This window comes from Malus sylvestris, chromosome 5, assembly GCF_916048215.2.
Source record: "Malus sylvestris chromosome 5, drMalSylv7.2, whole genome shotgun sequence".
NCBI lineage: Eukaryota > Viridiplantae > Streptophyta > Magnoliopsida > Rosales > Rosaceae > Malus > Malus sylvestris.
This window is the reverse complement of record NC_062264.1, coordinates 3582373-3654461: the sequence shown is the minus strand read 5'-3', so window position 1 is coordinate 3654461 and position 72089 is coordinate 3582373. Positions and strand designations below refer to the sequence as shown.

The following is a 72089-nucleotide window of genomic DNA, read 5'->3' as shown; positions in this document are numbered from 1 at the left end:
ATTACCATCCAACGGTCGGATCTCCGTCAATTTCCAAAACTAAGTGACGGTTAACATTTTATATTATGGACTTACAATTCCAATTCCGGAAGATCCGTAACTCGGATTCCCAATCCGTTGGTAATCCCCGATATTTGAGACAAGGTGTCTCGAGTAAAGGAAATGTACCTTGTGCAGCAGGTACAAAATTAACACTTTGGGAAGTGTGAAATTAATGAATGTGTTTATGTGAACAGAGGGGACACAGAATTGTGAATCGTCCCTAGAATCAGTTGTACTCAACAATTTTCCATGATATCATAGTGTCGATTCAGCAGAGTTATGGACTTAGTAGTTTGGTCGGATTGACCGTGAGTACAAAAAGATTTGATGAGTTATATGTTCAGCTGTACAGACCATGAGAAGTGGATTCGACTGACACATGAGAAATTGGTGAGTTATAGGCTCGGCCGTACCGACCACGCGGAGTGGATCCGGCCGACGTATTATTGAGATAAGAGTTGAATCAGTCGTATTGATCATTCTAGTTGCACAACACCTAGTTCGCCGTGGTTTGGCCGGAAACTGCCTCGAAAGCCTCGGAGGTCGCCGGAAACTGGGTATTTTTCAAATGAGTATAACTTCTTCAATACTCAACGAAATTGAGTGAAACAAAAAGGAAAGTTGTATTACTTGACGAGACGAAGAGATTGATACCTACCTCGACTCCTAACTCGCCGGGGATTCGCCGGAAAACGCCTCGAAAGCTCCGGCCAAACTTTGAACTTGTCGATCTCCGTGTTCTTACGTCCAAAAACTTCCAACGAAGCACTCCGAGCTTCCTTGGGACCTTACTAAACTCGCTGTGATCTTTTTTTTAGCCTAAAACGTAACCAATTCAAAGCTCATGAACAGTGTCATCTCACGGCAACTTTAGAACTAGGGTTTTCGAAGTGAAACTCACCTGAAATTGGTATCCCCGTGCTCGTGAAGTCCCCAGGATCACGATGGTGGTCTTAAATGGAACGTTGGTACAAGATTGTGGTGGTTCTTGGTGGTTGCCGTGAGTTCGAGAGTAAGAGAGAGAATGAGAGAGTTTTCAGAAAAGAATAAGAGAGAGAGAGAGTCTGGAATGAAAGAAGAAGAGAGAAGAAAGGTTACGGGTTTTAGGGAGGGAATTCAGGGTAGGAGGCCCTACCTAAGTCCAAGCACAAATTAACACATACAAATATAAATCTAACCCTAGTTTAGGATCTTAAAGTAAAACAAATGTCATACATTTACACACCTTAATCCCGTTTAAGGTCACATTGGTCATCTCACGTCCTCGGAATTAATAATTCCGGGACGGGCTGTGACAGTAATGTTCGGGAGGAGGTCGGAGAGTTGGGAGGAGAATTTTTCTTTTAATTTTTAATTTTATTTCATTTTAAATATTTTAAATCAAATAAATTATAATTTTATAAATATGTTTATAATAATTTGTATTTTTTTTTTACAGAAATTAGGTGGAAATGTCTTTAATTGGCTATGGAGATAAACACATGGACCAAATTGACCAAATTGAAAACGTAGGGACTAAATTGACCCAATGACTTAAACACATGGATCATTTTAACGTTTAAGCCTTGATGTAATGTCTACTAGACATATCTCGACAGCACTCGGCATGTTGCGTTGAGATCATTCAAATTCTCTCGATAGCACTCATTAGTTTGCTTCGGCATATGTTGATATATGTCGACATGTGTGCAACATGATTCAGATAGCGACAAGTCCAACAAGTGTACGACAAATGCCTCGGTGAATACACTAAAGTTTTTTTTTTTCCGCGATTTCCTTTGTTTCTATTAAAAAACTTAGACCTTTAAAACTGAAATATCACAATATTCAAGTACTAGATCTAGCGTCACTCGGTACTATGGTCTGATGATATTCCTCTTTACTTGTAAGTGAGGTCTTAGGTTTGAATCTCGTGGATGGCGAATTCGATACTAAATTAGATTGCTCATTGTGTGGTTTAGCCGAACTCTCTCTTCTTCTTAATGTAAAATATATCATTGTACTAAAAAACAAAAGGATAGCACTGGCTACTCACATTAAAAAAATATGATAATCCTCTATAAAGTGTGAGTTATTAGACAAAAAGAGAAACAAACAAATGAGGACGTCCGCCCAACGTATAACATGGAGAAACAAACAAGTGTGAGTTACTGGATAAATTTATAGCGGTGGAGCTTCGTCATAATTATGGCATGAGTTTTTTTTTTCGTTTGCGTGTAACCAGCAGACCACATTTACCACGTGACTCGCGCCAAATGAACCTGGGCATTTCCTTAGTGCAGTTCAATCTCTAAAAAAATACGCTAGCATCCAACCCATTTAACTCAGTGAACAATTATAGACTCCAGTGAACAGTAATAGATTAAATACATCTTCACCCCTAAAAAAAGAGCTGGCATAAAGTCTAAAAAATGCGCTGGCACAAACGATCTCCATCCCTACAAAATGTGCTGGCACCTAGCCCATTTAAAATATTTTAATTTTTTTATAAAAGAATAAATAAATAAAATAGTTTTAATTTCGGATAGGATTGTTAACCAATCTTGTCACACCACTTGTTATTATCCGAACGTAATATTTTGTGAATAGATTTCCGCTATGATTTTCAACAAATTCAGACACGTCACGTGTCACTATCTGTTTACAATCATGGTCTAAAATATCCATAATATCCCGATATTTCTATCGAAATTTCTGTGTTTTTAGACTACCGATATTTTTTTTTACTACCGATATTTCCGATATCATCGATATTTTAGACCTTGCTAAGTCACTTATGTATCTTACCATGCAATGTATAAAGTGTAAAATATTGTACTAATTCATTATATATAAATGATTATGGTGTGTTTAAATTTCTTTCATTAATTACTACATATTTTCTACACTCACAATGTTTGTCAGCTCGCTATATAATCAACTTAAATCAGTTATATCTATCATGCAATGCATTTCTTTCCAATTTTTTGTGATAAACTAATAGATAATTGACTAAATAAACATCCTGCAAAGTTTCAATAAAAATTTTCAAGTTTTTCTTACAATTTCCATGGTTTTTATTCAATTTTTATCGATATCGATAATATCCCGATATTTCCATCGAAATTTCCGTGTTTTTGGACTGCCGATATTTCCGATATCATCGATATTTAATACCTTGTTTACAATAATTTAGTCAAGATTTCGATAAGATTTTCAATCAATCTTATCACGTCACCTGTCATTATCCGAACGTACTATTTTATGAAAGCTTTGGTAAAAAAGTGTTGAAAATATTGAAATGTGGTGTAAGGTGGAAGATAAGAATTAGGTATTTATAGAAAAATAAATAATTTTTTTCTGTATTTTTTAACAATATTTCATAATTTTTAATTAATTTTTTATAAATTTTAATTTAGTTAATTAATATGGACCGTTTGATTTAAAAAATATTCAAATCCAACAACCTATATGTTGACATGTGGCCAACGGTCATAATTCTTACCGTTGTGCTTTTATTTATTTATTTTTATTTTTGAGGCAAAAACATGGACCGTTGATCTGTGGATAGGACGGTCTAAATCAAGCCACGTCACTAGCCGTTGGATGTCAAATTCAAAAATGTTTGACCGTTGGAAATCCAACGATCCAGAAAACTAGCCGTTGGAAATCAACAGCCCAAGACGGGCCACGTGGCCTCCCTATTTGTTCGCTTAGTGCGCTTCCGCATGCGGGCCCCGACTCTGATTCTTGTCGGCGACACGCGCCCATTCACGCGTGCTTCCCATGCACCTGGCACAAAAAAAAATTCAAATGCCCGTTGACGCCATGTTGGTGTTAGATGGCCCATCCCTTTACTTTGTCGATTCTGGGCTGACCTGTGGCCTGGCTTGGGCTGGGTGCTAGCCTAAAGGGCTGGGGTGGAACTCCTCTTAACTACAAAACATTTAGGGTGTGTTTGTTGCATCGGATTATTTCGAACTGGACTAACTTTAGGGACTAAGCTGGATTGGCTTAGAATAGACTAAGCTGGACTGATTTAGTACTGGTTTGGTACTGAGGTGCTTTTATAAAAAATGGGTATAAAAAAAAACTGAGCTAAAAAAAGTGTTTGATAAACACTTAAAAATAGCTTATTTTCACAGTTTTGGGTGAAAAAAAAAACTGAAAACGTGAAGCAGCAAAAATGAGCTTATTTTCACAGCACAACAGAAACAGTTTTTTTTCAAAGCACAACAATACCAAACCAGCCCTTAGTGAAGCGTTTGGTGCTGTGTTAGACTAAAAAGCAGGACTCATTTATTATATTATTAAATTTATATTTACAATATTTTATCATTAATTTAATCTATATACATTAATATTTTATTATTAAATTATCATTTTCTTTTCTAGAACCATCTTCTGTCTTTTTATTTTGGTCAAGCTCTTAATCATCTTCCTCTCTCATTTTTTTGTCCGCCCACTGCATCCTTCCCCTCTCCTTTTTCTCAGCCATTTTATTTGTGCCACTGTCTCTTTCCCGTTTCCCTTTTCTGGGTTCAATTTTTCTGGTTGTGGGAAGCAGGGAAGAAGGAGATGTGAGGGGCAAAGCAGAGCAAAGGTAACAGTGGAAGAGGTCAAGGAGGACGAAGCTCGAAGTCCTTGCTGTTGAAAATTAAGGTCTAGGAGGAAGGAGCCCAATCGGAAGGCGTGACCAATGAGCTTGGTTTGAGCGAAGGTGAATCAGACGACGGAGCTCGTGAGTTATGCGATTCAAGTTTGAATTAAGGTCTTTGTTCATGATTCAGGGTTGGGGACGAGGAGAGAGGGAGATAATGCGAGCAAAGATAAGAGTAGAGGACGCGAGCAGATAGTGATCGAAGGGATTAGCTTGTCCTATGGTTCGCAACGTCTCTCGCTAAAACCGTCTAGCACGGTCCTTAATCGAGGCGAGTCCGGCTTACTCCCACTAAAGCTAGTCCCGTGAAGTAACAAACATGGGATTTGACTAACTATTAGTCTAGTCCAGTCCAATGAGGGTTAATGAAGGGAAACAAACACACCCTTATTATATTCCCCCACAATTTCAACCATATCCACTCCACTATTTAATACTAGCAAAAGGCTGCACACTTAATGTGTGTTATTTTTACTCTTCCCAAATATATTTTTTTAAATTTTTTATAGGAGGAGTTATTGTTTTTCAAAGGATTAGGTATTTAAAAAAAGGGGTTGGCAATTAAGAAGAGAGAAAGAGAGAATTAGTTTATAGGATGGTGATAGGGTGGCTTGACTGTGAGATTTAGAAAAAAAAATTAGTAAAAATTTACAGGAATTTCAATTGCGCTTAAATTCATTACGGTAGGAATTGGGTTCAAGCTTTTCCTAGTCCTTGTCATCATTTGACTCTTGAATTCTCAAAACTTCTGTCTCTCCACTCCTACAAGAGCAGAAAACCCACCGTTGTCTTGGTTGTGCTGCCAGAGGCTCTGGGGCATGTCCAAATGGAATTATATGAATATGTAGTTTACATCAGATAATATATAAAATATGAATAAAAAAGGGAAAATGTTTTGTCTTGACTTTAGGACGGAGGTATTTTCCTTTTCTAATCCCTACTCATTCTCTCTCTAACCATATGATGACATTCTTCTCTCCTTCAATGTTCAAACTTGCCTTCTCTTTTCGGAAACTTCACGCTGCTACAGTGATTTTGTATGACGAAATTGCCCTTGGCTTCCTCGCGAAATCTCATACAGGTCCTCGTCTTTCTTCTGGATTCCACCAACAGTCAAAGATCCTCTGCTGATCATCGACAGCTCTCCGAACTCGCTTTCTCCTCCACCTCTTCCGTATTTTCATGGAAAACTTGCTGACTTGACCTTCCCCTATGGATTTGACCGAGGGCGTCGGAGAGAGCTCCTCGCCGCCGAGAAGCTTCGTCGGCTTCAGTAACTACGATGTCCGAAACGATGTCTACAACCGCTTGGTGGAGAGCGGCCATGAAGACGCTCTGACTCTGCCGGAGTTCCGTGGACACTTGGACGCGCACTTCAACCGCTTGCCGGCTAGGTATTCCACTTCGATCACTTTCCTGTATTTTCATTTTAACGAACTTCGGCTATTGATTTGTTCTGCAATCAGTTTTTTCAGAACAGAATATTATTATATTATTGAAGTATGAATCGTTGTGAAGCTCTTAGAGTCTCAAATGATGATCCAAACATGATTGATTTCTTGAGTTAATATGCTTTCGGAGCGGTTTTGGTGAAGTTTTTAATGTTTCAGCACCAATAAGTTTGTGCATACGTTTGAATGTCGATTTTGTGCTGTAATCTTTGTTCTGTATGCATATGACTATTTGTTGAGCTGGAAATGTTGTGTGTGTGTGTGTGTTGTTTTCTTGCTTATTATCTGTAAGAATTAGTCGGTTTGACTATGTGAGATATGCAATGTGTGTTTGGACGGAAATTAGTCCCGCACAGCGCAGTCAATTTTTTCCTATTTTTATTTGAACTGGAAAGTATTCTTCTTTTTGGAAGTACCTTTCCGGGAGGCACAAATTTTCCTTTGGTTTGTCAAGAAATGTTATTTCAAGGCAAACCTTTCCAGGCCCTATGTTATAATGAAGATTTGTTTAAAATATTACCGGGAAAAGTATTCACTAGATTTTCCAAGATATTTTCTACTGCAGAACTTCATAAGAGCAATAGCAACATGTTTCGTTGTCCTTTTGATGGGGAGGGTGATGAACCTAATTCTACGTTAGTTATTTATTTTACTGATTTTGTTCTCTGCACAGTTATGGACTTGATGTTAACTTGGATAGAGTGGAAGATGTCTTGTTACATCAAAAGCTTCTTGCTTTGGCAAAAGACCCAGAAAAGCGGCCCGTTTATCATGTCCGTTTCATGGAGGTACTAACAATCATTTGTTTCAGTAGTTTATGTTTGGAATCTTGTTCTGAACTAGAATTACTTTGAGTTCCACTGCTAAAAATCTTGTTCTGAACTATAATTACTTTTGAGTTCCAGTGCTAAACCAAGTATTAGTTTATTTCCTGTTGTTATGAAAAGCCTAGCCGACCCCACTTAGTGGGAAAAGGCTTTGTTGTTGTTGTTGTTGTTGTTATGAAAAGCCACATGTTAGAATGTCTGTAACAACTTGTATTCACATAATCTTTGTATTCCATAAAAAGTTTAAATTATTTGGACAAATACTATATTTCCTTTTAAGCCCACAGAAGGATGGGGCACCAGCGACTTCCTTGACAATGACTCACAATGTCCCTAACTGTGGTTAGCTTTGAGAAATGATGGAATAATTGGGAAAATGTTATCCTTAAAAGGTATAAAGCCGCGGTTGCAACGTTGAGGAAGGAGGTATAATTAACACAAACGGTTCTGTGCTACTACTTTGTTATGACTCTGGCTTGCACTAAGTAAAGGGCTTCAGTGGAGAAGAAGATAAGGTTGGTGCATGGTTTCAAGTTCCAAATATGGTAGGACTACAAATTCCTTGCCTACTGATGCAAACTTGTGCGCTTTAGGTTTGAAAACTTGGGTATACACCACAAGTGTACAAGACAGCCCAAATGAAAAAACCAAATTAGTTCTTAAAAACCAAAATCTAAACTAGCCTTTTTTCAGCACATTCACTGTAAACTTTGTAGGTTCATTTAAATTTTTTATCTCCAATTGGTTACTATTTGTCGCACAAGTTCGGCTTCTGATTTTCAATATGTTAGTACTCAACAAAAGTTACCATTACCTAAGTCCTTAGTCTTAACCTCAGAACTAAATTTTTTTGGGTAATTAATGATATAAGTTTTCTTTTAATAAGATTTTCTTAGTCTCAGAATAAAATAAAAAGTCATTATGTCATATAGACATTACTTGTTATATTGTTAATTAGAACAAAATAAAAAACTGATTAGCTAGTGTGATTTAGTTTACTTAGTATTTCAACTATACCTTCTTTTAGTCTGATATGATTTTTACTAGCTGATCTATCGGAAACATTTTTGGGTTCTGGGAAAAAAGATGGAATTGTTATTTCACGATGTTGTTGACCAGGATCTGGATCAATCACAATGTGTGGTAATGTGTAATCTTGTTGCATGTACTGACTGTCACTTTTCCTAAAGAAGCCTTGACTACAACAACAAAGCCTTTTCCCACTAAAGAAGCCTTGACTACACTTGAAAAATAAGATTTTACAGAATCTTTTAAAGATCAGAAACTTTGCTGCTGTTCCAATGTGTAATCAGTTTTTTTTTTCCCCTTCTATTTTTTTATCACAAAGTTCCTCAATGTTTATGTTAATCTTCTTTTGGTTCATCTGTGTACTTGTGATCAGAATACTTCTACCAGGACAGATGACGACGACGATGATGTTCAACAATTTACAAGTATTGCTTCAACCCAAAGGCCATCATGTGATGAAACTAATGAAGGAGCTGCTCTGTCACATGGGTATTAACCGTATTATATCTGTGTTGTATTCAGTATCTAATTGCTTAAATATTTTGCTGTATTTTTTCCCAACAAGGGTTTCAATGACTCTCTGGATATTTATCTGTGGACCTTTGGTGGTCACTTATTTATTTCTTATTTACTTCATTTCTCTGAGTAGAACTAGGAATTGTGCGGTTGACTTTGAACCTTGCTCTAGGCTCGGGGACCTAAATTTGGATGTTAGAAAGAATGCTATGGACATGGACGGAAGACATCTGACGGAGTGTTCTCCCACAAGGTACTTGACAAAATTTTGTTGGGTTGTTTTCTGTTTTAGAATAAACACTACTGTAGTTCATCATAACAAGATTTTTTACTTTCACATGCCCCATTTTACTTCACTCACACTTTTGCAGTTTTTAATATTTGTTTGCTCTTCGTCAAGGCCCACCTCTAAGATAAAGACAAAGGATGGAAGAACAAATAAATATTAAATTCAAACTTCAAAGAGCGTGTGGGAGGTAAAATGGGGGGGGGGGGTGAAAATCACCATCATTTTCCCATTGTCAGATTAATGCTTACCATTTCTTACTTCAATTTTCGCCAGCATCTTGGTTTACTCATTTACTTTATTTTAGTGAGCCGCAAGCTTTTCTTTGGCCTCTAACCAATAATAAATAAAATGAAAGGGCTCAATAGAAACATAATGCATATTGAGAGCAACGAGCCATAATGGCTTTGGTCCCTATTCCCTAATTATTTTGAGTAACCCTTCGTAAGAAATCTTTATTTCGAAGGTTGATTGGTTGTCACTCAATCAGTTTTTTTTCCCTTAAGAATTTAATGGAATTCAGTGGTTGCTAGGAAAGTTAACTTTAACCTTGGGCTTTGGCTGATGAATATTGGCTTTTTAGTCAAAATGGTTTCTGAGATTCGCATAATTCCTTACTTTGGTATCTGAGATTTAAAATCGCAATAAGTAGTCCCTGAGTTTGTCCACCATCAATCATTTTGGTCATTCCGTGAAAAATATCCATTAAATAAGGATAAAATGACAAAAATACCTTCAATTTTTGTCAAATCATTTTGGCCCATTGTTTATTAAATTGAGGGTATTTTTGTCATTTTGGTCCTTATTTAACATAATTTGTCCCGGAAGGACCAAAATGATTGATGGTGGACAAACTTAGGGACCACTTCTATTGATTTTAAATCTCATGGACCAAAGTGGGAAGTTATGCCAATCTCAGGGACTATTTTGGCTAAAAAGCCTAAAATATTTAACACTAGTAATTGCTTTAAAGAAGAGTCAGACCTTTCTTTATTTCCTAAATGGTGCATAAATGAGTGGGGAATAGATGCGTCGAAGAGATGAATTGGTTATGGAGCAGATTGTTATGTTCAGTAAAGATAGTTATTGTTTTGCTTCATTTGAATTCTCATATTTACCGTATAAATTTTCGAGGATTTGGGATAATGAAGAGTGAGTTAATATTGAGATGCGCACTGAAAATATTGTTATGGGTCAAGCATCAAGTATTTTTAGCTCTTAGTAGTTACTAGTAGAATAAGTATGTTGCCTTACTATAGGCTTTCAGTATCAAAGTTTTGGGTGGAATTTTGTGAAGCTCTCTTTCCATAGGTTGGAAGACACTTGTTTAAAACTTACTTCTTGCTTTAATGTGCAGTATTTTTTTTATCAAAATTTTATTCTGATAATTTTTTTGTATCTTATCAAACAGAAGTTAGATAAACATTTCGTAAAGCTATAAAGAATATGTTGACAAACAATTACTCTATATGATATGTCATGTGCATAAATGGTAGACATGATGATGCATAGAAGTGTATATGTAAACGTGAAATTGTATGCATAAACACATATGCATGCATATATAAATAGACATATGCATATAAACAGACATATGTATTAAGTAATATGCTAAAGGTCTTATTTTCCAAAATAAAAATAGAAAATAAATTTTTCTGTATGCTGATATTAGCTTTATCAACAATTAGCCTAAAGTATAGTTTTGTTTCAAACTACTGAATTTGTAAAATTGGAGTTCTTTTGCATTTTTTTCGGCAGTGAACATAATCCCTTTTGTTTTTATATGAACTGTGTCCGTATATTGGACAGATTACATTTATACTTATGGGCTGGTTTTTCTCCACCTTTAGGGATCTATCAATTTCTAACATCTTATTAGATTGGGGAGCTGTTACAGGGTAGTTTTTAGAGTTTCATTACACTGTCATAGGTGTAATTCGGATTTATTTATTTATTTATTATTTATGAGTTGAATCATTTTGTTGGTGGACCAGTTGTTCACAGAGTCTTGTACTGTGCTTTTGAGTTTCTTTAATAAAACTTTGTTTGCCATTTGAAAATACATTTATACTTATGCAGAAATGATATTGACCATTGGGCTGTATAACGCAGGCAAGATATACCACATGTTCCCATTCATGAAGTAATATTTTCAACTATTGACAGGCCTAAGCTTCTTAGCCAGGTACGACTGAGAAGCTTTAAGTTATTTGTTTGTTATCAAGTTTGGTATTACCACCTGGAGTTTTACCTGGATTTCAGTTTCAAAATATTCTTAGAATCTGAATTCTGAAAAATAAAAAGAGTGTGAAGCTCGAAACTCTGCTGATTGTTTCCTTGTGTGTTTGCAAATTAAAGCTGAAGGTCTATTTTGTAGACCAAGTCCAACTATTCAGTGTGTTAAATATAAAAGGGTCATATACGTGATAGTATTTCTGTAGTTTTACTGTTTTAGTGTTCACATGTACAGAATGTTTTCAATTTTAAAGGGTTTTTAACATTTGATAGCTTCATACCATGTAATACGCTGTCTCCACTTAAGGAGTCATCTTGGTATTACTCACTACTATGAATGTGTGCTCAACACCTAATGTTTATAACTCCAACCACCGTCTTGTTTTCATTCTTTAATGACACCCTAACTTGTTGTCCTGTATAAAGCTATCTAAAAAATCGGTTTACTTGGATGTATACAAGTTTCTACCCGATGTTTTCTTATTTTTATTTTATTTGGTACTGCTTATGCTTATTATCTTTTGGGGTAGACAGCTTCTACGGGGGTTGTGTTTTGGCCTCTTTTTAGTGGGTTTATTACTTGTTTGGAGAAAATACGATGTAGTTATGTGACACTGTAATGGCCTGGTATTGGGCATTAAAGATAATTGTGAGAAGACTTTGTATTGGAATAGTTCTTTGTCATTATGATTTGTATCTATTAATATGAAGTTATAAATGTATGGCCTTCAGATTCTGAAATAAGTGGAAAATGAATTTAAAGGTTGCAGTAGACTAGTAATTCAGTACCCTTGATACATATTACAAATATTGTTTATGTTGTAGAATCCAAGAGAACTCCAGAACTGGAACCATACTATGGTCGCATCTTTCTGACTTATATCATTTTTCTCTAGCTTTCTTCGTTGCTTTCGGATTTAGGACTTAACATCCGTGAAGCACATGTCTTCTCAACAACTGATGGCTACTCTTTAGATGTATTTGTGGTGGATGGATGGCCTGTTGAGGTAGATTTCTTCTACTATATAACGTATTTATCGTCATTCACTGTGTACTTTCTATGGTCAGAGTTTTGTATCTTGTAATTTTGCGTGTTAACTATATTACAAATGAGTAATGTCCAATACATGAAACGTCGGATGGCTTTTCTTAAAATATATGCTGCTACATTACGCTTATTTTTGTTTGTTTCTTTGAAGGTCTCTTTTTGTTGGTTATGGATTTGCTATGCAAGCTGTTAATGCTTTCTTTTGGTATGCATGGATGAATGCTTTTTAGTCAGCCTTTATCTTTGATCTATACTATGGCATTGTTACAATGACCTTCACTTTACGAAACAATTATTGTATCTGATGCTTTCCGGTGTTTTTGTTATAAATACTGAGTTTTATCAAATTAACTAAGTTTTTTCAAGGAAAATGTCTTAGGAATACATCAAGGGGAGTTGCGTTTATATTTCTTATATGACAGGGAACTGTGCTGAGTTCAAATGTTGCTGACTTTGCAATGTTGTGGTCAGGATGCAGATGGTCTATATGAAGCTATGGAAAAGGCAATTGCGAGAAGTGAGGTAAATTGCGTCACATTGTTAAAATAATCAAAGAATAATAAGATAGTAATATGTATCTGTTGTTTGGTAATTTAGGGGTCGTGGTCAAGATCTTCACATTCTCATTCGGCTGTGGAGAAAGCATTATCGGTGAAACAAAAACTGGGAAACTGGGAAATAGACCGAAGATTATTAAAGATAGGAGACAGAATTGCATCTGGGTCATGTGGAGATTTGTAAGACGTGTTTTATTTCTGGAATTCCTTTATTCGTTTATAGTCCTTTCTGCTGCTTAACTTTATTTTGCTGTTCATTCTCAGGTATCGCGGAATTTATCTTGGTCAAGATGTTGCTATTAAGATTTTGAGATCTGAACATTTGAATGATGCCCTAGAGGATGAGTTTGCTCAAGAAGTGGCAATTTTAAGGTGAATAATTTTCTAGCTTTATCCTCCTTTTGATCTTGGCTGGTTCCTGCTAGGGAATTCATATGCTTACCAAATCTATTGAGATCTCTTCTCCACTTGTGAACATTTGAAGATTTTCCCATTATTTTCTCCTAATGAATTTAGATTATAAGGGATAACATTCATTGTCCTAATTCTGGTAAACATTTGGTTCAAGTAGAACATGGGTAGGAAAAGGGATTTTGGAAGGTTACAGCTTAAGTTTCTTTCCAGTTGTTTAGCAAATCAAGGTTCCTGGAAGTAAATTTCCGCGAGTTTGGCTGCACTTTCAATCTTAAAAGAAATAATTTTTTTGGAACTTTATTTTCACCCTCTGCATCTATGTGCTAGACTGTACATGAACAATTCCTACATTCTCTGGGTGGTTTTCTTTCTGCACCCTTGTGAACAATTCCACACTTAAATTGATTATGGACAATCTGAACATAGCAAATTTCCTAATCTTCCAAATCAAATGACCGGTTGTGATAGTTCCCTTAAATATTAAACAGATCCTATGTGCCCAAAATTACCTTCCTAGTACCACTCTTTTTATTCCTCTCTTCTTTTGGGGTGGGGGCACATCATCTGGAAACATGTAATAAAAGCTATATGCTTTTCAAGGGCATATATTTTATATCATCTTGATCAGGTGTCCGTTTGCATGGATTTTCCTCAGTACAAATTTCAAAATAAATGCCAAGATATTGTATGTTACTCATTCTTAAATACTGATATATTTTATGTCCGTTTATGATGGCAGAGAGGTCCATCATAGTAATGTTGTGCGCTTTATCGGTGCATGTACAAAGTCTCCACATTTGTGCATAGTGACAGGTATGGAACTCTCCTGTTGGTTGCCTCCAACATTTACTATACCTGTAAGTTAGCTTCTTTTTGTGGTTTTGTTCATTCTGTTTCAGAATCTTACATTTGGAGATGCTTTTAGAAGCATTGCAACTAAGAAAAGTAAGAATAAGCATCAGATTGTTTTATACCTTTTTATTTTATTTTCAGTTTTGTAAGTGAAGCATAGTAGATTCCACTAAATGAATTTACAGCAAAATAAGGGGACACACACACAAACATACATTTCCCTTCTTAAGAGCTATCCCTTTTTACCATTCACAACATACCTCATAAAATATCTTTTATGGAACAAAGGATCATTCTTACACAAAATCAATGAAATCGGATGTTCCTTTCTTAAAAGGTATCCCCTTTTACCATTCACCAAAACAGACCTTTGTGGGCCCAACCATCAATGCAATCCTTTGATCCAAACTGTTCATTTTTTATGACCTCATTCAAGAATCATCCTTACTAAAAATCAATGAAACCGAATGGTTTACTAAAAATCAATGAAATCGGATGGTTTCCACCGATATCGGTGGAGCCAACCAAATTTACATTCTAACTTTTCGAAATTTTTTATTAGAATCAAGAGAAGTATTGATGGAACTAAAAATATCTTTTTTGGAACATACTTTTACTTTGTTGATACTCTTAAGCACTGGAGGCGCTAATGCTTCTTCTCTGAGTATGCAGCATTTAGGAAGATTTTCTTGTGTTCTATATCTTAAATTCCTCTTAAGTTGTTTGGATGTCATGCGTATTGGAACTACCAATTATATGTAATGTCAGCCTTTGGCATATTGTTGCATATTATGAAGCTTCATGAGGGTTAGGAGTAGAAGGATGTAGATCATTCGTGAGATAGAGTTCGTTTTGGGATTACCTTTGGGTGTTGTTTGTTGAGGGTTTAGAAATAGTTCTTGGCAGGGTACCTTTTGTGGTTAGTAAGTTGTCGTATTGTAGATCTCATCTTGATTTCTTTATGTAAAACTTTTATGTTTTAAATGCATTTGTAGTTGTAGATGAGCATAATTAGTCCAGTGACAACTTGTCGCTGTATTGTACTCATCTTTTTCTGCTAATGAAAGTATGGTTTTCATAAAAAATAAGAAATAAAAAACATTTAAAAAAAAAAAAAAAAACTATAGGGATTGAGATCTATAACATAAGAAGTTCTGTCATGAGCTCTTTCAATATTTTCATCAAGACAATGGTTCAGGAAGGAAAAGCTACACTTGTTATTTTTCTTCTCTTTTGCAAAAGAAGAAAAATGTCTTGTTTGTAATGGAAGCTAAAAATTATGTCATGAGTACGTCTTTGTTTGGTTGTTTGTTTCTCTTTGGTTTTTTGGTAAATCCATGTAGCACAAGACAGCAACTTCATAAAGAATGTAAACAGGATTGGGATGGCATTTCAGAGAGGATAAGCTAGGAAGTTCTAAATTTATGAGGCTGGTTTACCATCTTCCAATTAAGAATGAAAAGGGCTCAGATGGTGATTGTAGGTCTCCAATTTCATTTGAGAAGTTGGTCCAGTTTCAAGTGTTAATTGCAGCCATTCATCATCAGGTTACCTTAAAATGGCACCAAGAGCTAGGGTACATTTTGGTTGGCAGTAGACTATTTGGTTCAGGAGTTTAGCTTCGTTAACCCTGGCTGTTTTAACACAATTCCCTCCTTCAATTGGTCCAGTAATCATGTTGAAATTAGTTATTGATCACCTGAATAAGTCAGAATGGTACCAAGGCTTTGGGCAGTTCTGTATGTTAAAGTGCTTTGGAAATTATGGGCTTTATCCTTTAGACATGGCTACCACTCTTAATCATATATTTCATATGCATATTATTGTACCTTTACTTTTGTTGTCTGATGTTTAAAGTTACATGTTCTAGTAAGTGCCTCTCTGCTTCTACTATTGGAAGTTGTTTTAATTGCACATGCGTTTAACCTCCCTTTTCCACTCTTCTGTCGTTTTTTGCCCTATCTTATGAAAATAATTATGAAATTTCGTTTGGTTTTTTTCTTCTTTCAGAGTATATGCCTGGTGGAAGTCTATACGATTATTTGCATAAGAATCATAACATCTTGAAGCTTTCAGAACTGCTAAAGTTTGCGATTGATGTCTGTAAAGGAATGGAGTATTTGCATCAGAATAACATAATTCATAGGGATCTGAAGACAGCAAATCTGCTAATGGACACTAACAATGTAAGAATTAAAGGTTATTGTTCGCTTGTTTGGCAGCTTCACTTTGTGCATAAATGCAACCTAGGTTTGGGAAGAATAACAGCATATTCATGATAACTGGATTGATTTAATTTGTGATTGTACATGTATAGCTTAACTTAGGCGACGGGAAAACAGTAAAGTTCCACAGATTTGTTTGTAATTTTTTAAAAAGGGCCATAATGTCTTTAGTGGATTTATTGCTACTTTAGTTGATATAAGTTGTCGTTATTGGACCGACTTGAGTAACCAAACCATGAATTGTTTATATGAGGTAATTGTTTGATTGGGTTGATTTGGGATCAACAACCCTGCATGTTATTGGACCGACTTGAGTAACCAAACCATGAATTGTTTATATGAGGTAATTGTTTGATTGGGTTGATTTGGGATCAACAACCCTGCATGCATTGTGCTTTGAGATATGAAGTTTGATTGTTTGAAGAAGTATATCTGTGTTTCAAATATTCAATTCTACCAAAATTCTCTTGGACACACTGAGTTGATGTCTTCCAAATTTTTGTCAATGGTGAAACTGATACTTTCAGGATGACATGAATGATGCAATATATTGATATGTGTTTAAAGATGCAAGTAATGCAATTCTACTTTCCACAAGTTTATTGATATTTTCTAAAAACTATAAGTAGAGTTTGTTGTTAAACTTGGCAGGTTTTTGTTTTTGATAATGGGTAAACTGTTTACAAGTTAGTTTTCCATGTAATAATGGTTGAAATCTCTGCGCTCATATCCTGGCAGTTCTATTTTTTTGTTTAGAAAAACAAATAAGTGTCTGTTCCTTTAACCGTTGAAATCATTTTCTTATTTGTCTTTAGGTTGTAAAGGTGGCAGATTTTGGTGTTGCTCGGTTCCAGAATCAAGAGGGTGTAATGACAGCAGAGACTGGAACCTATAGATGGATGGCACCTGAGGTCTGATTCTTCTGGTTTAATATGTTCCTTTCTATTTGTTTTTTTTCTTTCCAATTTTATTCCATAGGAGATCAGGAATTTTATGTAAGTTCTGGACAGGCTTCTTGAAAATTATTGTCGACTCTTAAATCGTTGGACTTGGTTTGGAAACTGTCCTTTGTCGTGATCTAAGGATTGATTAGTTTGTCATTAACTATGACCAGCTACCACCCATACAATATCCCCTTTGTTTTGGCAAGCAGGCTATGATTTATTGAATTTCCTATTTTGTTAATCACATTTCAGATGTTAACATTCTGGTTTTGTGACCGCATCATTACTATAGCAAATGCACCATAGTTCGACAACATTAGTTTACAGTGTTATTTCAATATCTTACTGGTTTCTTGTATTTTGTAAGGTTATCAACCATCAACCGTATGATCAGAAAGCAGATGTGTTCAGTTTTGCAATTGTACTTTGGGAGCTAGTAACAGCCAAAGTATGCTTCCTCTCGTGTGATACACATTATCAAACTTTTTAAAATCTTTTTTTCAACTAGTATGATTTTGTATTGCAGGTTCCATATGATACCATGACTCCGTTACAAGCTGCCTTGGGAGTTAGACAGGTTTACTGTTGATTCATATCTGTTTATAAATAATTTATAATATTATATATATGTGTGTGTGTTTGTATATATATATATATTTTTTTTTTCCGGGTGTGTATTGGATTCATGCAGACATGTTTGCTACAGCCCACATTGTATTTGCTTCTTAAGAAGTCCTGTTAATCCATACACTTCATGTTTATTCTGTCGCCATGTGTATTTGTGCCAAATAGTTATGTATTGTTTGACATTCCATTTCCCAGGGGCTGAGACCGGAAATTCCCAATAATGGACACCCTAAGCTTTTGGAATTAATGCAGAGATGTTGGGATTCATTTCCTTCCAATCGGCCTTCCTTCTCCGATATAACAGCTCAACTTGAATCTCTCCTCCAAGAAGTCCAGGTAGGACACCCTCCCGTCTTTCTTGATGTTTGGTTCTCCCGTGTTCTCTGAGCCTCACACTGAAATAAAATGCTTGAAATCTCAGGAAATTTCGGAACCTTCCAATGGCACTTGAGAGTCATGACACGACTCGGAAAATTTCTGTAGTCCCCGAAACTTATCTTTTTGCAACATTCTGACCAGCTCATTTTAGGCATTTGGGATATGGATGAGGCTTTGGTTTTTTCGTTTGTTTCTCACATGAATATAGAGGTTACATTGTACACTTGAGGAAAAGAGAAAATTACAGAGATTGCCCAACACTGTGTCAATAGTGCGTGATGATCTGATTTCCTATGTGTTGTAAAACTCATCTGTAAGTAAAACTCCCAGTTAAACGTCATTGTAAAGTGTTGTCTTTTTGAGTAATGAGATGTCGACGCCTCGCTAGATATTTCCTATACGCTTTAATGTATAGCGATGGTTATGTCGGATGAAGAGCTTGGTGTAGATACGATCACAAAACGCAGTGTATCTTGCACTCAAGGGGGTCGAGGGGTACATTCTGTTGGCATGAACGAGTTTAGAAGGGTAGTGCAGACCTACGGTTTTCATCTCGGAATCGTTTTGTTACGGAGTGGAACATTTGGAAGCTCAGAAAATATGACAGATTTAGGGCTTTCTTTTCTTAAATGTTCTGCCGATCTCGACTTGAAGTGCTTGTAGGCAAGTCCCGATTTCTCAGTTTCTTTTTAATCGCGAGTATGTTGTAACTGATTTTTTTCCTGTTTCTCGGAATGTAAATCGGGTGATGAGAAATATTGTCATAAAAACACATCGATACATTGTCCGAACCGCTAGCCTAGCAGTAGCAGAATTCCGTTGATCCAAGCGCTTCGCACGCTGTTCGCATGGCAGACTTCTTGTGAAATCTTATCGTGCTCATTTTCTTCTCGTGCACACTTTTGTTTATTTATAGTTTGAATTGAAGAAATCAAAAAAGAATGTAAGAGCATCATTGAGTAGTAACTACCTGATGAGAACTCTTGGTCGGCTTGCTAATAGAAGATAGAGTGTGAATGAGCTTAGCCACGCCAAATACCAGGTGCTTGGTTCAAATGATACTGTTCGTACTCGAGCATGGTTTGATACTGCCAAATGATTGCATGTTCATTCTAAATTGATACGAGTTGCGTACTAAACTTGTATCTCAGCTCACTTTTCTAAATATTTTGTTCGACCTCAGCTCTTTATACTTACAAGTCGAGATTAAACACTCCCAAAACAAGCCAAACATGAATAACAAGCCAACAAAAAGTCTTAATCACATTCAGGGCTAGTTTGGTATTGTTGTGTTTTAAAAAAACTGTTTCTGATGTGCTATGAGAATAAACATCTATAAAATGAACGGTAAAGTGTTTGTGAACTCTAGATGTAAAAGTGTTTTTAGCAAAATAATAAAAACAGTGCGGGTTTTGGTAAACTTTTATGAAAAATCACTGTGACAGTATAAAATGAATAAAATTTATATGGTGGGGATGTGATGTTATCATATTCATCTTTAATTTAATTTAATTTTTCATAATCCTCAATTTTCTTTTTTCTTTGTTACCTCCGTCTTGCTTCTCTCCCAGGCTCCAGCAATCCATGGTTTCACCCACACTTCCAAAAAATAAAAGATCCAAAAAAAAAAAAAAAAAAGAAGCTAGATAAAGTGAAGCCAAGGACGGCATCCTTCCGAGGTCGATAAGATTTGCGGTTTGTATTCTCTTACAATTTGATTGAATTTCAGTCTCTTTCAATTTTGATTGAATTTGGTGTCCACTAATTTCTCGACTGGGAGAGATCGAGTTGGGAGCCTCGGAGACGAGGAAATACGTTTGATGCGCAGAAAGGGGGGGGGGGATGGCGAGGGAGGATAGGATTGCCGTATTAAAAATTTCATTAATGACTACTATTCACTCGTGTTTTGGTAAAAAAAAAAAAAAAAAAAACTGGTTTTTCGCTTTTTTTTTTTGCTTTGAATGGCTGTGATTTTGGAAAAAAAACAAAGAAGCTAGGTTTGCTTGAGTTACCAAACATAAATTGGATGCGATGATCACCAGATTTTGGTTGGGCCAAAAGGGCAGGGAGAGACGTATTCATTGGGTATCAAAAGAGCCTTTGGGTCTGCCGAAGTCGGAAGGGGGAATGGGCTTTCGGAATTTTGTGGATTTTAATGATGTCCTACTTGCTAAACAATGTTGGAGATTGATTCAGGACCCAAACTCATTGTGGGCTAGGGTTTTGAAGGCCCGGTACTTTCCTTACTGCTCCTTTTTGGACCCTCCGCGGTAGGTTCGTTTCTCGCAATTTAGTAATATTTCTCCACTCCTTTAGTTTAGATAATATTGTTCATTCAAGAAAAATGTAACCTGACTTAAATGTTAAACCCTAACTATTGTTGTCCCACCACTTCTATGCAATTGCAGATTTGCAAATGGAACTCTTCTCTTTCTCTCATCCTCCCTCTTCTCATCAGATCTTCCATTGTCTATGAGAGATGCAACGGCGACGAAAGACAAGAGAAAGTCAGTATACCAAAAAAAAAAAAAAAAAAACCTTCCTAGATCACCGCCTAGACAGGCGTGTAACTCTTATCTGATTTTGTTGGATGATTTGGCCTAAATCGCGGCAGAACACCATTGCCTAGGCCCATTTTTTAGAGCAGTACTCAAGAGTACGGGTCTTCCGAGTATCCAAGAAGGTCCCCTGTGAATTGCAACCACTCGGTGAACTATGTTTGTTTGAAAGAAAATTTACACACCGTCTTTACCTCCCACACATCTCTATCTTTTCTTTTTCTTATAATTAGATTGAACAAATAAAAAATGAATCTAGGACTAAACTTAAAAAGGGTGTGCAGAAATAGAAAAGGAGTTTCGAAAAATCACTTCAAATTTCCTTTTAAGTCATGCATCTTATCTCTATACTCCAAGTTGCTAATTATGCCTGGTTATAACTTTCTTTGTAATGATATTATGGTTAACGTAAGGATAAAGAATTAGTATTGCACTCCTAGGTTTAAAAGAATCAAAATTCTATTTGAACTACATTATTGCTAACCCATTGTGAGGCTAATCTTACCCCCTCCCCTTAGAGTAGATAATATCGTTTGTTATAAAAAAAAAAAATTCTAGTAGTGAAACCTATGTGTTTTGCACAAGCAATATATATATATATTTTTTTAACAAACGATATTATCTATAAGAAGTTAGTGGGGGGTGGGTCAAGTCTCACAATGAACTAGTAATAATGTGGTTAAAATTTATCTTTGACAAGAATTGAACATAAGACATCTCACTTAAAAGGGAAGAAGAATACCACTATACTGTAATATTAAGTGGCTGTACAAGCAATAGTTAAAGAGGGAATATTGATCACAACTCCTTGAACAAATTAATAGTCTTAACCATTTGAATTACAAACTCATTACAGTATTACGTGTGGTTAGTTTAATTATCGCACACGTATTAATCATAGATATTTACATCTCATGATTCCTGTTTGGATTAAAACTTGAACTTTGGGCTCAAGAAAGGAGTTGGCCCAAAAGGAGGCCCGAAAGGGAAGATAGCCGAAGCCCAGTCGAAGCCCAGAAGGCAGGGAAATGCCTTTTCTGACCTGGTACAGCTCATGAAGACCACTTGCTTACCTACCCAAAGGCCAAGTGGTGTAGACTGATCAGTTACACAGCCCATAAAGCACTTTATGGTGGCATTACATGTAAAATAGCTGATGAGTCATCACCCTCAAACTGCATTCGGGCAAAGCTGCTGCTACAGAAGCCCAAGCCGAGTTGTCTATATAAGAAGAAAGAAAATCCAGGAATAAGGACACTCAATCAAACAAACAAATGCAAGCACAAACTCTGCTCAAAGCCAGATTTGCCTTCAAAACAAAGCTGTAGTCAGCCTTCATCCCTTTCGGGACAAACCTTCATCCCTCTCGGGATAACCCTATCTTCAACCCTTTGTAATAGCTCTGCTACCTTGTTCAACCTTGCTGTAGTATCGATTCATCTTTTGTAATCTCTCTCTCTCTACCCCTCTAAGCTTTTAGACCTTTGACAAAACTACAAAGATAGGAACCTGCAAGACGAGCAACCTTACCCGATAAGGTTTAACCTTGCCCGACCTTCTTTGCTTTAGTTTTGTCTTTTCAATATGTTGTATACTTCCAGTTATATGCAAGTTATTTCTAGCAACATGACTATTAAAAGGCTTTCTCAGTGCTTGAATCCGATTTGAATATATCGTTAGTGTTCAAACCAGATCCAAGTCCTAAGCCCTCGGGCATGTAAATCTGATCAGTTAAAAGTCATTGGCCTCAAGGCATAAAAAAGAACCTTATGTGGACTTAACCCATCCATGACAGTCCTTGATAAACGAGAAGTCCGAAGTTACTTGGGGCGCAAGTAATCAACCTACCTTCTAGTTTTCTTTCTATTATATCATGATTACCATAGAACGCTTGAGCATGGAATGGATTCTAATGGAAAGCCTCAAGGCCTACACCTAAGGCCCCACAAAGGCATCCATTTGGATTCATTCCGTTCAGCGATCTAAAGAGTCTAAGTATAAGAATGAACTCTGATGGGAAGCCTCAAGGCCTACACCTAAGGCCCCACAAAGGCACCTATTTGGGTTCATTCTACTTCTTGGATTCGGGTAATCAGAAGTATAATAGTTAGAAAACTCCTACAATCACGAGAACAAATATGATGTGTTCGAGCACTGGTTTAGTTATTTATGGGAAGCCTCAAGGCCTACACCTAAGGCCCCACAAAGGCACCTGTTATAACTAACACGGTTTCTTGGATACATACATATATACAACTAAAGCACGACAATTATTTTACATCTGCCATGCTAAAGATGGCAGTGGCACGCCTGAGCACTTAAATGTTAACCTTGATTGTGAGCCTCAAGGCCTACACCTAAGGCCCCACAAAGGCACCTCTCAAAGTTAATGCTGTCCTTCTCTTTCAGCCTTGCCCGAAGAGTCTTGCCCGATGATACTTGCCCGACAACGCCCGATAGTGAAGTAGAAGCCCGACAGCAGCCCTCAACCGACGCCAACCTCTAGGGGAGCTGTGTGCTCGTCGGCCAAGAAACATCCCTGACGGAAATTCCTGCCACGAACATAGTTTTGGCACGCCCAGTGGGACTCGAACTTCTTGATCTTGCATGTCCAAAAAGAAAAGCCAGAAAACTTGGCAAAAACAATCCGAAGGAAAGTCTTCACAAATGGCAGATCAATCAGAAAACCCTTCCTCCCCATCAGGACAAGTGGTCCTAAAGAGCCCAACTGCATCTGAGAGATCGGAAGGAAAGGGAACTAATGAAGAACTACAGGCTACGATGATCCAAGTGTTGAAGAGCATGGAAAGAATCTCCTTGGAAACCAAGGGAGAAGTAAGTAGGCTTTGTGCACTAGCGGGAAATCTACAGAGAAGACTGGATTTGGAGTTCTCTACTCCAAAAGGGGCTCAGGGGAGCACGATGAGCCAAGTAGTTATGAGAAATGAACCAATCATTCCTTTATTCCCACTGTTAGAAGAAGAAAAAGATAGGGGAAAGAAAAAAGGAGCTCCTGAAGGGAGTCAACCGGTGATAGAGCCAGTTCTGGAGAAGGAGCTTCCCAGCTTCCCAGTATTATCATTCAATAATAGGAAGCTAAGCGAGCAAGAGAGAACGAGGTACGAGATGCCAGCTATGATGGGCGAAACTAGCGGAAAGGAAGGCTCCAGTACTGCAGATAAACCCCCACCTTATCGGCCACCCCCGTTGGTGAATAAAGGTGGAGGAACTAGTTGGAGGAAGCCCAAACCAAGGAGGGAAGCAAGTGCGGGTAATGACCGGAGCCCAAAAATCAAACCTGATCTCTTCGGTCATAATGATATTCTAGCCACTCAGCAGCTGAGGGAGGAATTAGCTGAGTTAAGAAGGACAGTGGCTCAAAATGCTCAACCACGAGCTCGCCCGGTATTCAGGATTACTTATCAAAAGCCTTATCCTGAATATGTTGACGAGTTAAATCCATTCCCTCTCAACTTCAAGATGCCCGCATTCCCAATATTCACAGGTGAAGATAGCAGCGTGTCCTCCAGAGACCACATTTTCAAATTCTTCAATCATTGCGTGACATATGAGGACAACCCAAACTACAAGTTGAGGTTGTTTGGGAATTCATTGGCAGGGTTAGCATCTCAGTGGTACTCTCTATTGCCCCCTAACTCTATCGCCAACTGGGGGCAAATGAAGATGGCTTTCCATGAACAGTTCTACAGAATAGAGCCAGAATTGACTATCAATGATCTGGTTAAAGTCAAACAATACGATCATGAATCTACTGAAGATTTCATGATGAGGTTCAGGAGAACAAGGATGAGATATCAATTCCCCGTCAACCAAGCGCAACTCATATCGATTGCTCAAAGGGCTTTGAAATTACCTTTGAGGAAAAGATTTTATGATGCACAGTTTAATAAGCTGCAAGAATTGGTGATTGCTGCCACGAAGTATGAGAGGCTGTTGCAAGAAGAGCAACAAGTGAAGCACACTTCCAAAGTTCCTCATTTCTACAAAAATAAGGCTGCAATTCATCGGGTGGAAGTGGGAGAAGCCAGGCCAGAGCATGAGGATGGCCGTGATGAAAAGGACGTAGACATGTGTGCCGCTGAAATGACCACACCATTCAAACCATTGATGGTAAAGGGGCTAGTCCAACCTGTCAAGGATCAGAAGGTTGTAATGAACGATGGTGGTTTTGTCCCCATAAAACCACCTAAGTACTAGAGCTATTCGTTCGATCTATCCAAGACACCTGAGATCTATGAGGAACTGGTACGGGCAAGAGTGATCTTGCCCGACAATACTAAAAAAATGCCCAAGCCGGAAGAACTCAGGGGGAAAAAGTATTGTAAGGTGTACTATACCTTCAACCATTCCATAGTTAATTGTGTCCAGTTTAGAGACTGGATACAAGATCTTATAGTGAAGGAAAAACTGTTGCTTGATTCGCCCCAAGCCAGTATGATGGTAGATACTAACCCTTTCCCTGAGGCTCCTATCAATATGATCAACCTCATTTTACAAGAGGCAGGGTCACCATTTGGTATTGCAGGGAAAGAGAAAGGCCCAGGTTGTCCCAGCACCTTTGCATGAATAAAGTGCCATGAAGGGGATCAAGGGACCAAGATCAGGTCCTAAGATTGGTGTTAGCAAGGGCAAAAGAAGAAAGAGGATTAAAGGGGGGCAAAGAATTGCCCAAAGTCAATACAAGCAGTACCAAAGAGCAGAGCAGGAAGCAAATTACATGTTCATTCCAATAAAAGAAGAGTTACAAATCATCCTATTCTAAAAAATTTACATCTTCACATAGGGTGATTATCCGAGAATGATATGTTTGCATAATGGTAAATATCCTGCTGGGTTCGGCCAAAACAGTATGAATGTTTACAAGTTGAGACCGGGCACGCTCTAACTCCGAATTTGACTTCTCCACTCCCTCAATTTGATTTTCAAGGGTATCTAGAAGAGTTGCTTGTTCTGCTTTGAGAGCAACCAATTGTTCCTCCAGCTGTTGGATTTTAGAAGTAACAACTCTGACCCTTTCTTTTGTCTGCAAGCTTTCTTCCATCCACCGATCAACTTGAGCAGAGGTGTTTGATTCTTTCTCCATGAAGCATTTTGCCCGATTAGCCTGTCTGTCCGCTCTCTGGTATTGTTCCCTAAGGGCTCTCAAGTTCTCAAAGAAGGATAGAAAAGAATCATGTTGAGACTTTGATAACCGACCGGTTTTGAAAGACTCAGTTATGATCCTCTCAAAATCACAAAGAGCCTTGAGGCTGAATGAAGCGGTGAAATCCTTCCTTGCCCATTCCTGAAGGACGCGCTTTTGCTCTGAAGAAAAGGGGGTAGCTGAAGATTGTTTTGAGGATTTCAACCGTGTCTCAAGCCGTCCAAGTGCTTCGAACAGTCTGGGCAACTTAGTAGGGCTTGGAGGTGCGAAAGAAGGAGGATCTTGCACTGCAGCTTCCTCTAATGAAGGAATGCCCATTGAGGGGGCAAGTTCTGCCTGCCCGATCTGCTCAATTCCAGAAGGGGGAGTCGCAGTACCTCCAGAAGATGAGTGAGGATGGGAGCGCTTTGATTTGCGGACCAGATGGGGGGGGGGGGGAGAAGTTTCTCTTGGAGCTTGCTGTAGAAAGCCAAAAGACCAGGTCAAGACAATTTGAATATGGTTTGAGGCGAAAGAAGATTTGGAGAGATGAAATGTACCTGACTCAGCCCTGGGGTTTCACCAGGAAGAGGAATAATTCCTGGTTGGCGGGAAGATTCCTTACCACCAGCAGGAGAGTGATGAGCTGCACCTGAACCTGTACCAGTGCCCTAGAGGTACCCAGAGATAGCAGTAATTGTCAGTAAATAGAGCACAAGAGAAAGAACAAAGAAGAGAATACTCCCATACCTGAGTTTGGTCTTGAGGAGGAGAAAGAGGTTTATCAACTGTCGGGCAAGCAAATACCCGCGAAATTGCTACCTCTGAAGCTACAGGGATCTCAGGGACTATGAGTTCGTTATCTGAAACCACTATTGAAGGGGGTGGCTCATATACTGAAGAGGGCTGTGGAGAACGTGAGTAAAAGTTAGTTGGGAAGCAATGTGCAGAAGTTCAATATGGAATATGTGACTCACCAAGTTACTGTCCTCATCCACGAAGTGCAACATAACTCCTGTGGATGGATCGAATTGAGAAGAAGGGGTTGCATCCAGAACAGTAGAAGAGGTCATAGACCTCAGAGGAGGGCCATGACAAGGCAAGGAAGCAGATGCTCCAGCCTAAAAATATTCAGACATTAGGTCCAGAAGTTGGAAAGTTATCCAAGAATTAGAAGAGAAGAAAAAATCACCTCTGAAGGGTCGACCTGGGAAGGAGGTAGGCTTGTCTCTCGGGCAAATTGTGGAGAGGCTTCGGGCGGAGAGAGCTTTTCCTTTCTTGCGGCCTGAGTCAAATAATCAGATTTAAGAGTTATATGAGAGCAAGAAGAGGCCTAAAGAAAAATATATAAATCATACCTCAAGTTCTCTGAGGGCAGTATTTTGCAGTTCTTCGGCCTTTTTGAGCATTGTAGCTCTTAGTGGTTCCTCCTTAGAAGCAAGGATTGGTCTTTTAGATGCTTGGGGTCTTGTTTGCCAGTAAAGGAGACAATTAGATAAAGGGGAAAGGTAACAGTTTGATGAAGAAAAACAGAAACTCACTTGAGGATTGTTGCTTCTTTCTGCCTGCCTCAGGAACTGGAGCAGATAGGGCTGATGACTTAGGAGGAGCGGTAGTTCTTGCTCTCTTACTTTTTCTAGTAAGAGTTGGTCGGGTGGTTTTGGGTAGAGGTACTGGATCAGGATCTGAAGTCTTAGTCACAGCCGCTTTTTTTCGCTTAGGTGCTTTGATAAGAGCTTCAGGTGTTTCTTCAGCTCCTGAATCCCCGAAGGATTCTGAAACATCTGCACCCTCCCCAACTTCTCGTCTCCCGGCTTCTGCGGCAGCTCCATGAAGAATTGCAGCATCAGCAGAATCATCCTCGGATTCAATAACTTCCGATTCAACATCCGTTGGAGCTGCAGAATTCAGCAAAAGTAAGGATAAAAGGACTTCAGAAGGGAAGCAAAATCAAATTGAAAGAGAAATACCTATAAGAAGTAACCGATTCTTCTCTTGAATCATCTCCTTCCAATTTTCAAGTTCGCCCGAGCTAGGATATGACTTAAGTGAAAGTTGGTTGAAAAGGCGATCATGAGTTTCTTTCAAATCTCCTCCATACTTCTTAGTCCATTTGTCTTCCCACCAAGAAGAGAAGAGCGAGGTGCACTCAAAATTGAGAATGATGAACTTTCGGGCCGCTTGACTCATTACGTCAAGACTGCGTCGGGCAGCTCAGAATGTCACTTCAGATGGAGTTGGTAACCGGAATGAAGTGCCACAATGGACAGAGTTGAAGAACGGGACAGGAATGGCCTGTCTAAATCCTAACTGCCTGCTGCAGAAGTTAGGATGGTACACTTCCAAGCCTCGGTCATATCTATTGCCCCGAACTCCCCAGGCCAGGTCTCTCGATTGAATGCAACTAATAAATTTCTCCCTGCAAAAGGGGGTAGCATCCTCGCCAGGGGCATCTTGAAAGACTTGGTCAGAAAACCAAGGATATCTTCTTAGGACCGATGCACCCCATTCTAAATCTGACCGAGTCCTGCAAACTCTGAAGAAATAGAAGCAGGCAAAAGTGGAATGATCTATAGGGGCAGCTTCAGCCAGGATTCGGGCAGGGGCCACACCCTCAGGGAACTCCAGATTAGTAGCCCGAAATTCCGTAAAGTACCATTGAAGCCAAGTTTGTATCATCCATATTGGTCCATTCAAGTTGGTCTCAAATGGCTCACCTTGAGTCATTTCAAAAAGAAGATGATAAAGATGGGAAAGAAGGAATGGACTTGTTGCTACGTCATCAAAGTTGTGGAGAGCTTCTACTAAGGGGATCCATTCAACCCTCACCCCTTTAGATTTGTTGGGGAAGATGTGCTTGTTGAGCCAGTATAAGAGGAAATACATGTGCTCCTGATCTTTATCAACCCGAGGTGAGCCCACCCCAAAATTCTCCTTTACGAAGGGGATGAATCCTTTGAAGGAAGTCCCATAACTCTTGAAAGTTGCAGAGTTATAGTTCAAAGAGAGGAAGGCAGCTGATGAACTTGAGCTTCCAGTGGCAGAGGATTGAACCCAGTCTTGAGTCATGTCCACTATCCTGCCCGAGGGCCTCAAGCCGAAAACTTGAGCCATGTCAAGAATGGTGGGAGACATGGGGCCCATACGGAAGCCAAAGGTATTTGTGCCCGAATTCCAGAAAAGGAAGGCAGAGACGAGCAGTTCGGGCTTGGGAATAATAGAGGTCTTCGAAAGCATGATTAACTCATAAATACCATTATTCATCCATTTCCTCTTAAAAGTAGGCTTTAAATCATCAATCCATTGAGCCCAGGCAGGATCATTCATCAGAGGAAAGCCTCGACGATATGATGACCATTTGGAGGAAGAGATGCCCGACCTAGCCGAATAGGGATTTGGGGAAAACCAGTTATCTCTAGGCATGTTGCTCTCCACCACTGAAGGGACTCGAGAAATCTAGGCGGGACCCAATGATTGTACCCCATGCACCTCAAAGAAAAGCTAGGAGTGCAGACCTGCCCGAGGGCGATGCAGCCCATTGAGTAGACGACGCAGAGTGGCGATTCCTTCGCCAGATTCATAAGAGGGTTGGGTTTGGCTAGATTCCGTAGTCATTTGAAGGAGTTCGAGAAGGGAATAATACTAAGGAAGATGACGAGGGCGAAAACTTAGAAAAGGATTTCTTGCTGTAAATACAGGGGATCGAGAAGTTCAACCGCAAGGGATTTGTGGGTTTTATAAAGAGCTTTTTCAATCAATATTGGCGCCTGGAATTCCAGGCTAAATATTGATCGAAGGGGGCACTGTTTGGATCAAAACTTGAACTTTGGGCTCAAGAAAGGAGTTGGCCCAAAAGGAGGCCTGAAAGGGAAGATAGCCGAAGCCCAGTCGAAGCCAAGAAGGCAGGGAAAAGCCTTTTCTGACCTGGTACAGCTCATGAAGACCACTTGCTTACCTACCCAAAGGCCAAGTGGTGTAGACTGATCAGCTACACAGCCCATAAAGCACTTTATGGTGGCATTAAATGTAAAATAGCTGATGAGTCATCACCCTCAAACTGCATTCGGGCAAAGCTGCTGCTACAGAAGCCCAAGCAGAGTTGTCTATATAAGAAGAAAGAAAATCCAGGAATAAGGACACTCAATCAAACAAACAAATGCAAGCACAAACTCTGCTCAAAGCCAGATTTGCCTTCAAAACAAAGCTGTAGTCAGCCTTCATCCCTTTCGGGACAAACCTTCATCCCTCTCGGGATAACCCTATCTTCAACCCTTTGTAATAGCTCTGCTACCTTGTTCAACCTTGCTGTAGTATCGATTCATCTTTTGTAATCTCTCTCTCTCTCTACCCCTCTAAGCTTTCAGACTTTTGACAAAACTACAAAGATAGGAACCTGCAAGACGAGCAACCTTACCCGATAAGGTTTAACCTTGCCCGACCTTCTTTGCTTTAGTTTTGTCTTTTCAATATGTTGTATACTTCCAGTTATATGCAAGTTATTTCTAGCAACATGACTATTAAAAGGCTTTCTCAGTGCTTGAATCCGATTTGAATATATCGTTAGTGTTCAAACTAGATCCAAGTCCTAAGCCCTCGGGCATGTAAATCTGATCAGTTAAAAGTCCTTGGCCTCAAGGCATAAAAAAGAACCTTATGTGGACTTAACCCATCCACGACAGTCCTTGATAAACGAGAAGTCCGAAGTTACTTGGGGCGCAAGTAATCAACCTACCTTCTAGTTTTCTTTCTATTATATCATGATTACCATAGAACGCTTGAGCATGGAATGGATTCTAATGGAAAGCCTCAAGGCCTACACCTAAGGCCCCACAAAGGCATCCATTTGGATTCATTCCGTTCAGCGATCTAAAGAGTCTAAGTATAAGAATGAACTCTGATGGGAAGTCTCAAGGCCTACACCTAAGGCCCCACAAAGGCACCTATTTGGGTTCATTCTACTTCTTGGATTCGGGTAATCAGAAGTATAATAGTTAGAAAACTCCTACAATCACGAGAACAAATATGATGTGTTCGAGCACTGGTTTAGTTATTTATGGGAAGCCTCAAGGCCTACACCTAAGGCCCCACAAAGGCACCTGTTATAACTAACATGGTTTCTTGGATACATACATATATACAACTAAAGCACAACAACTATTTTACATCTGCCATGCTAAAGATGGCAGTGGCACGCCTGAGCACTTAAATGTTAACCTTGATTGTGAGCCTCAAGGCCTACACCTAAGGCCCCACAAAGGCACCTCTCAAAGTTAATGCTGTCCTTCTCTTTCAGCCTTACCCGAAGAGTCTTGCCCGAAGAGTCTTGCTCGACGAGACTTGCCCGACGAGACTTGCCCGACAACGCCCGATAGTGAAGCAGAAGCCCGATAGCAGCCCTCAACCGGCACCAACCTCCAGGGGAGCTGTGTGCTCGTCGGCCAGGAAACATCCCCGACGGAAATTCCTGCCACGAACAATTCCATTAAATGATAAACCTTTGACTTTGTAACTAGCTAGTAAATAGATTAAACATCCGATTGTAGGTGGATAACGATTATTTTTTCTCCATTTTCACATGAGTGACAACACCAACATTTATTAAAATGGATTAGTTAAGTATAATTTGTTTAATTCGTTATCGTAGGCTCCCTATTTCATGTCTTCTTCCTTGTTGTCCAGATGTTGTGTTTGTTTCTATGGCAATTTCAACCATTGACTTGTATAAACTTGAAAATTTTAACATAAAAATTGAAAATTTTAACATAAAAATTGAAAATATAAACGTCCCTCCATTCCATTTTCCACGTGAGGTGACGAGAACATCGGCGCAAATTGTTGGTTGCCGACACTTTATTACAATCCCTCGCAATTTACAGCAACCAAAACAAGGACCACCAAAAAGATAAAATGTATAGAGCAAAGAATTATGGGGTCGACAAATTAAAATGATGAAAATATTTTTACTACAATCTCTCGCCTTTTAATGCAATATGGTTTGCATTTTTAATTATTAATTTGTTCAAAAGCAAAACTAAAAGCAAAACTAAAGTTATTTGAGAGATATGAGAAAGGTGTGTCGGGACAGTCAAATTACATGTACACTTTGAACGCTCTTACAAAGTAGTTGAATCTCTCAATTAAATAATTTCGATGAATTAATTGGATGAAACAATTTAACCAAATTTTGAAAAACAATTCATAGAACTGTTGATCATGGTTGGTTTAAATAATTGAAATGTCAATTTTTAGCCATAGGAAAAACCAAAGAAGAAGTGTAAGGATTCTCGAACATGAGCTTGAGCTTGCCAATATTCAAACCGTACGTATCCACATTCAATTTCTTATCAATCATTCTTAAGTAATATTACCAAAGGAGAAAGGGAAAAGACCCATCAGCTTTGAATGAATCTGGCTGGAATGTTGGCCATCATAGATTTGTGCTCAGTTTTTTTTTTAATCTTTTTATTTATATAAATGAAGAATTATGTTTCCTTCATACTTCTCAGCAAATTGAGTTGTATCATTGCCTACATTCCAGCCAGATTCAGTTCGAGTTTCATGTACTATACTTCTTGTGCCAAATCAAATCATTAATTTCTTCATAAAAAAGGACAACAAAACAAATTTATAAATCTTGAGTCTTGACTCCTACATGTTCATACATGGATACCATTGTGTTTACGTGCCATGGTGATGTAATCAGAGATGGAGTTCAAATTTTTTGCACTCTTTTTACGTGTTGTTTCTTTGTGACCTCTATCAGTAATTGATACATGGTAATAAACATGACCATGCTTAACTTTATTGTCATAAATTTGATACATGTCAATCAATGATAAAAGCACCACACAAAATAGGTTCATAAAATTTGATCACTCATAAATGCATATAAAATTAACCGACACTAATTAAGATAACCTCGATGTCAAGATCGAATCCAAAGTAGAATTAGCTACCTAATCCACATGCACATTAAGATTATATTAATTAGGTCATAACGAAATGGTTTAGGTTGATTAATTACAACTATGTTGAATACCACAGTTAAGATAGAAAAGCCGAATCCTTTCATTAAGGAGGAAGGACACCCGGTGAGATGATGTGACTGGTCAATTTAACTTGAAGGTTTTTATATACTTTTTGTAGGAACTTGATCATTGCATATACATAAAGCGTGCGTGTGCGTGTGCGTGTGCGTGTGTATGTATTTACAATTTTTACATAGAACATGTTAATAAACGCATGCAGATTCAATACGCGGGAATGATGACCTGCATGCATGCACGCACTCTGAAAATGAAACAGAAATTCAATCATGTGATAAACTCCTTAGATTAATTTAGCATGGTTCATTATGTAACATCGCTAATATTGTCTTTAATTAACTTAATCATCATACTATTTTGTATCAAAAATTGCCATATTATCAAGCATGAACAATATAACAAAAGGATTCGATAGTATTAGTAGTGAACTTCGTACATATAAATTGTAAAGTATTTTATTGTGTCTTTGATGTAGGACTTTATTTTCCAACATTATATTAAGGCTTCATGTCTAACACGCAAGAAATCAGGTGCAATGCTTTTGGTTAGCCGCGAGGCTATGATTGAGGTTATAATTTATGAGTACTTATCTTTTTAAGGCTAAATAACCAAAATGGTCCATGAGATTTGTATAACTCATCACTTTGGTCCATAACATTTCAAATCAACCAAAGTGGTCCCTGAGATTGTCCACCATCCATCATTTTGGTCATTCCGTTAAAAACTCCGTTAAGTGTCCCTGAGCTCTTGGCCGGAAGTTTGGACAATTTTCAAAGTTTTGTAACTCAATCGTTTCTTAACCAAATTCGACCCATAATACATCAAAATGAAGATAGGAAAGTGTAGAATAAGATTATACCTATTTGGAAGCCCAATGGTTGCCGGAGATGGTCGGAAAATAGCCTCAAAGTTGACTGGTCCGAGGGAAAACTGGAAAACTAGCCGGAAACTGGGTAAACTTTAAATGTTCATAACTTCTTCAATACTCAACGAAATCAAGTGATTCAAAAAACGAAAATCATACTTCTCGACGAGACGAAGAGAATGGTACCTTTTTAGATGGCTAACTCGCCGTGGTTTGGCCGGAAAACGACTCGAAAGTGGCCGTGGACTTTCGAATTCCTTGAACTTATTGATATTCAACAAAAGAAAAAATAAAAAGACTTATTATAATTGGAAATAGTTGTATTACAAATACGTACATATATATATATATATATATATCTCGTTAAAATAGAAAATTGACATGTCAAATTCGGATTTGATTACACAAAAAAATCACTTATAATATCTTTTGTTATTTACTAGATGTCTAACAATGGGCAGTGCTACATACACTAAATTCACGCATTAAATTTGTACACCAAATGGTGTGGCACATTCTACATTATATAAATTTTTATTTGCAAGGAGGAAAGTTTGTTGGTGGTTTGAAGACATGATCTTGCTTTCTATTTTATAATGTTATCCTATCGACATGTAATACAAGTACGCGCGTAGGGTAGAATGCCCCAATTATCTTCCTACGAATGTCACAAGACTTGAGTATCTCAGTAACTTGTAAGGCCCCAACCATTTGGTACGATCTAGATTTGACTTATTCTGTACTCCTCTGTATCAGCTTATGTTCCCATTCAATTCTTGATCAATACCAAACATTTGGATTATATATAGCACTTTAAAGAGAACAATTATTGAACTAACTTCACTTTCTACGATTCTTTTATGAGAAATGCTAAGGAGTCTCTCAAAGTGGGATTTTTTATAGACTCTTTGTTACCTCATGTTTTTAGCATACTATTTTATAATGTTAGTATGGGATTTATACAAAACACATGAGGTGGTAGAAAGTTATATAAAATCTCACTTTTGAGAGTCTTCTTAGCATTTCTCTTCTTCTTGGTGAAGGTGGTGAAGTGGGAAAGGGATCCTCTCCGAATTCCTTCCACTTAATCCTCCCCATCAAACAATCTGGACTCTTGAAATTTGATCAAACAGCTAAAAACATGGGCCCACTTTAAAAATTATAATAACTTTAGCCGTTAGATCAAATTTCAAAGGTCCAGATTATTTGATAAGGATGATTAGATGGAAGAGATCTGGAGATAATCTCCTTCCGTGAAGGTGCATCCTATACTTCATAAAAAACAATTCATTTTTGGTCGGCACTCGACACTAGGCCAAATCCTATCTGCTCATTATTTTTAAAAGTAATTAATATGCCTTTCAAAATTAAGTCATTAAAACAACTAAATATCTTTCACTAGTATTGTAAGTGGTATATACTTCTCTTAACGCATGAGTGAGAGATTTTGAATTTAATTTTCAGAAAAACATCGTTGCTAAACTATTATTGGTCCGAATCTAGCTTGGAAATGCTTCAATCTACCAATTATTTGATATGTGGAAGATTAATTTGGTTGTGAATGCCATTGACCGAATACATGATCTGAATCCTTTCCTATTTATGTGATTGGTTCGTTATATTTGCTAACGTTATATGATTTGAATCCTAACAAGTGGTTCATTGTAGAATTTTGAACAATCTCAATATCGCACAACAGTGAATTCGCTTTTCTCTTTATACTAGTGAGAATTTTTTAGGGTTTGATAGTCCTTTTGATTCTATCCACGATGGTCTACTGGGAGACAATTATATATATAGTAAACTAAGTTTTATCAATAAAATTACCACTTTTAACTTGTTTCTAAAAAAAATAAACAGCATTAACTTTTAGAAAAAGTATTTGACATTTTATTTTTGAAAAAGTAATCACAAATTTAAGCCATGAAATATGGGAAATAATTGAAGAAAATATATAGATCACTTAATTGAAAGCTCCAATCCTCCATGCTTTGTAGTGTTGTCAACTTGATATTTCGACACCCAAGATTAGAAAATAAGAAGAAGACAAACTGAGCCCTGTCGGGGCAGAGTTGCTTGAAATAAATTACTCACCTTAACAGGAGAAACTTGAGTTATGTTGAGTGACGCGAATTTTTTATTTTTTTTAATAAACGATATTATTTGAGAGAAGATGAATTTAGTCTCATAATAAGTTAGTAATAATGTGGTTCAAATTTATTTTTGGCGAAAATATGATATAAGTTCTCTTACGTACAAGTAAAGAGAAATACAACTAGACCATATTACTAAGTGACAAGCGATGAAATTTTAAGTCTAAAAAAAATAAAATAAAATTAGTAAGAAATGAATTACGAAATTTTAAATAGAAGGAATTGAAAATATTCTTCATGAGAATTATATATCCAAACAAAATTTAGACTGAAAGATGATTGTTATTTGTTTAATAGACCACTGCTTAGAGTCTTTTAACCCCCAAGATCCAGTAAAAATTCATTTTAAATCTCCTGTTGGCATTCATTTATATTGTCGTTGAATTTTGTTTTTGTCGAAAAGTAATTGTTACATAAACTGCTCCAGCCATTCTGAGCTTTTAAGCATTTTTAAGATAGCTTAAATGTTAAAATAGTATATGTGTTTTAGTCATTGGATTAATTTAATACCTGTGTTTTTAATTTAGCCGATTTGGTCTTCTATTTATCTCCGTTAGCAAATTAAAGACATTTTCATTTAATTTTTGTAATTTTTTTTATAAATGATTTATAAAATTATAATTTATTTGATTTAAAATGAAATAAAATTTAAAAAGTAAAGGAAAAATTATTCTCCTCCCAACTCTCCAACCTCATCCCTAACATTAGCCCTCTCTTTTTTATGTCACAAGCTCAATCATTTTTCAGATTGGAAGTTTTATTCCTTATATGTGTTTATCCCATTGATTTTCATTTTTTTTTGTAAAGAGAAATGGTAATTATTTCTCATATGATTTTTCTTATAATTTTTTTTAAAAGAGATTGAATAAAATGTCCTTAATTGGCTAACAAATACAAACACAATGAATGTGACAACCCGTCCCAAATTTTATTATTTTAGAAATTTTAAAAGTATGATTTTATGATGATGCCCTAGAGGTGAAGGGTTTTTTTACTTTCATTTACCAACGTGTAGTGAGACGTATGGAATTCTTTTAGCGCATTCTTGAAGTACTCGACAATACGGGCTCGTAGGCGCAAACAGAAGAGGATTTGGAGTTACGGTTAAAGTTTTACGGAACTGTAAACCCGAGAAGTATTTTGGTTTTAGTTAATATTTATACTTATATATGTATATATTTTTATATTAGAATGATTAGAATATGGGAAAGAAAGAGGGCAGTCGGGAAGGAAGAAGAAAGGAAAAATGGGATTGGGCAAAACTGCCCAATCTGAAAGAAGAATGAGGGGACGAATCAGGAGAAGAGAGAAGGAGAATCTGAACAATCAGAAAGAGAAGAAAGAAGGAGAAAGGAGGGAAGGGAGAAACGGGGAATCACGACCCGCAAATTGGTAACCCGACCCGATCGGTGTTCTTGCCATTTCTGACTAGTTTTGGCCCATTTTTCCGACGAATTGCATCAAACCAACCCTTGTAAAACCCTCCACGACCTTCCCTCTATCCATTCCATCTCAAATTTGGAGATATTTGGCCTTGAAAATGGAGGAACACGCAAGGAGGTGTGCGGCCGCTTTGGCTTCGAATCACCCAATCCCAAAGCAATTTCTTTCAATTGCCACCACCCATGGCATCCTCTTGAGGCCTAGAACAAATCCCAAGCAATGGTTGGGATGACGGAGTTGTTTTGGAGTCGGATCGAACACACTCACAACTAGGGTTTCCGACGGGTTTTGATGAAATTGGAGCCTTTCCAGGCCAAATTGGCCTTGGTCACAGGTATGAAAGTTGTTCTACTCATTGAGATCTTCAAATCTGAAAATTTTGGTAATTTTTAGAGATAGTTGATTTGTTCGGCGAGTCGGGATGGCTAACCGCACCCACGGCGGCGCGTGGCCAAAGGGCCGCCAATGCTATTTTTAGGCTATATTTGATGCCTTGAATTCATTTTTGAGAATTGAATAACGTAGATTGATCGTTATAACCAAAATTCTACAAGATACGTTAATAGGCCATTATCTGAATCGACGATCCGACCGTTGGATCGTCATCAAACTTTAATAGGTTATTCATCAAACTTTAATAGGTTATTATTCATAATATTTGAGGAATATAGGAACTTACAGATTGGGAATCCGACATACGGATCTTCTTGAATTAGAATTGTAAGTTTGTAAAATAGTTAACCGCCACTTGGTTTTGGCAATTGGCGGAGATCCGACCGTTGGATCGTTTTGAAACTTTAATATGTTATTCTAGAAGCATAATATGGATCCTTGGAAGTTACGGATCAGAGATCTGATTTGTAGATCTTCTGGACCGAACTACGTAGACTCATGTGCGATGTAAGTCATGTATTGTATCAACGAGAATTTTGAGATATGGTTTGATAATTGGTCATAGGCGCCGATCGTTTGTGACGCCTCGATGTTTGTACTAGGAAGTTGTAGCGCGGACTCCAGGTGAGTGGAGCTTTCCTTGCTTATCATATTTTTCGTGATTGATAATTCTATGAATGCTTTTAAATAAAATTGAGAAATTTATGCTATGACATATATATACTTATATGTTATAAAATACTATGAGATAGTTGAGTTTAGACTTCTTCATGATATATCCATATGCGTATTACCATAAATGATTAGTGTGAATTACGAATGGCTTGATCCCTGCTTAGGGTACGTAGGTAGTCTAACGAGACGTTAGATGCAGCCATATAAGAAATGAGATTAAATAATCGAGACCATAGCCTTGTTTAAGGAATTGAGCAATGTGTGTGGGCTTTTGGTTTTCAGTATATATTTATATACTTTGTTTATACCATATTTAGGGCCTCGTATGTAGATCTCGTACAAATACTCGGGGGACTTAAATGTAATTATGTGATAAAGGAAGGGGTAAATATGTAATAAGTGAGGAGCCCTTATTCTATAAAAGGACTCCTCACCCCTCACCCTTACAATGAAGGGAGGCTATTTCTTAAGCCTTCTCACCCTTCTCACATCCCCTCTCATATTCAGAGGTTCTCTCCCTCACCTCTCAGATAAATACAATATCAGTGTGGACGTAGCCCAAACCTTGGGGTGAACCACGATACATCTTGTGTTATTTACATTTCATGCAGATTCACGGTCGGATTTACGTTGTTCCAAGACCTCCATCAACATTTGGTGCCGTCTGTGGGAATCGACACGAAAAGCTATGTCCGTTCTTTCTTAATTTTTCACCTCAGCCGTGAATCTGCAAAACCCACACAGAGACACAGAAACAGAGCTCTCTCTCTCTCCATGCTCACCAATCCACTCTAAATTCCAAATTCTAGAGCCATAATCAAGATCTGTCTTATAAATGGAGGTCTCATTACAAGGCAAGTGTTTTACAAAACGGCTGTGCCACAAACTCCAACATTAGTCCAAGTTCCTTCTAACCAATACTAGCATCAATACGTAGGGTTCCCTTTAGATTGCTGACCACCATACACCATATCTCGTCCTCTTTTTCGACCCATTCTTGTCCTGTCTTTTACTTTTCTTTCTCGGCATACCCTATGAATTAGCAAGAATTTTTGCATATAAAGCAGGGGTCTTTTCTTCATCAATTTTCCCATCAGCGTTCAGTATGGTCTTCAGCTTACCTTCAGATGAGCCCTTAAACTCTTCTCATTCAAACAGACAACTCTAGGGCATAACTTGCATTTGAAAGCTGATTTGCATTTCACAATACAGTCTAGTAAATCTACTGGTATTTATTCCTCGTTTGGCATGATGTAAGATTCTTCCTCTAGTAATTCTGAACCACTTTTACCAAGCAACTGATCGGCAATAAGATATGGTATTTCATGTCCTGTTGAAGCATCATCATCTTTCAAAGCTTTATTAGCTGAGCTATCCTCACTCTGATATCCAGAGGAGGTAGAGCAAGATTGAGCATCGTCCTTGAGTTGTTCGACTGCATCATATTCTTCTTCTTCATCGGAGTCGTCTGTGGCTTGTGGTTCTATTTCTGAATTTGAGGATGAAGACAAATTTGAGGGGCCATCTTTGTCGCCATGTTCTAACTTGTAGAATCGCCGCTTTATCATTTCTCTGACTTAGAGAGAGATGAGAGGAGAGGAGAGAGGGTGGCGGCTGAGCGGGGAAGAAATGAGATGGATGGCTTTGGCCCATGAGAAAAGAATCCAGATCTGTTGTGCCCTGGTGTTGGTTTCTGCTCCATTTGGGTCTCCAATGGCGAGTTGGGTCCTTTCTGAATGCGGCCTAAAGCCTCTCCCGCAAGTTTGGAATCGACCCAGAACCGCAATTTGCTCTAGCTACCCGTCAAAAGTTTGGGTTTTTTGGTCAAACCAGAGCTCGGCGGATTTGAGATGGGATTCGACCAAAATCGCAGATGGGTTGTTTAGAGAGAGAAGATGGGGTCTTAACGTGAGCACTCCGTTGAGGGTAGCTTCAGTCGAAGAGGAGGATGAGAGGGTTAACGGCGTTAATGGCGGCAGAGATGGAGAAGAGGAGGTGGGATTTGATCTGGGTGCACCGCCACCATTCAAATTAGCCGATGTTAAAGCTGCCATTCCGAAGCATTGTTGGGTTAGGGACCCGTGAAGGTCAATGAGCTATATGGTGAGGGATTTGGCCTTTGTATTGGGCTGCTCAAGGAACAATGTTTTGAGCTCCCTGAGTCGGCCAGGGTTGGGGTCAAGGCCAGCAGTGATTGGGTCATGGACAGCGTGGGCAAAGCGACAAGATAAGATTCTTCATCATCATGAACCTGCCCATTTTCTGAAAACCAACTGTCGACCACCAACTTCTGAATCATGCATGTTCCTCTTTTCAAAAAAAGAATAAACTCCCCACCAGAATGATGTGATTTACTTTTCTTGTTTTTGTATGATGTAATTTATTTTTCTTATCTTTCGGAGACATCTGTATAAACCCCATCAGAGGCTAATAATACCAAAAAAAAAAAGGGCAAAAGCCTAAAATAAATGGGTTGGAATGTTGTGTAAAGGGCGAAGACCCATAAGCCCAAAATAGCTCCAACCAGGCGATCAAAAGTACGCCCAGTACTCCACAATTATTCAACAACCTGCCGCTATTACCACCAATCAGGTGATCAAAAGTATGCCCAGTACTCCCAAATTATACATAAGCATTACTCATGTCAGTCATACATAAACATTCATGAGTATTACTCCTATCAATCATACATAAACATTCATGAGCATCACTCATGTCAACATCCATGAGCATCATTCATGTCAACATTCATGAGCATCACTCATGTCAACATCCATGAGCATCACTCAACATAAACATTCATGAGTATCACTCATGTCAATCAGCTTCAAAAGCTTCATTTACAAAAGCTCTAGCTTCAAAAGCTTCATTTACAGAGCTCTATCTTCAAAAACTTCATTTACAAAGCTCTAGCTTCAAAAGCTTTATTTACAGAGCTACAGTTTCAAAGCTTCACTTGCAAAGCTTTACCTACAAAGCTTTACCTACAAAGCTTCAATTCAAGGTATACAAATACCGCTTCCGAACAACCGCCACTTCGGCCCATACATGGATTCAATTTGAAGTATCCAGCCAACAGACTCTATTGACCGAAGACTTGGGGGACTACATTATGTACCATATATTGGGCCTCAACTGGGCCATATGAAAAATACTTGGGGGACCTAGCCCATTATCTATGTACTGAGGAGCGGGCCCTTATTCTATAAAAGGAATTCCCTCACTTTCATTAGTCACTCATGAAAAATACTTGGGAGACTTAGCCCATCACTTATGTATTGAGGAGCGAGCCTTTATTTTATAAAAGGGACTCCCTCACCTTCGTTAGAGAGCATCGCCGCCTGTTGAGCAACTGCCTCGCCGCGAGCATCACTCCTAACCCATTATTCATGTACTGAGGAGCGAATCTTTATTTTATAAAAGGGACTCCCTCACCATCATTAGAGAGTATTAACTCTAGCCTATCATTCATGTATTGAGGAGCGAGCCTTTATTCTATAAAAGAGACTCCCTCACCTTCAACGCTACAAGCTGAGCTAACCAAGGCAACATAAGCCACGAGCCTCGCAGCCTCGCAACATGTGCTACTTCTAGTTGAACATCAGTTCAAGACAACATCTAGTTACTTCGGCCCACACATGGACTGAATTTCAAGTCTCCAGCTAAAAGACTCTCTTGACTGAAGACTTGGGGGACTACTGTTTATACCATATTTAGGGCCTCGTATTTAGATCTCGTACAAATACTCGGGGGACTTAAATGTAATTATGTGATAAAGGAAGGGGTAAATATGTAATAAGTGATGAGCCCTTATTCTATAAAAGGACTCATCACCCTCACAATGAGGGGGGGCCATTTCTTAAGCCTTCTCACCCTTCTCACATCCCCTTTCATATTCAGAGGTTCTCTCCCTCATCTCTCAGATAAATACAATATCAGTGTGGACGTAGCTCAAACCTTGGGGTGAACCACGATACATCTTGTGTTATTTACATTCATGCAGATTCACGGTCAGATTTACGTTGTTTCAAGATCTCCGGTTTTGTGCATCAACATACTTGATATTTTCCCAGAAATATGTTTAAATGAGATTATGCCTTGAATGCCATGCATATAAGTTTATAATTCGTATATGAATTGGTATATGATGCATTATATATAATTGTGTTACTATGAGCGCTCTGAAGTGCAAAGGTGAACGTAGGACATTCAGGTAAGTTCAGTTAAGTTTAAGTAAATTCAAGTAAGTACACGGTATTAGCCATGATGGATAAGACATTTGATGAGATGTGAATATGTCATATAAGTCACTAGAGGCGACTCCGACTTATATGCTAGCCATGATGGATGAGATATGTGATGAGATGTGAATATGTCGCATAGGTCACTAGAGGTGACTTCGACTTATATGCTAGCCATGATTGATGAGATATGTGATGATGTATGGATATGTCGTATAGGTCACTAGAAGTGACTCCGACTTATATGCTAGCCATGATTGATGAGAGATGTGATGAGATATGAATATGTCGTATAGGTCACTAGAGGTGACTCTGACTTGCGTACTATTATGAGTTATTAATCGCTTGATTATTTGATATTATTGATGAGATGTTGTGTTGTGGTACATTATGATTTCTTTGGAAACTATACATATGTTGTAACGAGGGATTACATGTGTTATATGTTTTCTATTAGTATTTTACTTACATTGCCACTCACCCTTGTCTTGTCTTCATCCTCCAGGTATTATTAGCTAAGTTTTATTATCACCAAAGACTCGCAGCGATTCTTAGTATCAGAGACTATTTCGAGGGTACGATTCTTATATCATTTTTCTGTACTTGCTTATGCTCTAACGTCACGTGTGAAGTGAGTTCATTCCTGCTCACCAATGCACTTTGATATTTAGGCACTCTTAGGTTTAAATTTATTCACAATTTTCTTCATCATCACACTTTATGGCTTCGTCACCTTCCAGGTGTCGGCCAGCACATCTCGATTCGGAGTCCTAGTGGACATTATGGGTCGGGGTGTGTTAATGAAGCCCAATAAAAAATATAAACACTAAATTGACCATATGCTTATACCAGAAGAACCATTTTAACATTTAAGCCTTTTAAGAAAGAGTCCACAAAACTTACTTCTTCCTAAAGTTGTGGCTATTCAGATTTCTTTGCACTTGCAGCGAACATGTGGTACGAACAGTATTTTTCTTTATATATTTATTTCTTCTGAAATTTTTATATTTTATAATTGTTAGCTCAATGAAGGGGTCAAACTAGTTATATTATTTTTTGTGATTAAAAGGTGGCCAAGTACACATTGGAAAAAGTTATCAAACGGTTTATTTTATGTTAGTGTATTTTTATGTTTTTCGTTAGAATTAATTAGATTACTTTCCAGTTTGTTTTAGAATTAGGTCTTTATAAATACATGTTGTTAGTTAGTACAAAAATAAAGTTTGACAAAATGTAATCTTTTGGTTATGTAGGCATTTTAACAATTTTTAGCCCTCTTTATTTTGTGTTTATGGAACAAGAGCATTTGTAAATAATTTTTTCTTTTTTCTCATTCTTTTTTTTTGTTAATAAAAAGTTTAGGGGTGCAGGAGGATATCCCATCCCAAGATCAAGGCATACGCAAGCCTTATGGAAGACTTACAGAAGGGGTCTTAGCCCCTTTTTTCGTTTTTACGATCATCTACTAAGAGGGATTGTCAGCAGCTGAACTTGAACATAAAATTTGGTCTAGCGAAGAGAATAATTCTTACCAACTTAACCAACTCTTGTTAGCTCTTCTTTCTCATCCTTTTATTTGTTAACAACACTCAGATATATTATTAATTACGAGGAATCTCGAGTGATGTTAATGATGCCACATATATACACCACATCACCATATAATGTGGCAAGTGATATTACAACTAGCAATGAGATAAGCACATTAATTGAGGTAACATGTAATTATCAGGGTAAATTACATAAAACTACCTCAACTATTGGGTCATTAACAGTTTCATACCTCTTCTTTAAAAAGTTTCAATATCATACCTTATCTTTGATTTTGTTGCAATGTCATACCTTCCGTCAGTTGTCTGTCAATTCCTTTGTTAAATGCTGACGTGGCATAAGGCGGGCTCACTTTTTATTAAAAAAATTAATTAAATATTATTAAAAACTAAAAAAATCATTTAATATTTTTTAAATATTAAAATAATAATTAATTAAAGAAAAGTTTAAAAAATAAAAAATAAAAAAAATAAAAACCCCAGTTCGTCTTCCCCACCCCCTTCTCCCCTCACCGAGCCCACTCCCTCTCTCTCTAATCCCGCTTACAAACCCGTCCCCTCACCTTCTTCCCCAGCCTACCCGTCCCCTCACCTCCCTCATTCACCACCAAAACGATGGTGTCGATCCGAACCCAGACTGGGAACTGGATCGCAGTCCTCGAATGGGTGTGTGCATGTTGTTCAAGTTGCTATTCATGTTGGGATGGAAATGGTGATGTCAGTTGCAAAGAAAAAAAAAGGGAATAGTGATGTTGCTGCAGAAATCGCCCCATATTTGGGGATTGCCATTTTCCAAATCCGTAATTTCTTACCTACTTGGGCGAAGTGGGTGCTTTTTGTGGTTGTTTGGGTCGATTCGGGGAGGAATTTTTGAAAATGGAGCTCGAATCAAAGATGGAGGAGGAGAGGACGGCGGTGGGTGAGTGGTTCTGGTTTTGGTGGTGCAGGAGAGAGGTGGGGGAACGGGTAGGCTGGGGAAGAAGGTGAGGGGAGGGGTTTGTAAGCGGGATTAGACAGAGAGGGAGTGGGCTCGAGTGGGGTGAGAAGGGGGTGGGGAAGACAAACTGGTTGTATTTTTTTAAAAAAAATTTCTTTAATTAATTATTAGTTTAATATTTAAAAATATTAAATGATTTTTTTTAGTTTTTAATAATATTTAATTAATTTTTTTAATAAAAAGTTAGTCCAGTCTCAAGCCACGTCAGCATTTAACAAAAAAATTGACGGACAACTGACAGAAGGTATGACATTGAAACTTTTTAAAGACGAGGTATGAAATTGTTAATGACCCAATAATTTAGGTAGTTTTATGTAATTTACCCTAATTATCACTTGTCAGAACAAATGGTACACCTGTTGTATATGTGGTTTCTCTAACATTATTTGGAAATCTAATTATTAAGAGAATAAAACATATCAGATGTGTGAGAAATTAAGGAAAATTTGGAAAATCTATTTATTTTATTATTATTATGATCACCTCTCCATTGGAAGGTTGAAACAAACGACATACATATACCATCTCTTTCGACAAACAGGAAATCAACTACATGAAACATGAGTGCCCTACAACCGTCTAATATTACAAGGAAAGGAAAATATGGACCTTTAACAAATATCGCATAAATAAAACACGTTACATCAGCAGCTGCGTGGAAACTCGTTGTCTTTCTCTTCTTCGTCTTTGTGTGGTGATAAGGCGCGCTGTTCGACTTCTTCTTCCTTTACCTGCAAAGATATATATATATATATATATATATATATATATATATATATATATATATTATTGTTACTTGTTAGGTCTCTGTCATTGGTCTATTTGTTACACTTGAGTACTACTAAATATCAAGAAACTTTAATTGAGTAATGACGATATGCTGGAAATGCAGTAAGCTTGCATATGCCAATATGGATTATTAGACAAAAAAGGAAGTAAACACTAGTGTATTATAATTTTATAGCTAGGGATGTTTTTTGTCAAATTATTTGGCGATTGCTTGCAGTTGTATGGATATGATCTAAAAACATAGAATGGAGAGGCTTACCAACTGGATGCAACTAAGCTCTCAATATCTAGTAGTGGTGAGGAGGTGGGGGTGATGAATAGATGTAAGCGGGTGGTGGGTGAACTGTTGGAGGTGTTGGTGGCTTGTAAGGTTTAATAGGTGGTGGTGGTGGTGAGTGAACTGGTGGTGGAGGAGACTTGTGGACTGGAGGGGGTGGTGGGGGAGACGTGTAGTGGTAAGGCTTCTTAGGTGGAGGTGGTGAGTGAACTGGGTGGTGAGGCTTCTTGTGTGGTGGTGGTGGTGGTGGGGATTGGTAATGGTAAGGCTTCTTTGGTGGTGGGGGTGAGTGCACCGGGTGGTAGGGCTTCTTGGGTGGTGGTGGAGGAGACTTGTAATGGTAAGGCTTCTTTGGTGGTGGGGGGGAGTGCACCGGGTGGTAGGGCTTCTTGGGTGGTGGTGGAGGAGACTTGTAATGGTAAGGCTTCTTTGGTGGTGGGGGTGAGTGCACCGGGTGGTAGGGCTTCCTGGGTGGTGGTGGAGGAGACTTGTGATGGTGAGGTTTCTTGGGTGGTGGTGGTGGAGACTTGTAGTGGTAAGGCTCCTTTGGTGGGGGTGGTGAGTGCACTGGAGGAGGAGGTGGTGGTGGGGACTTGTAGTGGTAAGGCTTTGGTGATGGTGGTGGTGACTTGGGGTGGTAGGGATGCTTAGGTGGTGAGTACACTGGAGGAGAAGGAGAAGGAGGTGGTGGTGACTTGTAGTGGTAGGGAGGAGAAGCCGGTGGTGGTGGAGATGAGTAAGGGTAGTTAGCTGAAGTTTCTGAAGGCAATGTGAGAGAGACTAGTGCCACTAGTATAGTGACCACAAGAGAGGTCACTTGTGAAGGCCCCATTTTCCCCATCTTTGTTAAGAATGGGATTTCTGCCTCTTAAGCTAAGCCTTCTCACCCTTTATATAGCTTTGGTCTTTACCTTTAACACCACGGTAATCATGCCAAATTTCACTTGCAATTATTAATTACCTTAGTAAAAAACAAGATTAATGTTAAAATAAGACTAATGGGGCCATTGTTTGAATAGATTATCAATTAATGTTTGGATCAAGGAGGCCTTTGACTGAATTTTGTTAAGCCCTGCCCTTTTTTTAATGGAAAGGATTGTCTGCCCTTCCTTTTTCCATGCCCTTCCATGCCCTCTTGTTTGTGTGGTCACGGTTAAGCCACGTCAACATTTTATATTACTATTCATTTTTGTTTTATTATCTTTATAAAAAAAATATATAAAATGTTAATGTGGCTTAACTGTGATCACACAAAACAGGAGGGCATGGAAAATGGAAGGGCAGACAATCCTTGTCCTTTTTTAATATCTTGCTTCATGGAGTAGATGGTTCATTGTAAACGTAGATAATAATAAATAAATATAGGAGAAGATTGTAGCAATTGCCTCTCAACTTTAACCCAATTAGAGCAATTGTTCTTCAACTAAAAATCCATGATCATTGGTCTCTTGACTCATCAAAACATGCAGCTATGATTTTTTTGTTAACTCCGTTAGAATTCTGTCAAAATAAGTTATGTTTGAATAACCATTGCTACAATTACGTTAAGGTTGAAGGATCATTACTCTAATTGAGTTAAAGTTGAGAGACTATTTCTCTAGTTGGGTTAGAGTTGAGAGACCACTGCTACAATTTTTCTCATTTGGTTTTTCATATTTGTCCTTCGATTCAGCCTCATTGCATGAAACGTGACTCATTTTGATGGACGTTCTTATGGAATTGATGAAAATGACTATAGTTGCATGTTTGAAAGAATTAAGGGACCAATGATCATAAATTTTTATTTGAGAGACCATTACTCTAATTTTATTAAAGTTAAAGAACCATTGCCATAATTTTCTCTAGATATAGAGATATAATTTTCACACACCCTCTTATTTGTGGTGCACATCTTTGTTTAATTTTAGCATTTAAATTGATTAAAGAAAAAAAAATTAAAAATTAAAAAATAAACAAGAACTTGCTAAAATCATTAACCATTTCCCTAAACCTATCACCTAAGGTGTGATTATTTTTGCTTTAATAAGGTTTAGTTTAATGCAACAAGAGTACGTAGCAGAAAGGCTAGCTACCAAGAGATGGAGCTTTATTTCTGGGTTAATAATTTAAACAGAAAGTCTTCCCTGAATTTATTTGTGAAATATTTTTCATGATCGACATCTTTGAAAATGTGCGTGGTTGCCTAACTTTCTATGGTTCTTTCTGCCCAGATGAGGGACCAGTCGGCTGCGAGACTCATGTCTCTCTCTCTCTCTCTCTCTCTCTCTCTCTCTCAAATAATCCAGACTTTAGTACGTAGTCTGTCACATTCACAATTTTCATAGCTTTTAACTAATTGACTCGAATATCTCTGACTGTGAAGGTTTAAGATACAAATATTTACGATCCCATTTGCCTAATAATACAGGTTTTAACTAATTATTCATTTCCAAATACGAATAATCTTTCATTGTGCAGTGAATGCTAGCTAGCTAGATTTGTCTTGGTAGTTGTTCCAAACAATTACAACAAATTAAGAAGGAATAAAGAATGAAAACAAATAAATAAAAGATGCTTAAATGTTTAATTAAGCATGTTTAACTAGACTTAAAATCTCATTATATTGATCACCCCAAGAATGTGAAATTCCTTCCCAAGTTCCACCTTCCCAAGTTTACCAAAAAAAAAAAAAATTCACTTTACATCAATCAACATGCACGATGAGCTGTTCAGATAATATATTTTTTTCTGTACAATCATTAATCATATTAGTACTTATTTTTCTGTACAATCATTAATCATATTAGTACTTACTTTTCAAACAGCATTAGTAGGGATGGTTTTAACTAGTGAAGGTCTGATTCGTTGACACATTTACGTCCTCTACAAAAGCACATTCATTAATTTTGATGTATAACAAGAAGAGTTTTTAGTTAAACTTATGATTTTTGAGATTGTCATAATTCTTCGTTTTAGTTTCTAAGATTACAAAATCGATAGACGTGGTTTTTGATTTTATCCACTATAAATTATTTTGATCATTCAGTAAAAAATCTATCAATATCATCATTGAGTTGTTACATGAGCGACCATGTAACCACCCTTTTAAATGTATTTTTTATCAAACCAACTCCTTTTAACCAAAATAGTTCCTGATATCGACATGACTCTTTACTTTAGTCCCTAACAATGAAAACTGATAGAAGTGGTCATTGAGTTTGACCATCGTAAATCATTTTGTTCCTTCCTTGAAAACTCTATCAATATTCTTGTTAAGTGGAGGGGTTGGTTTGGTAAAAATGCCCTTTAAAAGGTGATCACGCGGTCGCTCACATGACAATTTAACGAGTATATTGATAAATTTTTCATAGAATGACCAAAATGATTTACGATAAACAAACTCAAGGACCACATCTATTGATATTCATTGTTAGTAATCAAAATGAGAGGTTATACCAATCTCGACCATTTTGGTTAATAAAAGGAGTTAGTTTGACAAAAATACTATGGAAAAGGTTGTCTTGTGGTCACTCATGTGACAATTTAAAGATGGTGTTGACAGACTTTTCACGGATGCACCAAAATGATTTACGGTGAACAAACTCAGGGATTACTTCTATCAATTTTCAATATTTGGGACCAAAGTAAAGAGTTGTACCAATCTCTAAGACCATTTTGATTACAAAGCCTAAAATTAAGGGTAATGCCACAGAGACTAAATTTATAGACAAAATTTGTAAACTAAATAATGTGTCACCAATAGGAATAAGCATGTTTATTAACACTTCAGTAATAAACCAATCATTAACTTTTATGTCTTTTAGTTTTTAAAATTTTGTCTACAAATTTAGTCTCTCTAGCATTACTCCAAAACTAATGAATATTTTGGTGTAATTCTCACACCATTTAATAACTTACTGACCACAAGTGACACTCTACCACAGTAGTGGAGACTAGTGGTGGCCTTGCACCACAACGTGGATTCGAACCCCGTCAATTCTCTAATCTAACAAATATATTGTTTGACAAAAAAAAAAACAAAACACTTACTCATCGTTCATATTACAACGTATAAAATATATCACATGACAGACTATTACAATGAGAACGACACAAACTAATATTTTTCTTTGTCACTTTTCCTTTATTTTCTGTTTATTTATTTTTAGCTTCTATAGTCACCATACCTTTCATTTGTACAATATTGATGCATAAAATCAGTGAGGACTTTGGTATAACAGAAAGTGTTAAGTTTGTGACCTTCGCTAGATTGCTCCGGTCACTAATGTGGATAAGTATGCAAATGGATAGAGACAGGGAAGCAAACACAAGATGTATGTGGTTCACCCAGATTGGCTACTTCCACAGAGTAGAGGAGTTCTTATTAATTGTGAAGGGTTTACACAAGTACATATGTTCAAGCTCTTCTTTAGTGAGTACTAGTGAATGATTTAGTACAAATGACATTAGGAAATATTATGAGAGAATGATCTCTATTTATAGAAGAGAGTTTCTAGTTTCATTCTGACATTGACACATGTCGTGTTGTGATTGACTTCTGATGTTGACACGTGTCGCGCTATGATTGGCTTCTGATGTCGACACGTGTCACGCTGTGATTGGCCTCCTGGTTGGAGGGAAACACTTATGGGTCCTTGATGGTATAACGTTGACCGGTGCTCAGTAGTTTTGGGATTGGTCAAGTATGGTACAAACAGTGCTCTCCTAAGCTCCCGAGTGAGGGAAGCTCCTCGGTTAGGGACTTGCAAGATCCAAGCTATTAAGTAATCACGAAACTTCTAAGTACCGAAGTGTGGTATCATTTTCACTTGTCTTATCTGTCTCATATGTAGATGTGGCATCTTCTCTGGAAGTACTTTTCCTCCATCCATGGGTGATATCTTTAACCGATGAAGATGCATAAGGTAATGTATTAATTTCACTTGAAGCTTACTTGTAATTTCGAGCTTAGTCATGTGCGATACAAACCCTGTAGTAGGAGTCCCCCAAGTCGCCGAGCTAGGAAATTTGCCGAGAGAGGTAACAGACAAGGTAAGCAATCAGACTTCCAAGCAAGCAACCTGGATCAAAGGTTCAACTTCGGCTTCCGGTTGATTGTTCTCCTTCTCCTTGTGTCTTAAATAGCAACAAGGATAGGGAGAAGCAAATGGAGAAGAGATGATATGAGATACTTTTGCTTTTGAAGAAGTAACTTTCCACATGCTTATTCTTGAACTGGGCTGGAGGGTTTTCTGGTTTCCTCCAGAGTATAAGGCCGACTCAAGAATTTGAGGGTCAAAACAAGTCCATCAAATCTAGAGTACGTTCGACCCTGATGATATGGGATACTTTTGTTGTTGACAAAGTAGTGGATGTATCGGCACGTGTTCTGTTACGCTTGTCTTCACTTGCTTCCTTGTATCCTTCTCACTTGCCCTATCTGTTCCTCAGGCAGATGTGGTATCTTCTCTGAAAGCATAAGATGTTGAAGATGAGTACTCGAGAGCAATGTCAGGTAAGTAATCAGGCAAGGGGTAGTTCCTGACTTGAAGCTTGATTTCAAGCGCTGACTGATTGCTCTTTTTCTCATTGTCTTGTAGATAAGAACAAGGCCAAAGGAAAAGACAGGGAAAAAGCATGATATGGGATACTCTTGCTTTTAACCCTGATGATATGAGATACTCTTGCTCTGGTGTGGCTTGTTTGCAGAGGTATTATCGGGAGGAAAAAAAGCTGAGTATTTCGAGAGACTCTGCTGAGAGTGCATTCTCGGATGTGAAGAAAAGTTGAGCATTTTTTTTTATTTGTAGGTCTGCCTGGTTGTGGAGGATGGAGGTCGATATATATAGGAGTATCCCTAATAACAAGTAGTAGTGCTATTTCTTTACCCTTCTTGGTCATAGCAATGTAATGGGAGCTGCAAGCTTCATGTGTTTTAACTTTGTCAGAGCACTTTGAAAAAGTGGTCTGTAGTATCTAGAAAACTGATGTTGTGTGTGAAGATTGCAGACAAGCTTTATCCAAGGAAATCTGGCTCTCGGAGTTCAGAGAGCGGTGTCTCTTCGATTTTCGAACAAGCAATCCTGTCGAGGATCTGGCTCTCCAGATTCAGAGAACGATGCCTTTTCAATTTTTGAGAAAGCAATCCTGTTGGGAGTCTGACTCTTGAGATTCGGAAAGCAGTGTCTCTTCAATTTTTGAGAAAGTAATCCTGTTGGGAGTCTGGCTCTCGAGATTCAGAGGGCGGTGCCTCTTCGATTTTTGAGGACGTAATCTTGTTGGGAGTCTAGCTCTCGAGATTCAGAGAGCAGTGCCTCTTCGATTTTTTAGAAAGCAATCTTGTTGGGAGTCTGACTCTTGAGATTCGGAGAGCAGTATCTCTTAGATTTTTGAGAAAATAATCCTGTTGGGAGTCTGGCTCTCTAGATTCGGAGGGCGATGTCTCTTCGATTTTTGAGCAAGCAATCTTGTTGGGAGTGTTTTATCAAATGTGAGTAAAGGTTTGGCATTTTTACCAGTCTGCCTTGCCACGGAGCACGGAGGTTGACACACATTGAGACTTTCTAGTTATCAATCAGTGGTGTTGTTCCTTTACCCTTGTGGGTAATAGTAGGATAGCTGGACCTTTAAAATTTATGTATTTAAACTTTGTCATAGATCTTTGGCAAAGTTATATGTGGTGCCCGAGGAGCTGATGTTGCGTGTGGAAAGTGGTGCCTCTTTGGAATCCGGAGAATGATGCCTCTTCGATTTTTGAACCAACGGCCCTGTTGCCCTTTCTTTTATAAGGGCACCAATTGTGTGCAAGAATTACATTCACAGAGTTATTGCTTGTAGGAATTTTCCCCTTACTTCAGAGATTTATTGCACCTCATTTCTCCTTCATTATTTCTGAGAATGTCTGGCCCATCCGACCGTTGTTTTGACTTGAACTTTGGTGAAGAGGCAGCCATGCCTTCTCAAGACAACATATGGCGCCCATCCTTCTTATCCCCTACTGGTCTTCTTACCGTTGGGGACTCTGTGATGAAGAATGATATGACCGCTGCGGTGGTGGCCAGGAACCTTCTCACTCCCAAAGATAACAGACTACTTTCCAAACAGTCTGATAAGTTGGCTGTTAAGGATTCTCTAGCTCTCAGTGTTCAGTGTGTAGGTTATGTGTCTAATATGGCCCAACGCCTATTTGCTCGAACCCGCCAAGTTGAATCATTAGCGGCTGAAATGATAAGTCTCAAACAGGAGATCAGAGGGTTTAAGCATGAGAATAAACAGTTGCACAGGCTCACACATGACTATGCTACAAACATGAAGAGGAAGCTCGACCAGCTGCAGGAATCTGATGGTTAGATTTTACTTGATCATCAGAGGTTTGTGGGTTTGTTCCAAAGGCATTTATTGCCTTCGTCTTCTAGGGCTGTACTGCGTAATGAAACTCCAAATGATCAACCTTTGGTGCCTCCTCCTTCTAGGGTTCTGCCTAGTATTGAGGCTCTGAATAATCACCCTCTGGTGCCTCCTCTTTCTGGGGCTTTGTCGACTGCTGAGACTTCTCCTGAGCAACCTTTGTGAAGGCTCCCTCTTGTTTGTTTATTTTGATTCATGTATATGTACATATTTGTAACTTATCGAAGATATCAATAAACAAGCTTTGCTTTATTTCAACATATTGTGTTAAATACACCAAGGCCTTCTTCACTAAGTTCTTTGAATTTTTCCTTTTGTTGAAGCTTGTATGTTGAAGCTTTGTGAGTGAACCATGTAGGTTGAGGTAGTGCTCCCTTAATTTTCCGAGTGAGGAGAACTTCTCATTTGGAAACTTGAAAAATCCAAGTCACTGAGTGGTAGTGAGACTTCCGAGTATCAAGGTGCAGTAGCATATGGTAGGAGTCCCCTAAGTCTCCGGTCGAGGGAGTTGACGAATGAGGCATTTCCTTTCTAAGTGGTAGCCCAAAACTCATTATTCATATATATTTGTTATGAAAGTTGTTAGGCCCAAAGAAAAGGAGGCCTAGGCAATTTTTTTTTCGAATTTTTTTTTTGAAATTTTTTTTTTTCGAATTTTATTTTATTTTTTATTTTCGAATTTCAAAAAAAAAAAAAAAAATATATATATATATATATATATATTTTAAAGCTTTGTAGGTGAAGCTTTGTTGTTGAAGCTTTGTAGGTGAAGCTTTGAGGTTGAAGCTTTGTTGGGTACCATGAATTGATTTTGCTTCACACTATCTTCACACTATCTTGATCAAGATAATGTGAAGCTTTTTTAGGTGAAGCTTTTGTGTTGAAGCTTTGTAGGTGAAGCTTTTATGGGTGAAGCTTTTGTGGTTGGTGAAGCTTTTGTGATGGGGGAAGCTTTTGTGGGTGAAGCTTTTATGGTGGTGGAAGCTTTTGTGGGTGAAGCTTTTGTTGGTGAAGCTTTTGTTGGTGAAGCTTTTATGGGTGAAGCTTTTGTCGGTGAAGCTTTTGTGGTGGGTGAAGCTTTTGTCGGTGAAGCTTTTGTTGGTGAAGCTTTTATGGGTGAAGCTTTTGTAGGTGAAGCTATTGTGGGTGAAGCTTTTGTAGGTGAAGCTATTGTGGGTGAAGCTTTTGTAGGTGAAGCTTTGGAGTTGAAGCTTTGTAGGTGAAGCTTTGGAGTTGAAGCTTTTGTTGGGTACCATGAATTGATTTTGCTTCACACTATCTTGATCAAGATAGTGTGAAGTTTTTGAGAATTTGTAGTTGTCCTCCATTGATAAAGTTTTTATTGGTGAAGCTTTGGAGTTGAAGCTTTTGTTAGGTACCATGAATTGATTTTGCTTCACACTATCTTGATCAAGATAGTGTGAAACTTTTGAGAATTTGTAGTTGTCCTCCATTGATGAAGCTTTTGTTGGTGAAGCTTTTGTGGTGAAGCTTTGTTGGGTACCACGAATTGATTTTGTTTCACACTATCTTGATCAAGATAGTGTAAAGCTTTTGAGAATTTGTAGTTGTCCTCCATTGATGAAGCTTTGTTGAATTTCCCAATTTTTTTTTTCGGGAAACTAGAAATTTAAAAATGTGGGAGAGACAACATATACAAATTTTGCTTCCACACTGTTGAGCAAGAGATTGTGATGCAAGCCACACCTTATAGTAGTCGAAGGTTTGGATGAACTATATAAATTGAATTTGCTTCGAAGGTTTGAGAATTGTAGTTGCCTTCCATTGATGAAGCTTTTGCTGGCACCATAAATTGGTTTTGCTTCACACTGTCTTGATTAAGAGTGTGTGAAGCTTTTGAGAATGGTGGTTGAACTCTTTTGATGAAGTTTGTGTTGGCATCGTAAATTGGTTTTGCTTCACACTGTCTTGATCAAGAGTGTGTGAAGCTTTTGAGAATTGTGGTTGCCTTCCATTGATGAAGCTCTTGTTGGCACCAATTTAAAGCTTTTGTTGGCACCATAAATTGGTTTTGCTTCACACTGTCTTGATCAAGAGTATGTGAAGCTTTTGAGAATTGTGGTTGAACTCCTTTGATGAAGCTCTTGTTGGCACCATAAATTGGTTTTGCTTCACATTGTCTTGATCAAGAGTGTGTGAAGCTTTTGAGAATTGTAGTTGCCCTCCGTTGATGAAGCTCTTGTTGGCACCATAAATTGGTTTTGCTTCACACTGTCTTGATAAAAAATGTGTGAAGCTTTTAAGAATTGTGGTTGAACTTCTTTGATGAAGCTCTTGTTAGCACCATAAATTGGTTTTGCTTCACACTGTCTTGATCAAGAGTGTGTGAAGCTTGCTACGAGTTGTAGTGTTTGCATTGTTACAGAGGGGAAATGTTTGAAGCAGATGCAAGAGGGTTGAATAGCTTGATCTTCGTATGCCATGCACTAAAGTTGTTATTAGCTTGCAATAAGACTTTATTGGTGACTATAACTCTTGTTGGGCATAAGTGCTCCCCTAGTTGAGTTGTCAAGCTTGAGGATTTTTTATTATTTGTGAATGCTAAGAGTTCACATGTACAAGTTGTACCACTCGTCTTCTGGTAGGTGGAATGAATGGTGAGTTGCTTTCATCACTTAGTTGGTGGTACGAAGGTGAGTTCCTTCATCACCTTTCATCACATTTCATCACCTGGTTGGTGGCACGAGGATGAGTTCCTTCTTCACCTGGTTGGTGGCATGAATGGCAAGTTGCCAAATGATATTAGAGTACGGGTTGTACATTTTATCACCTGGTTGGTGGCATGAAGGAGAGTACGGGTTGTACATTTCATCACCTGGTTGGTGGCATGAAGATGTGTTCCTTCTTTACCTGGTTGGTGGCATGAATGGCAAGTTGCCAATTGATATTAAAGTATTGGTTGTACATTTCATCACCTGGTTGGTGGCATGAAGGAGAGTACGGGTTGTACATTTCATCACCTAGTTTGTGGCATGAAGATGAGTTCATTCTTCACCTGGTTGGTGGCATGAGTGGCAAGTTGCCAAATGATATTAGAGTACGGGTTGTACATTTCATCACCTGGTTAGTGGCATGAAGGAGAGTACGGGTTGTACATTTCATCACCTGGATGGTAGCACGAAGATGAGGTCCTTCTTCACCTGGTTGGTGGCATGAAGATGAGTTCCTTCTTCACCTGGTTAGTGGCATGAGTGGCAAGTTGCCAAATGATATTAGAGTATGGGTTGTACATTTCATCACTTGGTTGGTGGCATGAAGATGAGTTCCTTCTTCACATTTCATCACCTGGTTGGTAAGAATAAGGGCAAGGTGTCGAGGCACATTGTAGCAAGTGTTGAAGACACAAAGTATGTTGAACCCTTTCGAAGCACAGTTGGCTTATGTATGGATGTGTTGGAATGTATGATGTTTATGTATGAATGTGTTGGAATGTATGATGTTTATGTATGAATGTGTTGGAATGTATAATGTTTATGTTGATTGATATGTGTGATGCTGATGAATGTTTTGCTATGCATGAAGGGATCCATGCTTTTGATATGTGAACCATGTTAGTTGTAACACTTAGTATCACATACTTTGTGTCAAAGTACGCATGTTGAAGATCTGAGTTGGAGTATAAAGGTAGGTCAATGTAGACCAAGTGTTCCAGTGCTAGGAACGCAAAAGACTCAGAAGAAGTTGTATAAATTTCCTCTTCTTTAAATATTTGCCGAATGGCTTGTGTGACAAAAGATCTCAAGCGGTTAAGAGTCAAAACATTTGTAATGTGTATGCCTTCTTATAATAACATTTCCTTCAATACCTAGTCCTCCACTTTGAAAGAGTGAGGCATGGCCCCATAGACATAATAATCGACGGTACGTTCACCCCTGGTTGTCTTGATACGAACTTTTATCCCTCTTGCTGTAATGGGCTTGCTGAGAGTAAAAATCCTTCCTCTTACAAAGAGACAGATACGTTTGGTGACTTAGCGAGTAGCTAAATGAGGCAGGAGATGATGTAATGGGTGTCTGAAAGGCTAATATCTCCTCACTTGGTAGAACTTGACTTCCACTTCCCATTTCTTGATAAGGGTTAACCATATGGGGGTTCCCTTGGTATGTCTTTACTTCGGCTTAGGCGTGGTTGTAAGCTTGTGCCATCACCTCAGAGTAAGTCTTCCAAGTGTTGGCATTGATCATGTACTTGAAGAAACAATCACGTAGGCCTACCGTGAAGGCCTTGAGGGCGGTCTTGTCATCTGCCTCAGTGCAGCGAGAATACTCATGGCTGAAGCGACTGGCATACTCTCGTAGTGACTCGTCCGGCTTCTAGCGAATAGTGTACAAGTCATCCGTAGAATGCAAGTGATCGGTCTGGAAGATGTGTTGAGAGACAAACAGTTTCCTCAATTCCTCAAATGAGTCTACTGTCTCAGGTGGAAGATGGCAATACCAGTTTAGAGCTCCGCCAGAGAGGGTGGAGGGGAAGAGAAGACATTACTCTTCGTCAGTATGCATCCGATATGCCATGGTGGACTCAAAGAGGTTAAGGTGTTCAATTGGGTCCTCCCTTCTAGTATAGAGTTGTAAACTAAGCTTTTGTTTTGTCTTCACTTGAAAGGGGGTGTCGATGATCCTTCTTATGAGAGAGCCATGCCTAGGTTGGTTCGAGTCAGGTATCTCGGCCTGACGTTCGGCCTTCAACTTGGTTACTTCCACAAGAAGCTGAAGGACAAGGGGGTTCTGAGTAGAGTCATGTACCACTGGAATTTTCTTTCGTAAGTTTCCATCGCCTCTTGGAAGTAAGAAAGTTTGAGCAAGGGCGTGTGGTTTTTTCTTGGACTCGCCGTACTGACTTATAAGATGAGTCTATCGGAATACCTCAGAGTCCTCCGTACCTTCATATTCCTCTGGGACCTGTCATTCCTTCCCTAGATTGGCAGCTGGCCTGGGTCGTGAGAGGGGACCGAGTCTTTCAGAAACCCTTGGGTCATTGATCTTCGAGCATATGTGGAGGGGATTCTCTCGACGTTGCTTTAGGAAGTCTCGCAGTCACGATAAACGACTTTTAATCCTTCAAACCCTTCTGCAATGAGGTGTTTTCCTCCATTTCTTCTACTTCGGGTCGAAGCATCTGAGTTGAGAGAAGTCTCATGTTGATCAATGTTTTGATGATTAGCTTGCTCCTCATCAGGGATACCCATGTCGAAGAGAGGTGACCCTCTGTGTTGGGGGGCACCCAGATGATGGTTGATGTCCATAGGGGCAACGAGCTCACGTGTTTGAGTACGCCTAGTTTCGTGGAGCGTCTCAAAGAGCTTCTCATACTGCTCTTAGAAGACCTCATTCTTCATTGCTATCTTGTTGTTCTGAGCTTCTAACTCATCGAATTTAGCTTAAAGAGCAACCCTCTTTCCTTCCTTCCTTTGTTGCTTCGCACTAGGTGCATAAGGGGTGTCATTCTGTATGTTGTGGCTTCCTTCGCTCCCCATGTTGAAGAGGGATGCCTAGTCAAAAGAGAGTGTACGAATGGTGGAAACCAGCTTGGCAAAGCTGAAGAAAGTGGGAATAAGTGTCGTTCCCACAGACGGTGCCATATGTTGATGCACAAAATCAGTGAGGACTTTGGTACAACAGAAAGTGTTAAGTTTGTGACCTTCGTTAGATTGCTCCGGTCACTAATGTGGATAAGTATGCAAATGGATAGAGACAGGGAAGCAAACAAAAGATGTACGTTGTTCACCCAGATTGGCTACGTCCACGGAGTAGAGGAGTTCTTATTAATTGTGAAGGGTTTACACAAGTACATAGGTTCAAGCTCTCCTTTAGTGAGTACTAGTGAATGATTTAGTACAAATGACATTAGGAAATATTATGAGAGAATGATCTCTATTTATAGAAGAGAGTTTCTAGTTTCATTCTGACATTGACACGTGTCGTGTTGTGATTGGCTTCTGATGTTGACACGTGTCGCACTATGATTGGCTTCTGATGTCAACACGTGTCACACTATGATTGGCCTCCTAGTTGGAGGGAAACTCTTATGGGTCCTTGACGGTATAACGTTGACCGGTGCTCAGTAATTTCGGGATTGGTCAAATATGGTACAAACATACAATAACACTAAAGTTGATACCAATTCGAAAATTGTATGAACCAATGAAAAGAAAATTTTAATTGTTAAAACGATTACTCGTTGTTATATAATCTACGTCGCTATTTGATTTACTTTGAAATAATTTACTATTTCATATGTTCTTTGTTTTGTTGGCAAGTACAAAACTAGACCAACGGTTGACCCGTTAAAATAGTTCGCGAAATAGTTGGGTTTCAGCTGAATGTTAAAAAAAATAAAATAAAATAAAAAAAAAATCGTTACTGGATGAAATGATTAACTCGTTAACAAAACAAGTCATTTCGGGTCAACCATTTTTACCATAAGCTCACTGGCAGAGCCACGTTAAGGGCTATCTTGGGCTATAGCCCAAAAATAAAATTTGACATGTAATTTTTATTAATTTTCGAATGTAGTCCACCATATATTAGTCACTGATCCAAATTCTCTCGGTTTGACTATATAAAATTATATAATACAGTTTACAAACCATCTCTTTTTCTTACATTCTTTTTTTCTCATCAATTCTTGTATATGTACAAGTTTGGATTTGTTTGAATTTAAACAAGTATTTGTTTATTCTTGGCTCACCTTGTCAAAATTTTCTTTAGTTAGCTAATACGGTGAAAATACAGTATCATGTTTTTTTTTATAAATATTTAAATCTTTAAGCTAGCTCACCCGGTGAAAAATTCATCGCTCCACCATTGCATAAGCTAATGGATTGAATTTGAATGACCCGTGTAGAAATCAATTAGTGGTGAATCTAACCCAAACCAACTAAACCCAACTATTTGCCAGCTCTAATTGTAATTCGTTAATCCTCATTTCTATCAAATTTCTCAAATCAATATGAACAACTAATTAACGTCAGCCAACCCCAACAGTATATCTTTTACAGTCACAAGTGATAATAGGAGTGTTAGGTGAAGACTGAACCTAGCTACGTAATCTCCTTTTAGCACACAGATCTCAGTAGTAAAAACATAACGTTGCCCTTGACTGCTTCTCAAGATTCTCTGTAAAAAACAAAAGGAAAAGGTAACCATGCATGCACGTTCTCATGTTCATTCTTGTATTTGATCCAGCCTAACTTGCTACTGTTGTTATCCTCTACGATACGGAGAACATGAAAGGAAGGTTCTCAACCAGTTGTACTTTTGTTTTCATTTTATATCAACTATTTAAAGTGAAATTAATCCATTTCATGCCATTTCATGTGGAAAAACCCTTGGAAAATTGACAGTCAGCTTTCATGTAGCTTTCATGGTAGCTAGCTAAGCTAGATGGACATTTTAAAAATTCATCTCAATGTGCAATGTAGTAAAGCCAATTTAAAATACTAAGGGGGTGTAGTCAAACTAAGATTTTAAAGGATTTTAAAAGTGATAAATTTGATAGGGTTTAGGAGGATTTAAGACTTTTACAAAATTCATATGGATTTTAAAGAATTTGAATAGATTTAGTTTGTAGATTTTGGTGGATTGTGGTGGATTTTGGACACCAACCCAGAATGTCCACTAGGACTCCGAATTGAGCTGTGCTAGTCGACATCGAAAGATTTCACCTATGCTCTCATAAACGGACCTAATTGCCCACTTGCTTAACGAACCCAACAATAAGTTATTGATATTACTGTAACATCCCACATCGTCCAGGGGAGTGGATCCTCTAAGCCTTATATGTATATTCTCATCTCTACCTAGCACGAGGCTTTTTGGGAGCTCACTGGCTTTGGGTTCCATCGGAACTCCGAAGTTAAGCAAGTTCACGCGAGAGCAATTCCAAGATGGGTGACCCACTGGGAAGTTCTCGTGTAAGTTCCCAGAAACAAAACCGGGTGACCCACTAGGAAGTTCTCGCCTGAGTTCCTAGAAACAAAACCGTGAGGGCGTGGTCGGGGCCCAAAACGGACAATATCATGCTACGATAGAGTCGAGCCTGGGATGTGGTGGGGGCCCGGACCGGGATGTGACAATTTGGTATCAGAGCCAATCTCTAGTCGGAAGTGTGTTGACGAGGACGTCGGGCCCCTAAGGGGGGTGGATCCTCTAAGCCTTATATGTATATTCTCATCTCTACCTAGCACGAGGCTTTTTAGGAGCTCACTGGCTTCGAGTTCCATCAGAACTCCGAAGTTAAGCGAGTTCGCGCGAGAGCAATTCCAAGATGGGTGACCCACTGGGAAGTTCTCATGTGAGTTTCTAGAAACAAAACCGAGTGACCCACTGGGAAGTTCTCGTGTGAGTTCCTAGAAACAAAACCGTGAAGGCGTGGTCGGGGCCCAAAACGGACAATATCATGTTACGATGGAGTCGAGCTTGGGATGTGGTGGGGGCCCGGGCCGGGATATGACAATTTGGTATTAGAGCCAATCTCTAGTCGGAAGTGTGCCGACGAGGACATCGGACCCCTAAGGGGGGTGGATTGTAACATCCCACATCGCCCAGGGGAGTGGATCCTCTAAGCCTTATATGTATATTCCCATCTCTACCTAGCACGAGGCTTTTTGGGAGTTCACTGGCTTCGGATTCCATCGGAACTCAAAAGTTAAGCGAGTTCGCGCGAGAGCAATCCCAAGATGGGTGACCCACTAGGAAGTTCTCGCGTGAGTTCACAAAAACAAAACCATGTGGTCGTGGTCGGGGCCTAAAGCGGACAATATCGTGCTACGGTGGAGTCGAGCCTGGGATGTGACAATATTAATATAATTTTTTAATTGAAAATAAAAGGAAAAATCTTTCCCCTTGCCCTACTGTACTCGATAACCACTTTATCCCCTCCCTTTTCGGGTCCCCTTTCACACAACCACGGCTCTATCTCTTTCTCAATTGATAGATCAATATAACTTTGGTGAGCTTTTGAGCACTAAACCACCAACAACCATCACCACCGACTGCCATTTTCCCACAAACGGATGCTGTGGTACTTTAATAGTGCTTGTAGTACCACAAACATTAAAAAAAATCAAAATGGTGTGAGAGTAGTATTAACCAAAATCCTAGATCGATCATGTCCTTCGATGATCATACATGCCTAATTAAAGTCTAAGGGTCATAATAAGAGATTCCACCAAAGTATATGGTGGTTACCTGTGTGTGGCTGGGGTTGGTAGAGATCTGAGGACTGCTCAGATGGAAAAGGATTTGAAATTCTAGAGGGTGAGGTTGGATTATTTTTAGTCTTGGTTATATATACTTTGACACACCCCGACCGAGATCAAGCCATGATGACCGTCACGTGAGGGTGCGTAGCCATGTGCACAGTGCGGAAGCGATAATGATAAGAATTATACGAATAATTGAAAACCAATTTACTAGAGTGCACTACTAAACAGAAAGTGATAGAAGTTAGTTACAACATTAAACACTCCTAATCAGAGCATAAAGTCTAGGTGTAGTCCAGTAAGACAAGTACTAGCTATACAGTACCAGGAATGTCCTACTATTATTTAGATAAGTCAAAACTGCCGACGTCCTCAAGCCACCAACAGCAAGCTTAGTTAAAACCTGGAGGGGAGCAAAACAGAAAACGTGAGTGGGCAAAAACAAATGTTTTACAAAACCATTTCATTTATCAATATACTAACCCCTCGCTGTAAAACATGTATAATTTTTCCCAAAATCAAGATATAAGCATATACATAATATATATATATATATATATATATATATATATATATATATATATATATATATATATGAAATCATATCAATTCAATTCATGCTTCACATAATCATATTTAAATGTATGTTATGCCAAGATATAACAGAGTAAACAATTCAGGTAAGAATAAATTCATAGAAATATGATATGTTAGCCGAAACCCCTGTGATAGTCTGTACGGTTGAATTCATAGCTCAAAGTCAATCTAGCCGGAGTCACTACAATGACTTATACGGCAATGTACTGCACATAAGTCGGAACCACTAAAAAGGGGTCTGTAAGACAAGATTGGGTGTAATATAATTATGCTCAATTTTACTCTCTCATAATAGCCGGGCGATAAATCGCTAGTCACCTACGAGTCGGAACCATAAATAAGGTCTGTACGACAAAACTGTGCACTTAAATTAGATCCAATATGAGCATATAGTGCAGGAGGTGACGTAAATAAACAGGCATGTACTTCACATCTCTGGCTAAATCACAATCACCTTAGGTGCAGTTTTATAAGCTCAACATTATTCAATCACATATCACTTCACATAACTTACCTGAACTTACCTGTGCCTCCACAGCACCACATATATATATATATATATATATGCAACCATGAAATTTACCTGTGCCTCCACAGCACCACATATATATATATATATATATGCAACCATGAAATGCATATTCAGAATATAAAAGCATTTGGCATACTATTTCAAAGCAAAGTTTCCTTAAAAAAAAATGCATTTCTGGGAAATATATCTAGTGTATAAGTATATACTGAAAACAAAAGCCCACTCACTGGTATGTCGAAGGGTCGTAGCCCCCGAGTCACCCGTGGATACGCTCGTCCTTGGGATAAGCCTCACCTATATGCGAATTAACTATAAAAACGTTATTTTAAAGCACATAGGTGAAACTAACTAATAACTTTTCATACATTGCTCAAAATAGGTATATGAATACACCACAGTGACCTACACAACCTCAGGATCATCCCTAAATTTTTAGATAAAATTTTCAAGCTCCCACGCGCTGGCAAGGGCACGGCAAAACGCGCCCCCCACGCTCGGCATCTTCAACCTCCAGACGCCGGAATAGTGTCACCGGCACCGGATTTTGGGCAGACCTGCAACTGCCTATTTCTTGCTCATTTTTGCACCATTTTTTACGCAATTTATACCAAAATGAAGCTCTTAACTTGTAGAACACAATCATACTAATTTAAAGTTTTAAAAGTCACGGGATCTCACCGGAGAATTCCAAGAAAAACCAGCCAAACTTCATCCACACGATCCCGACGTCCAAAACCTTCAAACGAAGCACTTCGAGCTTCCTTAGGACCTCACTAAGCTTCCTACAAGCTTCAAATTCCAAAACCATCCATAATTACGTGTGCATGAACAATGCACAAATCAGGGGTTATGAAAAACTAGGGTTTTCGAATGTATCTTTACCTGAAATGGGTACCAATCGACTCGTCTGAGCTTCACGAACACAATGGTGCCAACCTTGACCACGATCCGTGAAGTTTCAAGGGTTTTGGGTGATTGTCCGTACGAGTTCAAAGGAGAGAGAGAGTGAAACCGAGAGAGAGTGCACGGGAGTGAGAGAGAGAATGGAGGAGTGATGTGTGGTCCAAAATAGTCAACAACCCACAATACACCAAACTCTAATCCTAATTGATTCCAAACAATTAGGATTTAAGAATATTGGTCCAAAAACACAATTAAACCAATAATACAACTCAACGTCCAGGGGTAATTCCGACTTTTCACACCTCCGATAAATAATTAACGTACATCTCCGGGACTGTGACATACTTCTTGCTTTCAAATCCTACAAAATCCACAACTTATTGAAATCCTCCAAAATCTTAATTTTTTTAATACACTTAGATTTGGATAGAGTTTAAAATCCTTTAAAATCTTTTAATTGACTATACTAGGATTTTAAAGTGTTTTAAAATACTCTCAAATCCGAATTTGACTACACCTAACTATTTTTGGCTCCAAATGATCTCTTTGAATCACTACTATGTCTTTCATATCTAGACAAAGCATCTTTATAAATATATATATAAAAAAAAAAAAAAAACTAATTATATATAATGGGAGCAAGTAAGATTTAGAAATGAAAAAGTAGAGGCACTGGAAATTTCAAAGAATCAAAATTGAGCTGGGCAGATTAGTTGGCATGTCATTTGAGACAAATCTAAATCTAGAAGCTTGTAAGATGAAAGGAGGTGGAGAGTTTAGCTGAGTACCCAGGAAGCCGAGCATCATTTTGGTTTTGTTTTTTATTTAACTTTTGAGGAAGGCTTGGCTTCTCAAGATTGAGAAGAAGTTCGTACTTATGATCAGAATCATTCATATTATAAATTACTTTATAATTAAAGATCATCTCTACAAAAAATTAATTAAAACTAAGATTATTTAGTCAATAAATTATAGCAAGTAGATAGAAGTTTCGGAATTCATGTACCGGATCGGTTCATCTATTTTTACACATTTTCATGACCAAACGATCTTATATTTAATTGATTTTTTTTGTGGAGATGATATTGACACAGTAATTTATAATATGAATAATTCCGATTATAAGAATGAAGGTCCATGAATCAGCCACAATGTGAATTGGGGAGGAACTCCTCCTCAATCGTTAAGGAACGAAGTTAATTCCTTTGGCCAAACTCTATATATATTCTTGAAAAAAATTGAGTGTAAATATGAAGAAAAATTTAGTCAAATTTGCAGCTTATTTTCGCTAAAAGTTTATTTCCTGAACATATACATTTGCACCGTATATAGTATTATAAACTCATTGAGAGTTGGTCCTTTATTATATTTCTTCGGTTTCCCAAACTTCCTTAATTTCTTTGTATATTCCTTGTTTTCTTCTACTATGTTTTTGTTTGCCAAGTTGCTATAAAAAAAAAATGCATTATATCGAATTTACCTTAATTTGGCTGTTTTCTTATATCGTTTCTTGGGGGTGAGAATATGCTATTTGATTCTGTAAAGCGAAGAAGAAAATGTGAAGGATCTTCGAAGAAAAATACAATGTTTTCTTTTTCATTGTGGAATTCTGGGCTTTGGCTCTTTATACTCCCTGCTCAGTTCCCTCTCCTTGAAACCAAGAAGAAAATGTGAAAGATCTTCGAAGAAAAATACAATGTTTTCTTTATACTCCCTGCTCAGTCCCTCTCCTTGAAGCTCCAAGTTTGTAGTTTTCTTCTTCGTCTTCTTATCTTCGTATGTACTCCATTTTTTTCCTCGAGTTCCACTCTAATTTAATGTACGGATGTGGAGATTCCATTGATACAGAGCCAATTTCAATAAACTTACTATACGGTTTCTATATGTAAACATTTTTTTTAGTAGAAATATACCCAGATTTGGGGGAGGATAATTGTCGCCGGTGTGTGAGTAACTGCTCTATAGTTTGAGAAAATAAAATAAATCATCATATTCTTACCAAATTTTGTGTTTAGAATGTGGTATAGCTTTTAGGTTAGATTAATCTTAACAAATCGTGACTAAAGCCTACTTTTCTCAGGAAAAGGATCCTCGCCGGATTCTTTTCCTAGGGATCCCATGATCGTGATCGTTCATCATACATTGTGCGGTCAGTTTTTGTAGGTATTATTTATATTTAATTTTAAATTTTAAATTTTGAAATGATCCAACAAACGGATCCTTGCCGGATCCCTTTCCTTTTTCTTGGGTCCAAACTTTATTGCCGGATCCTTTTCCTTTTTCTTGTAGTGATCATTAATGTACCCAAACCTGTGGAAAAGGATCCGGCAAACGGATCCTTGCCGGATCCTTTTGCTTTTTCTTGGGTCTAGACTTTATTAATGTGAGAGAGGGACTCCCATAACTTTTTTTTTTTTTTTGAGAAACTGGGAAAATCAATACAAGGGCCGAAGCCAAAAGAAACAGAAGGCCTAGAGAGACCAACAAGAACTACACAATGAGAAGAAGGTAGAAAACACAAACTTGGAACAAGCCCCAAGTCACCTTAATCTCATCCTAACAGAAATCTAAAGAGGAGGGCAAGGGAGGCCATCCTTGTTTAGCACAGGAACAAACGAATATAGGGGTCTTACAACCCAGACAATGTCGCCCATATTTTCAAACGTGATGGATGTTGATGGCATTCAACAAACTATAAAATTCTTACAGGCAACGTGTCATTTCTCATTGTTCTAAAACGATGAATTTGTTACAAATCCTCCAGGTGTGGCACATTTCGACATATGTTTTTAGCAAGCTAAATATGTATACCAATGTTTTAGCTAATCTAAAAACGTTATAAGATTATAGTCTTTAATTTTGTTATAATTATTACCTGTCTCAAAGTGTGTTGTATACGAATAAGAACTTTGAGATACTCAATCTGTTGCTCTACATAAATTTATGGTCATAAAGAAACAAATAGTGATTCCTTGTTGAGTCTTTTTTTTATTTTTAACAAATGATATTATCTACATTAAGTGAGAGGGATGTGAGCTTAGCCTAGCTAGCAATAAAGTGGAACCTTTTCCTGTTATAAACAAATCAAAGTATAGCACATATACAAGAACTTATTTGTTTATGTGTATTTATGTAGCCTACGTACATATAAACATTTTTATAGTAGTTATTGTCATTTAATCGGAGGATGTATGAAGTTTAACTCATATAATTGTAAATACAATACAGATTGCTATGTCCTCGATAACTAATAGTGCCAATCTCATTAGCAATGATATGTATGTCAAACTGCGATTCAATAGGTAATAAATATTGAGTTGTTGATGCATCTCTTTTTTCTTTCTTTTTTATATCAATGGATGCATCTGTCTCTTACTTTTTTTCTGGACAGCCATCTCTCTCTTATTGTCTGGATTTTGTTTCTAAATGTTAACGTATGTATTTCTTTATGGATTACAAAAATGTTAGATGTTGGTCATATTTCTAAGAAGTTAGGCATATGCTTTGAAGATGCCATGAAAGGGTTGAAAGCTTGAAGAGTTGATGTAATTGACATGCTGCATGTAGTGCCACGTAGTTTAGTCTAGAATTTCCTCTCTTATCCTTCAAGGAGAAATTTTTCATTGTGACGGAAATACAAGTAGTATATCACATGTTTTTATGTAAGTGGTGGAAAATTTTATTTTTTAAGTTATTAACATTTTAACACATATATCTCATCATTTATATATTAACAAGTGATGTACCAACTCATATACCGATTACACTGAAAAATCTCTTCCCTTCAAAACAACGAGATCAGATCAGTCAGTGAATGCATGCATGAACAAAAGTATCCAAAGTTGGACAGAGTTAAAGGACTTTTCTTTAAAGTTCTTTTGTTCTGATTCAAGGAATGGGACCATGAAGGCTTTCGATCTTTGTTTCCATAGTGAACGACATCTCACGTTTCAAATTTTACCTACTCAAAAGCACATGCCTTAACAAGGGATTTCCATTTTTTTTAAATGAGGATCAGTTGTGGAGCTTACAGTATATTAAATTTCAACGATATGTACCTTCTATTTTATAAGTCTTAATTAATAGACAATCCTTACAAAAATTTAATTCAATCCGAAATTATTTGCCTATTTAATTGTTAAGATGAAATTTCATATGCTTCTTAGAATATATAGTGTTCGTCAATTTTTTTTTGTACTCAATTAGATACCTCATATATTTTTAATTTAGCTAATATTTCACAAAAATGATCTATGAGGTGCAACTTAAAAAATAAACAGTTTGAATCGTTGAAGTTCAATGTGGTATGAGCATAGGCTAGATAATCAGGTAATTCTAAAATCAGGAAGAAATAAAGCCTTAATTTGGAAATAAGTCAAGTGAATTTGTTTTTTCCTCCGTCCTCAAGTAATAATTCATGCATACAGTTTTGTTATACAACGATATCAGGGATGAAAGCCTAACAGAGTTACACAAATGGGCCGAGAAGGGTTTGGTTTCGAACTCGTAATTTATGAGAATCAAATTTAAGGTTTCTCACTTCAAAATAGAGAGAGATATTACTAAATCGTAATACAAGAATTCATACATACATTCTTAGTTAACACAAAATTAACGATTGATGTCCATTTAGGTGTAGAATAGACTTCAAACTAATTTTTCATGAAAAAGTGTTTTTTCAAACAGTCAAATTTTGTCTTCAGAAAACGGAAAACGACAATCAATTTGCTCATGAGCTCAAAAATCCAAAGGAAGAAAGAGGCCAAATTGAAGAAGAAACACCCAGGACGACTTGGAATGATACCAAACGAAGACGATGCGTCTATCTAATCCACAACTTTCTCCTTGCAGGCTTGCAGCAACAACTCAATGATCTGGTCCCTGGACAAGCTGTGGGACAATTTACACTTTGGTACAATTTGTATTTACAGTTACCCCCTTTTGCCTTTTTCTTTTTTACCACAACTAGTCCATATTTTGGTAAGGGTCACATTGGCACCAAATAATTGCTTAGCCATTTTCCTGGTTTATAAACTTAATATCCTTTTTGCCCTAAACTACCTTTTCCCCTCCACTTTTCTTCCAGTTCCAAAAGGATGATAGAAACACAAAAAGCAGTAATGGCACCAAATGAAACGCTCCAGCCCACATGGCATTAACCACTCAGACTCGTTCTCCAGCCAAACCCTCGCTCGTTTTATACCACATACTAGAGTGTGTGTAAATCAATGCTAAGAAGAAAGCATCCTTGCAAAACAATGCCGAATGTTGTGCCAATTGGAGTAGGATTCTCTCCCCTCTTTTCTTCCCTCCCCTTCCCTCCCCTTCCCTCTCCTCTTATTTGAACGATCACGGTTAAGCTACGTTAACATCTTATATTAAGTTTTTATAGAAAGAGAAAGACAAAATAGAGAATGTGAGAGGAGGGGATGGAAAGAGGAAGGAAGAGAATCCTAGTCTATGCCAATTTGATGGTAGATCGAAAACCAATGCATTGCCCACTTTTAGTGGACTTGGATTGTCTGCCCTCTTAGTTATGGTGCCCTTCCATGCCCTCCTATTTTGTGCGGTCACGGTTAAGCCACGCCAATATTTTATATTAATTTTTTAATAAGATAATAAGACAAAAAATAATAAAAATATAAAATATTGACGTGGCTTAACCGTGACCGTACAAAATAGGAGGGCATGGAAGGGCACCACAACTAGGAGGGCAGACAATCCAAGTCCACTTTTAGTTTTCTCTTTCGTTTGGGTCTAGTGGCCTATAGCACCCTCTTTTTACTTATGGCTTGTTTGAGATTGCTTCTATAAAAGCCAAAAGCGTTTTATGTTGTGCTTGGCAAAAAAAATTTAGAAGTGCTTTTGGCTCGTAATAGTGTTTTTTAGAGAAGCACCTATCATATGCTCTTTCAGAATGCACTTTTTAAGTTTTTTTTTCTATGTAACACTTTGGATTTTCAATAAAAAAAAAATCAAAGTGTTTACAACAAAAGCAGTTATAGTATAAGTGCCTTTTGAAGAAAGCAATCAAACGAATCATTAATCACATGATGAGAAAGATGATACACAGTATATCCCAGCTGTGTGTTAATGCCAAGAAGGGTGGGGAGAAGCTCTAGCTCTAGGAGCATAGGATTATGGGTTAGAGGCTCTCAGTGAAGAGGCAAAGGTCTTTTGCAATAATTGAGACAGAGTTCAAAGCCCATGTGATGTAATCGGCAGCCCACTAGCTAGTGCTTAGCATTGGGAGGGACGATATAGCATAAGCCTCAGTCCTTCACTGTAGTCCAAAAAGGAAAGACTCGGATCAAATTTCTAACACCAATGGACATGACACCATGCACTGTCTATTCTCATCATGCACTGTCTTTGCTCTTCTACAGTTCTACAGCCAGTGCAACCTACAATAAAAGACAAATTAAATAGGGTAGTGATCTTCACATTCCTGTTTTCTCCTCCTGCATTCACGTTATTCACCTTTTGTTTCTTTCGTTTAATTCTCTTTTGATTTATCCAACCCTAAATACAAGGAGAAAGCAGCATCTCCATCAGTAATTTGGCGATCAAATGTGGAAGATTTCACGTTTCATTCGTTTTCTCCTTATGCATTCACCTTTTGTTCTTTTAATTGATTCTCCCTTAATTTATCCAACCCTAAACCTAAGAAAAAAGGGAGTTGTACGAGGTAAGAAAGAGAGTTGGGAAATCACTTCCCATACAATATCTATAACGGAAGCCTGCAAATCATGCTAAAAAACCACTAGTTTTCAAGGGGATTGTGCCTCGGCAGCTAGCCACTTCTATAAGACTACAAGCATTTCTAGTTCTATAATCCAACTCTTGGCCCATTAGGATTGCAACATCCAGATTGCTTCTAACTACTCTTGTACGGAGGCAGTTCATTTCATGTTGCACTTAAATGCTTAAGCCACCTAATTTGGTGATCAAATGTGGAAGATTTCACCCCTTTGATTAGGGTTTTATTCTTCTTCATATGTATCTCCATCCCCAAGAATGATTCCCGCTTCTAAATATGGAGAGCAACTTTCATGGGACAGGTACAACACGTGCCTAGTGCCAATGATGCAGTGCCATTTGAAGTGTCTCCACAACACATTATGTCATTGGCACGGGACACTATGGTGGCAAGATACTCCGGCGATGGAAGTCCTCCAGAATATGGAAACAATCTGTATGGAAACTATCTCTACTAATTTTGCGGTAGTCTATACATGGTATATT

General features: G+C 38.1%; 3 protein-coding genes and 1 pseudogene across 4 annotated transcripts; 1 reads left to right on the top strand and 3 right to left on the bottom strand.

Annotated features, from left to right (window-relative positions):
* The first annotated feature begins 5593 nt into the window (after window positions 1–5593).
* LOC126623594 (serine/threonine-protein kinase STY46-like) lies at window positions 5594–18470 on the top strand. Of its 2 annotated transcripts, none has more exons than XM_050292532.1 (16): window positions 5594–6075; window positions 6806–6920; window positions 8362–8477; window positions 8677–8757; window positions 10903–10975; window positions 11922–12032; window positions 12545–12595; window positions 12671–12810; window positions 12895–13002; window positions 13784–13857; window positions 15907–16082; window positions 16937–17032; window positions 17433–17513; window positions 17592–17642; window positions 17888–18028; window positions 18114–18470. In XM_050292532.1, the coding sequence occupies exons 1-16, from the start codon at window positions 5894–5896 to the stop codon at window positions 18141–18143; spliced, it is 1626 nt and encodes a 541-aa protein (XP_050148489.1). In that variant the 5' UTR covers window positions 5594–5893; the 3' UTR covers window positions 18144–18470. The 2 variants fall into 2 exon arrangements, with proteins under 2 accessions (XP_050148489.1, XP_050148488.1); XM_050292531.1 differs by having other exon boundaries at window positions 5596–6075; window positions 8638–8757.
* A 9515-nt stretch (window positions 18471–27985) lies between these two features.
* On the bottom strand, window positions 27986–29098 carry LOC126621747 (uncharacterized). The gene has a single exon (XM_050290328.1). The coding sequence runs from the start codon at window positions 29096–29098 to the stop codon at window positions 27986–27988; it is 1113 nt and encodes a 370-aa protein (XP_050146285.1).
* Window positions 29099–39291: 10193 nt separating this feature from the next.
* On the bottom strand, window positions 39292–39932 carry LOC126621746 (uncharacterized; annotated as a pseudogene).
* A 5647-nt stretch (window positions 39933–45579) lies between these two features.
* Window positions 45580–47067, bottom strand: LOC126623592 (extensin-3-like). The gene is made up of 2 exons (XM_050292529.1): window positions 46183–47067; window positions 45580–45865 (listed from the first exon to the last, which is right to left on the bottom strand). The coding sequence occupies exon 1, from the start codon at window positions 47039–47041 to the stop codon at window positions 46211–46213; it is 831 nt and encodes a 276-aa protein (XP_050148486.1). The 5' UTR covers window positions 47042–47067; the 3' UTR covers window positions 45580–45865; window positions 46183–46210.
* Between the last annotated feature and the right edge of the window lie 25022 nt (window positions 47068–72089).

Excerpts from the sequence above, each read along its gene's own strand:
- LOC126623592 (XM_050292529.1), bottom strand. The coding sequence starts at position 47,041 with ATGGGGAAAATGGGGCCTTCACAAGTGACCTCTCTTGTGGTCACTATA.
- LOC126621747 (XM_050290328.1), bottom strand. The coding sequence starts at position 29,098 with ATGAATGATCCTGCCTGGGCTCAATGGATTGATGATTTAAAGCCTACT.
- LOC126623594 (XM_050292531.1), top strand. The coding sequence starts at position 5,894 with ATGGATTTGACCGAGGGCGTCGGAGAGAGCTCCTCGCCGCCGAGAAGC. Across the intron at positions 17,033-17,432 it reads ATAGATGGATGGCACCTGAG|GTTATCAACCATCAACCGTA; the intron begins GTCTGATTCTTC and ends GTATTTTGTAAG. Across the intron at positions 18,029-18,113 it reads CTCTCCTCCAAGAAGTCCAG|GAAATTTCGGAACCTTCCAA; the intron begins GTAGGACACCCT and ends TTGAAATCTCAG.